Raw genomic sequence first — 72,089 nt, 5'->3', positions numbered from 1 at the left:
TTCTGTGTGGAGAATAAGCTTTAGGGGGTTAGGGGGCAAGGGTGAAACTGGGAGACAGGTTAGAAAGCTACAGGAATTCAAGTGAGAGATAATAGTAGCTTGGATCTGGGTACTGGTGATGAAAAAGTTGATTAGTTATCAGAGCCTGGATTGACTGTTAGGGTAAACCAGCTTTTAAAAATAAAACGAAGAAAATCCCTTCCATTATGTCTATGCTATGTTCATGCAATTCCCCACAGACATTTTCAGATTTGCCTAGATTTTAAGGCACAAGAGACTGCTTCTTCCTAGTGCTGGTACACACACTGAAATGCACTGAGCTGAGAAGCTATTGCTGTGATACCTTTCAAGACAACCAGAGCAGTGGTCTTTTGGGTGTAACAGAAAAGCACTACATTTGATAACATAATGTTGGAAAGCCAAAGTCTCAGAAGATTACTATCAGGCAATAACGTTGAAGAATCTATTGCTGGCTAAATCTGGAAACAAACTTTGTCGGGCACTTGTTAAAAAAAAAAAAAGAAAGAAAGAAAGAAAAGGAACAAAATGGCCTGCACTGCACCCCACCCTACAAAAGGATCTTGATATTTTGCATTTTTTTCTTTTCCATATTTTTAAACTAAGACATAATAAAGTAACAAACTCACATTTCTTACCAGATTATAGTTACCAAATACTGACCCTAAGAGGAACACTTTCACCAAACAACCATATTCCGCACATTTTCAGTGTACCTAGTGCATGTGAGGCATTGACTAATAATGCAAGAAGCAGTCAAAAGTCAGTAGTTTTCTCAGAACCTCTTTCAAGGTGGGCCTGTTCTGCGGTCAAGAAGGCAACTTCCATGTCCTTGATACCAACTTTCAAATCTCTCTCAGACCCAGGGATAGAAATTCAAACTACCTGGCTTTAAGGAAGAGGACAAGCCGAGAAAAAAAGTGATAGCCAGGCTATAGAAGATTTGAGCAGTACTATCAAACAATTAGACCTAATCGCCATGTATAGAACAGGCTAACTGAAACAGCAAAATATACTTTCTGTTCAAATGCACATGGAACGTGCACAAAGAAAAACCATATTCTGGGCTATAAAACCAGCCTCAACAAATTGAGAATAATAGAAATCATACATTGTATGTTCTCAGACCATAATGGAACTAAACTAGAAATCATTAACAAGAAGATATAAATTCCCAAATATTTGAATATTAAACCACACACTCATGGAAGATTAAAAAATATTTTCAACTAAATAAAAATGAAAATACAACATATACATCTGTGGGATGTAGCTAAAACAGTGCTCTTAAAGGGAATCAGAGCTGGCCAGTAAAGCAGTGTTAAAAGTAATGGCCAAAACCACAATTACTTTTGCACCAACGTAATAAAAGCAGATTTTATTCAGGAACGATTGCAATAGGGAAAAAGAGATCTCAGTTTAGAACTGATCTGGTTTCTGAATACAACAAGGAAACGTGGGAATTTGTAGCCCAGGATCAGCATGGAGGGTTGGTGGACAAAAAGTTACTAAGAGTAGGGCAATTCTTGCTAAACTGACCTAACAGGATTCTTGCTGAAGGCAGGCCAGGGGGATCATATATCACCTGGGACATGATGGAGGGTGAGGAATTTGACCAGATATTGAGAGTGATCAGATATCAAGGGATTCTCACTAAACTAACTTAGCAGAATGCTTGCTAAACTGTTTTCTGCAAAGACACAGTTTGGAGGCTTAAAGGTTATAGTGTAGCCGAGAAGAAGGCTCAGAGGACCCCAGTTAAAGTTTGGTCAAGGAGGGAGGCTTTGTCAGTGTTTAGAGGGAAATCTATAAAATTAAACAAAAAAATAGAAATAATAAAATATGTCCAATTGAAAACAGAAAAGCAATAAAGAAAAATCATGAAACTAAAATCTGGTTCTTTAAAGAATAATGAAACTGATAAACCTCAAGTGAGACTGACCAAGAAAATACAAGGCACAAATTATCTATATCAGGAATGACAGTGGGGAATTTCACTAGAGACTACACAGACATTAAAAAGATAATAAGAGAATACTATGAATGTCTCTATGCCCATAAATTAGACAACTTGGATGAAATTGATTAATTCCTTGAAAGCCATAAACTATAAGACATTATCGAAGAAAAATATATAACCTGAAGGGTCCTATATCTATTAAAGAAATTTTGTAGTTAAAAATCTTCCAAGAAAGGAATCACCAGGCTCAGATGATTTCACTGGCAAATGCTACCAACTATTTAAGGGAGAAATAATAACAATTCTACACAAACCCCTCCTGAAAATAGAAGAGAAAGGTACAATTTCCAATTCACTTGATAGGGCCAGCATTACCCTAATGCCAAAACAAGATAAACATATTACAAGAAAAGAAAACTATGAACCAACGTCCCTAATAAAAATAGATACAACAATCCCTAACAATTAGTAATCAACTTCTGCAATATATAAAAAGAAGAGGCTGGGAGCAATAGCTCATGCCTGTAATCCCAGCACTTTTGGAAGCCGAGGCGGGTGGATCACCTGAGGTCAGGAGTTCTAGACCAGCCAGGACAATATGGTGAAACCCCGTCTCTACTAAAAATACAAAAATTAGCTGGGCGTGGTGGTGGACACCTGTAATCCCAGCTTCTCGAGAGGCTGAGACAGGATAATTGCTTGAACCCAGGAGGTGGAGGTTGCAGTGAGCCAAGATCATGCCACTACATTCCAGCCTGGGCGACAGAGCAAGACTCCATCTCAAAAAAAAAAAAAAAAAAAAAAAAAAAAAAAAAAAAAAAAAAAAAAAAAAGATTACATCATGACTAAGTGGAGTTTATTCTTGAAATTCAAGGCTGATTTAACATTCAACAATCAACCAGTGTAATCCACCGTATTTAACCAAACTAAATTTAAAAACCATATAATCACCCTAATGAATGTGGAAAATGTATTTGACAAAATTCAACAACTATTCATGATTTTTTAAAAATTCTCGGCAAATTAGGAATGGAAGTTAACTTCCATAACCTAATAAAAAGGCATCTATTAAATACCTACAGATGACATTATACTTAATATTGAGGAACTATTTGCTTTCTCCCTAAGATAGAAACAAGGCAACAAGAAACTAGCATCTAGAGAACAAGGCAAGGGAATCTTCTCTCACTACTCCTATTAAACTACATACCAGAAGGCCTCACCAGTGCAATAAAATAAGAATATCTTGAAAAGGCATACAGAAAGAAAGAAATAAAACTGTCTCTGTTTGAAAATGACATGGTTATCTATGTAGAAAATATTTTAAAGTCTCTAAAAAAAGCTTTTAGAACTGATAAATATATTTACAAAGACAGAATTATAAGGGCAATATACAAAAGTCAATCATATTTCTAAATATCAGCAATGAACATTGGAATTTGAGTTAAAAAAAATAACATTTACAATTGCAACCAAAAAATGAAGTACTTAGAAATAAAATCTAATAAAATATATGTAGGATCTATATACCAAAAACCAAAAAACAGACAAACAAAAAACTCAAAAAAACTAATAAATCAAAGGAGATAGAAAATAGTGAAGAGATATATCATGTTCATGGGGTGGTAGAATCAATATTAAGAGGTCAATTATACTCTATTGATCCTTAAAGTCAATGTAAATCTAACCAACACACTGCAAACTATTTTGTAGACATCAACAAATTGATTCTAAAATGTATATGGAAAGACAAATGAACTAGAATATCTAAAGAATCCTGGAAAAGAAGAGCAAAATTGGGGGATTCACACTACCTTATTTCAAGACTTACTATAGATTTGCAGAAATTAAGACAGCTTGGTATTGGCAAAGGGATAGACAAATAGATCAATTGAATAGAATGGAAAGCCCAGAAATAGAGCCACACAAAGAAGGAACTGATACTTGACAAAAGGACCAAGGAAATTCAAGGATAGTCTTTTCACTAAATAGTGTGGGAACAACTGTACATCCGTATTTTAAAAATTAACCTTGGCACATACCTTACAATTTATTAAAAAATTAACTCAAAATGGATTATAGACCTAAATGTAAAATGGTGGGGTTTTTTGTTGTTGTTGTTGTTGTTGTTTTTTGAGATGGGATCTCACTCAGTTGCTCAGGCTGGAATGCAGTGGTGTGATCTTGGTTCCCTGCAGCCTCGACCTCCAGGGCTCAAGAAATTCTCCCCACTTTCACCTCCTGAGTAATTGGGATGACAGGCACAAGCCATCATGTCGGGCTAATTTTCCTTATTTTTTCTAGAGATGAGGTCCCACTATGTTGCCCAGACTGGTCTCAAACTCCTGGACTCAAGTGATCCTCCCACCTCAGCCTCCCAAAGTGCTGGGATTACAGGTGTGAGCCACCATGCCTGGCCCTAAAATGTAGAGCTATAAAATGTAAAATGTGAAATGTAAAGCTATAAAATTTTTAGAAAAAAAAGGTAAGAAAAAAAAAAGAAAGAAAGAAAAGTAAGAAATCTGTATTAACTTGGGATTAATGATGAATTTTCAAATGTAACACCAAAAGCAGGATCCACGGAGGAAAAATTATTAACCACAATCTATTAAGACCACTATTTCTTTTGACTCTGATATCTCTTCTATCACACTTTTCCTCTTGTCCTGTGGCATTATAATCACTGCGAGCATTTTCTCTAAATTAATATATATTCCCTTATCTAATTTTGTATTACTAATTTTACATTCTTTTGCTTAAAGAAGGCTTCCCAAATTATGTAAGCTTCAAGACCTACAAAATCGGATCTGTCCCTAAATGTATATAAACATAAAATTAAGCACATTTTAAATGACACGTATATATATAGTAAAACCAAAATGGGAAATAAAAAACATGGGACTGATAAATATAAAAATAAAAACTTTACATGGTGATGCACACCTGTAGTCCCAGCTACTTGGTAGGCTGAGGTATGAGAACCACTTGAACCCAGAAGATTAAGGCTATAGTGAGCTATGATTGTGTCCTGCACTCCATCCTGGGCAACAGAGTCAGACTCCATCCCTACAAACATATATAAATAAGGCGGGGTGCAGTGGCTCACGCCTGTAATCCTAACACTTTGGGAGGCTGAGGCAGGTGAATCCCTTGAGGTCAGGAGTTGGAGACCAGCCTGGCCAAAGTGGTGAAACCCCATCTCTACTAAAAATACAAAATTAGCCAGGCGTGGTGGTGCGCGTCTGTAATCCCAGCTACTCAGGAGGCTGAGGCAGGAGAATCGCTTGAACCTGGGAGGCAGAGGTTGCAGTGAGCTGAGATTGCACCATTGCACTCCAGCCTGGGTGACAGAGCAAGACTCAGTCTCAAACAAAAACAAACAAACAAAAAAAAAAAAACAAAAAAATACATATATATAAACAAAATACAAATTAAAAAACTAAAAAAGTCACTCCTCTCACAGGGAGAGAACATGCATAAGATTAGAAAAGAAACAGGGGAGGCTGCAAAGGTGTTGAATGTGAGTGATTAATTATCCTTTATACCTTATATATAAGTTATATATGTTCTTTAGTGTGGATTATTTCATAAGAAACAAAATTAATTTTGAAAGATAAACCACTGCTGACCTATCAGCAAGCAAATACACTCAAAAAATACTCAACCTGCTGGGCGCAGTGGCTCACGCCTGTAATCCCAGCACTTTGGGAGGCCGAGACGGGCGGATCACGAGGTCAGGAGATTGAGACCATCCTGGCTAACACGGTGAAACCCCGTCTCTACTAAAACTACAAAAAAAAAAAAAAAAAAAAAAAAAAAAATTAGCCAGGCGTGGTGGCGGGCGCCTGTAGTCCCAGCTACACGGGAGGTTGAGGCTGGAGAATGGCGCGAACCGGGGGGACGGAGCTTATCGCACCACTGCACTCCAGTCCAGGCGACAGAGCGAGACTCCGTCTCAAAAAAAAAAAAACAAACCAAAAAACTCAACCTAACGAAGTTTCAAGGAGCTTCTCTCCCTGGCAGATTTTTGAGGTATCTCTCCTGGAGAATTTCCCTTATGTGAAGAAGAAAAGAAAAGAGAACAATAGAAAAGGAAAGAGAAGAAAGGAGAGGAGAGCAGGGGAGGGGAGGGCAGGGGAACGGAGGGAAACAAAGTAGTTGCCATTTATATCCACATGCTTATGTGCATCTGGGCTTTCAACATATTGTGTCTGTCTAGAGATTGCAAGGGTTTGTCTCATACTGAATCTTTCAGGTAATTCTTGCTAACTTGAGCTCAGCACAATTCTGTTTGGAATTAATAAACTCAACTCAGCAGCAGCCTGCCCCTTAGCTAATGAGACAAGTAGAAAAGAATTCACATGTTTTGTTTCCTTACTGTCAATATAAAACATCTTTAATACTAAAATACAGCGATAGATTGTGGGGCAAAATTCAAAATTTGGCTGGACGCGGTGGCTGGCGCCTGTAATCCTAGCACTTTGGGAGGCCGAAATTCATAGAGATTTTTGAGATCAGCATGAGTTTATCTTGTAGTGAATACTCCCATTCTATGCATTCCATACTCCACATCCCACCATCCCTTTCAGTTAGGGCTTCAGTTACAGAAACCTTTGAGAAGTTCTGTTATAAGGCCCATCAGAATCTTCAGTCCAAATTTCATTTAGCAGCTTTTCTGTGCCAGAGACCCTGCTTACTACTGGACAAAGAGACTGCTCTTAGGAACACATAGGAAGTAGAATGTAGGAGATAGACAAAAGCTGGTAGTTATAATTTGGCTTACTATGCTTTAAAACATGGATGAGGGAATTGTGTGATTCCCAAAAAGTAAGATACCAAGAGGTTAGATACTTTTGGGGGAATATCTAACATAATAGTTAACATTTGAGCTGGGCTTTAAAATATAGTAAGAGTTTTGCAGAAGAGGAAGAGGAAAAACGAAGGAAAAGTAAATTTCAGGCTTGGAGGAAAGAACGTATAAGAGCAAGGAGAGATAAAAGATGTGCCGTGTAGCAAGACTGTGAGTTCCAAAGTGAGGGATATCTTGAGCAGATGGTAAAGGGCATTATATGCTATGCTAAGTTGTATGGACTTTAGCCTATGTACATTAGGGAGTCAAGAGAGGTTTTAGATGCGAGGAAGGAAGAAGGGATCCTAACTCTAGTAACACCAAGAATCTTCTGGGTTCGGGTTATAAAATAGTAGTCCTTGTCACAAGGACACTTGATGTCTTTATTTTGCCCCTCACTCCCACCCTCCCATGCAAAGCGGACCCTGAATCAAGGGTTTGGGTATAGGCAGTTTATTTGGTAAGTGATCCCAGGAAGCATGATGAGGGAGTGAGGAAGTGAGACAGAGAAGAGAGGAAACCAACAAAGGATTTGCTAATGAGCTGGTTACACCTCTTGGCAACTGTCTTTAATTTTTCTCAGAATTTTCTGAGACCGTTCAGAAAAGTGCTGTTCAATAGAAATAAAATGCAAGCTACGTTTTTAAATGTAATTAAAAATTTTCTAGTTAAAAATTTTCTGGCTACGTTTTTAAAACTAAAAAGGGGCCGGGCACGGTGGCTCATGCCTGTAATCCCAGCACTTTGGGAGGCCGAAGTGGGCGAATCACCTGAGGTCAGGAGTTCGAGGCCAGCCTGGCCAATATGGTGAAACCTCTTCTCTACTAAAAATGCAAAAATTAGCCAGGCATGGTGGCAGATGCCTGTAGTCCTAGCTACTCAGGAGGCTGAGGCAGGAGAATCACTTGAACCCAGGAGATGGAGGTTGCAGTGAGCCAAGATTGTGACATTGCACTCCAGCCTGGGCGACAGAATGAGACTCTGTCTCATAAATAAATAAATAAAATAAAAAGGAACAGATGAAAATAATGATAATAATATATTTTATTTATCACAATATATCTAAAATATTATTTCCATAATATTTTTAATCAGTATTTAAAATATCAATGACGGCCAGGCGCGGTGGCTCACTCCTGTAATCCCAGAACTTTGGGAGGCCTAGGTGGGTGGATCATGAGGTCAGGAGTTCAAGATCAGCCTGGTCAAGATGGTGAAACCCCGCATCTACTAAAAATACAAAACATTAACTGGGTGAGGTGGCAGGTGCCCGTAATCCCAGCTACTTGGGAGGCTGAGGCAGAGAATTACTTGAACCCAGGAGGCGGAGGTTGCAGTGAGCTGAGATCATGCCACTGTACTCCAGCGTGGGCAACAGAGTGAGACTCCATCTAAAAAAAATAAAAAAATAAAATAACATAAATAAATAAATAAATAAAATATCAATGACATTATTTACTTTCTATTTTTCATACTAAGTATTTGAACTACAGCATGTATTTTATACTCACAGCACATCTCTAATCAGACTAGCGGACAGTGTAGGCGGTATAGGACATCCCTTAGGATATACTTCATAAATACCCCTCTGTGGGGCAAGGACGCTAGGGTATGTATCCCCCAATTTTTGTCCCACATTAATTCCTGAGACATTAACACTGTAGTATTTCTGGACCACCTCAAGTGATGGTGAAAGTGGTCAGAAAACACTTGGGTAGACACAGAAAGCTATGTAAGGAACTTTCTGGGGGTAACCTCCAGCATGGGCAGAGGGGATATGGGTAGGGCAGTGACAGCATCTGCTGCACTTGAACTTTTCTAAAATTGTAAACTATTTTCATCACAAACATGCATGACAGTTTCAGTGATGTCTTGTATTCATTTGTGATTATGCTTCCACTAGAATTTGTGTTTATTGCTTTAACTTTGTTTTCTCTGTCCTTGCTCCCACAGATTTTCATCATCTCTTTCCTCTGCCAGGGAAGGGTGGAGAGGTGAATTGAAACAGTCTCTCCTCAAGTATTTCATTTTGTAGAGACACATAATTTTATGAGGTTTTCCAAATGAGACACATCTAGACCGTGTTTTATGACGTTCATCTCACAAAGTGAGAGACAGTCAAGTTGGCTCTGGCCCTGACAGTCGCTCCGTAGAACCCAGAGAAAATTAAAAAGGAAGGTGTAGTGAATAATCTGGTGCAAGATCAGATCCTCTCTTTATGCTGGAGGTACTAACTTTCCCAGCTGCTAGAAGTGTTGGCTGCTGAAGATCACAGTTGAGTCCTTCCCCAGGCCTGGGCTAATGGTTGCTGCCTCCCCAAAGATCACACATACTCCCTGGGTATAACCCATATCGAATCACTGGTTTGTGGTGGAGAGAATGGTGAGGGTTCATGTAAAGGCCTAGTCCATCCACCTCAGTTCATGACAACTCTAAAAGGTCATTCCAGCTCCAGGGCTTCCCATGGGATTGGCTGAGACCTCCTGTTATGACTGTATTAGTTCAACCCCTCCCTCTGTCCAATCCTGCTTCCCTTGCTTCCTCACAGAGGTTGTTCCTGGAGCATTCCCCAATAAATCACCTGCACCCAAATCTCAGGGTCCCAAAATCTGCTTTCTGGGGAACACAGTCTATGACAGGAGAGGACTTCACCAATTTCCCCATGTTTTAGTGTTCTCGTTTAGCTAAAGTTGGGCAAAATTAGGGAACAGTCCCCAAGACCACACTCACTTCTGATACCAATTGCAAGTCCATGGGTCCCCCAGGACTACACTCAGGTTGATAATTAGCTAACAGGACTCACAGAACTCACTGGAAGTAGTTATACTCATGGTTAATTACAGTGAAAGAATACAGATTAAAATCAGCCAAGGGAAGAGATGCATGGGGCAGACACCAGGAAATTTCCACATGTGGAGCTTCCAGTTGTCCTTTCCCAGTGGAGTTGTAGACAGTGCTAACTTTCCTAACAACAATGTGTGGCAATACACACAGAACATTGCCAACCAGGGAAGCTTGCCTGAGCCTTGATGTCCAGAGTTTTTACTGGAGCTGAGTCATACAGACCTGTCTGTCTACTCTTGTGGCCGATTTCAGTCTCCAGCTCCTCTAGAGGTCCAGCTCCTGTGATACTGCATGACCCAAAGCCCCCACCATAAATTACATTATTAAACTATCAAATGTGGCCCACAATCCCCAGAAAAACAAAGACACTTTTGTCAGGTAGGGTATTCCAGGGCCTGAAAGAGTCCCAGGAGTCAGGGGCAAAGACCAGACATTACTTTGGGTAGGGTTAAATTCTTTACAAGTTGCCAGGTAACATTTGAAGGAAAAAAAATAGAGATTTAAACTCTATAAATAGAGTATATTATCTGGAAGTCTTTGTCATAATTTAAATGAAGTTATTGCAGATATTGTATAACATGCAGTCTCTCATTCGCTTAATATTAACGTTTTATAAGTATGTATGTTATGATAGTAAAGGGAAATGTATCTAAATTTGACTTTGAAGGAAGCAATAGCTGCTTCTTCCTACTTTTACACAACATAGAAATAGCTTTGCTTAGAGAGAGAATGAGTTTGTCCAGAAAACAAGTGATATATTTTCTGTTTTATTAAGGTAACCATCAACTTTTATTCACTTGTGACGACAAACCTTCCCCCAACTCCATTTGTGTATGCTGCCTGCATATCTCCCTGGTAGGCTTCACTGGGGTATCTGGTTGCATTTCCATTCAAGATTAGATTCAGCATCAAATGATACAGTTAGACACGTAGACATGAGAGATACAAAGATTCCAAATGAACACCATCAGACAGTCAGTTCTCGGCTGCGTACACTGTTCTCACCTTCTACCCTATGACCTTTCATACCATGAGTAAGATCTGCACAGTAACAAGCAAAAACAGCCCCCATATTTATGATGTCTAAAAACAATACAAACCCTGAAGTCACCATGGAAACTGCCTCCCACTAGCATTTGCCTTTCAGAGGTTTTTAGAAGCATTTATCCACAACAAATCAGCAGAGAAAAAAATGCAAGACAGATGACCCTAATTATGAATGCCTATGCTTTCTAGAGGTAGATTTACTAGGAAACAAAGAAGAAGGGGTCTTGATTCCAAACTTCATTAAACATGTATTTTAAGAAGGCTTCCCTTACCTATCTTCCAGAAAAATCCTCCAAAGGAGCATTTAAAATGCAGCGTTTATAAGTGCTTGGTTTTACATATTTCATAAATATTCATATTTTAAAGCAACATGTATTTTTTCTTTTTGAAATTTGTTTTATTGATACATTTGATATTTTATGAAGCGAAATAAGTTGTCAGGAAGAGAGAGCCAAATCATTCCATGGTACCCTTAAAAATTACAAGATACACATACCACAATTGTACTTTAATCAGGAACCAAGTAGGCTGGTATATATAAGATTGTTCTCCTCAAGAGTGTCCACCTGTAGAAGGGAGGTAAAAAGGAAGCTTAAGAAAAAGTCATTATTTGCTGAAGCTATGTCAGAGGTGAAGATCAGCTTTGTTTGCAAAGTCACCAAAGTATCAATAATTCTACCTAAGGCAGACATAAGATTTAGATAAGATTTACTACCTTCAGTAGCCAATAGAGCTTAAGGAGGTCTCAGTCTGTATCAGGAATTAAAGCTAGGTTGCATTTCCTCCTGGAGTTTTCATATTCTCTCCAACAGAAATTAATCTCTCCAGCATTCAAGTTCCCAAAGCAGGTTGTACCTCTCTTAGTTCATTTTGTGTTGCTATAACAGAATACCCAAGACTGAGTAATTTATAAAGAAAAGAGATTTATTTGGCTCCCAGTTTTGCAGGCTGGGAAGTCTCAGAAGCATGGTACAGGTATCTGTTCAGCTTCTAGTAAGGGCCACATGCTGGGTCAAAACATGTAAGAGAGGGCCAAAGGGGAAGTGTCGCTATGTGAAGAGCGAGAACCCAAGTGGCATCCTGGCTTTATAACAACCTACTCTGGTGGGAACTAATTCATTCCCACAAGAACTAATCCAGTCTCACCAGAGCAAGAACTCACTCACTACCTTGAGAAAGGCACCAAGCCATTCATGAAAGATTTGCTCCATGATTCAAATACCACCCACGAGGCCCCATCTTCCAATACTACCATGCTGGGGATTACATTTCAACATGAGTTTTGATTAGCACAAAGCAGACCCAAACCATAGCAGCCTGCCTTTAGCCACCTATTATCATAGTTATTTTTTGTGTCCTTCTTTGGTACAAAACCCTTTGAAGGTAGAGAAGAGCTCTTATATATTATTTATTATTTATTTATTTATTTATTTGTACTTTTAGTAGAGATGGCGTTTCACCATGTTGGTCAGGCTGGTCTTGAACCCCTGACTTCGTGATCCGTCCACCTTGGCCTCCCAAAGTGTGGGATTAAAGTTGTGAGCCACCGCGCCCGGCCTTATATATCTTTTAAACTCCATAGCCCCAGTACAATTCCTTGCACACAGTGGGAGTTCACATGTGTTTGTGAAATGTATTAAGAAAGCCCTCCTAGCTCTTCTTAGTGCAAGGTTAAGCTTAGGATACTCTTAGTTCACAGGGAGGCTCTTTTTGATTCACCAAATGTTTCCCTGACAGAGTAACCATAAAGTGATATGCTTAATGGGAAGACTCACCAATTAACTTTGTAATTTGCTGTTTTTCTCAAGAACATTTAATATGGAAAGCAATACACTTGCCTGTGTGGAGTATTTGGCATAAGATAACACACATACAGCACAGTAAAGATCAAGGAGGAAATTTACACCATTTCCTGCTAGAATTGACTGCTAGAATATTCATCAGTGAGGTAGTGAAGACAATGACCTTTCGGTTAATTTGAATTCATGAATCTTTTCCAGATCATAGATAGGTTTTGAAAATATGACAGCTTACAAATTGTCCACCAATTGACTTCACCTGGATGATCACTGTTAGGCCATATATTATAGCAGTCAATAAAACAGCCTGAAGAAGAAAATATAAAACAAATGTTAATTTTTCATCTCACTAAACATTTACTGATTACATATTTTTGTACAGAGTGCTGAGTTGGGTGCTGTGCAATGGAAAAAACAAACCTGTATCAAATAATTGCTACTACGTATTAAGTACCAGCTAGAGGTCATGGACTTACTGTAGTAACCTTATAACATAGATACATTGTAACCCCCAATTTCCCAACAAGAGAATAGAAGGTCAGGGAAGTTCTATAGCTTCCCCAAAGTCACATAGCTAGTAAATGGTAGAATCAGGATTTGAACCCTGGTCTGACTTTAGAATCTATGTTATTCCTATGAGCCAAAGTCCTTTCTTTCAAGGATTGCTAAGTCACTTTTATCTTGATTTGCAAAATAAGATACAAGTTTATGTGATAACATTTATTTAAAAAAAAAAAAACAAAAAAACCCCACCATATTCTAGGCCGGGTGCAGTGGCTCAATCCTGTAATCCCAGCACTTTGGGAGGCCAATGCGGGTGGATCACCTGAGATCAGGAGTTTCAGACCAGCCTGGCCAAGAAGGCGAAACCCCATCTCTAATAAAAATACAAAAATTAGCGAGGCGTGGTGGCGGGCAAAGATCATATCATGATTCTGTAACTTTTATCAAAGCACCTATTATGGTGCTGAGTACATAAAAGACCTTTCAGATGTACTAACAGTTTGAAAAAATTTTCCTCAACCTGGTTTCTGGGGAATAGGCCTAATAATACTTGTTATCCAGGGCTAAAAGAGGAAGAAAAAATGAGTATATCATAATAGCTTATGTTAACTGAGTATTCACTTATATTTGATGTACATTATCTCATTTAATTCTCAAAACCCTAAAAAGTAGGTTTTATTATCCCATTTGTGCAAATGAGAAAGCTGAGGCTTAGCAAAGTAAAGTATCTGGGCCAAGGTCACAGAACCAGTAGTTTACGAAGCAAGAATTCAAACAGTTCTGATCAGAGTTCACAATCTTAATTGTTTCACTATCTTTTCTGTTCTAAGACCCCATAGATTGTAAGATACACCCTCAATTTAATAAGAGATTTTCAAAGAAATAGACAATACTACCTCATTAAATGAATAGGTTGATCGGAAAATGTATACCAGCCTGGGCACGGTGGCTCACGCCTGTAATCCCAAGACTTTGGGAGGCTGAGGTGGGTGGATTGTTTGAGCTCAGGAGTTTGAGACCAGCCTGGGCAACATGGCAAAGCCCCCATCTCTACTAAAAATACAAAAATTAGCCAGGTGTGGTGGCACATGCCTGTAGTCCCGGCTGCTCAGGAGGATGAAGTTGGAGGATCACTTGAGCGAAGGTTGTAATGAGCCAAGAACATGTCACTGCATCCCAGCCTGGGCAACAACAGCGAGACCTTTTTGTCTCAAAAAAAAGAAAAAATAAATAAATAATTAAAAAATAAAAAAAAAAAAGAAAAGGAAAAAAATGTATTATCAACTTCAGAATGAGAAAATAGGTATCTCAAAAAGCAAGAAAATGAGGTACATTGTATTTGTAATACATTTTAGAGTTTCCTTTGAATGCTGATGTCAAAAAGACAAAGAGAACTTCCACAGTGTGGCATTAATGACATTTAGCAAAGTGCTAAAAAGATTCAAAGACTCTAGGCATCAAATGTATACTTGTTTGAATTACAAACTTCCTGTGCTCCGTGAATGAGTAACACTGGTCACGTGACCCATCTCAAAGGGGTGAAACTGATCTGAAAATTTGACAAGATAATTTTTAATGATGGTTTATAGTTCCCCCATAGTTTTTTGGATTATTTCCTCTTTTTTAAAAGAATGCCTTCGAGAAACCTTTTAAAAATAACTGTCCTCCCAGCCTTGGATGCTTCCCCTCCACTACTTCCACATCATGCATTCTACAATGGACCCTAATTATCTCTAGCCTGACCTACAACCCCTAGCCAGCTCAGACAAACCCTGCTCCAGACTTTAGTATAGTGTCCTGGTAGGATCCACAGGACTGTGGGAATTGAGTGGGATTCTCCACTGTCTTATTACTTCAGGATACTGTCCCCACCCCCTCAAAAAAGGGAATCCTTATTCTTTCCTGGCCCTTGGAATTTGTAAATTGATCAGACCTAAAGTTTCTCTTAGTTGTGAATTGAAGGTAAAAATAGATCTCTGAATAGGGTTTTTAGATGCCCTACACAAAAGTATCAGGTCTCTGAGGATGGTGTGGGCAGGGAAAGCTAAGAAGGGAATCTTTCTAGTTTCTTGGTGTATTTAAATGCATTCGATACCCAATAATATGCTGTAAAATAAGAAGAATAGCTCTCCAGTAAAAGCCACTATAACAGAACAATTTACAATTAGCTTCAAAGCTCCGTTCGATTCCACAGTTATCACTTTTAGGATAACTTTTCTGATCCCAGTTCCTAACTTGCTTAACATCAATAGTAAATATTATCCCCTTGGAGTGCTTGCCAGACACTATGGACACCTATTGCCTTGTGAATTGAGATTTATAACCATGGGCATTACATCCCTACGTAATTTGTACTCTCTTTTAAAAGATTCTTGTAAATTACTCCACCTCAATTTTTTTTGTCCTCCATGAACTTTGAGTAAATTATTTGTCTATCTCTCATTTATATCTAGAGTTACCAGATTTCTAGTCTTGAATGAAATCCAAATTTTAGGTTGCTTCCAGTAAAATGAAATTTTTTATTCGTTGGCTATATAAATAATCTCATTATCATGCAGAAAATTTTTCATGTGAAAAAAATAACTCCATACAGGGAAATTTCACTCTGTTGTAACTAAGCTTCCAGGCTCCATGATGAGGATGAGGAGAGATGGATGAAAGTTCTGTTCACGGGCATAGTTGCCTGGGTAAGGGCCGGGCGCGGTGGCTCATGCCTGTAACCCCAGCACTTTGGGAGGCCGAGGCGGGTAGATCACCTGAGGTCAGGAGTTCCAGACCAGCCTGGCCAACATGGTGAAATCCTGTCTCTAGTAAAAATATAAAAATTAGCCGGGCTTGGTGGTGGGCGCCTATAATCCCAGCTACTCGGGAGGCTGAGGCAGGAGAATCGCTTGAACTTGGGAGGCAGAGGTTGCAGTGAGCCAAGATCACGCCATTGCATTCCAGCCTGGCCTGGACTCTGTCTCAATAATAATAATAATAATAATAATAATAATAATAAGTTGCCTGGCTAAGAGCATCATGGATTCCAGTTAAGCCAGGAGATGAGATCCAGATAGTCCTGATATTCCTGGCACCAGAAGGCATGAGAGACTATGAGGAACTTATGAGTGCCACTAAAAACAAAAGCCGGGAAAGATTTCAGGTTATGGTGTCATGCAGAAATCGGTGAATCCTCTCAGTAAAGAACAAGCATAAAACTGGACAGAAGTGTCAAAAACAATAGTTTTAGAGCTTTAGAATTAGCCGAAGATACAAAACAAATTGAGAAACATTTATTCTTGAGAAATTTTCTGAGCTACAGGTTAGAACAGTGGGAGTCTGTGGCTTTCACTCCTGGGGCTGTTCACATACTTTGCTCCCAGCTCCGTCGGTAAGAACTAATTTTTGCCAGTTTGAGGTTAGCCATGAAAGCTAACAGCTTTGCTACTAGATGGCAGGTACTGGGGGCCACAACACATGCTTTAATCAGCTAAAAGTAACAAATTTTATGGGAAGCAAATGAGAACCACAGCTTTCCTAACCTGAGGTTGCAGTCCTGTTTGGAGTGAGTAACAAACAAACCAAAAACTTTGACAGGGAGATCCTGGAAATGACAGAGCTATAGAAGGGCTGAGATAAGCTCTCTGCTCTCTGGATATCTTGGAAATTACACGCATGCACAGAGGAAACCTGACTGAGCTCAGCAAAAAGTAAAAGCCAAGGGAGACACGAGAATTAGCGGCAAATCTGAATGTATTCCCTCACCTACACACAAATCAGCAAAAAGTGGAAGTCTTACAGGCTTAGGATGTTTCAGTACAACCTCGGTCTAAATTGTTGGCTTGCTACTAAGCTATGCAGACAAAGGAATGACTTCTGGGAAGCCAGGCTAAAAATAAGAATAAAAATTTGAGAACAGTGGCCATACACTATGGACAAATTCCATAGTTTAAGTCCAGGCAAGTTACTAAGAAACAACAACTCTCAGAAAAATAAAACAGAATCTAGAGTCACCACAATCTATTATGTAAAAAAAATGTTTAGTTGTAAACCAAAACTTGTGAGACATGCATAGAAACATAAAAATGTGGTCCATATTCTGGAAAATTAAAAAGCAGTCAAAGAAATGATTCTGTGTACACACATTATGGATTTAGCAAGCAAAGATTTAATATCAGCTATTATATATTACAAATGTGTTCAAAATATTAAATTATCAAAGATTAAAGGAATATATGATGACATTGATTCAATAAATAAGAAATCTCAAAAAAGAAATAGAAACTGTGAAAAATAACCGAATACAAATCTAGAGGTGAATAGCACAATAACTGAAGTAGAAATTTTCCTTGATGGGCTTAACATCAGATTTAAGATGGCAGAAGAACCAGTAAGCTTGAAAAAATTAATAGAAAATAATACAAAGAACAGAAAGAAAAATACTTGCGAAAAATTAACGGAGTCTCAGAAACCTGGGGAACATGACAAATATACCAATGCAGTGGAGATTTCAGAAGGATAAGAGAGAATGAGGCAAAAAAAATTTGAAAAAAATAAACCAAAAATCCCAAATTGGCTGAAAAACAATAATCTAAAGGTAAAAGGGGTTTGACAGATCAAGTAGGAGAACACAGAGATTCACATTTAGACATATCATACTTAAACTGCTGAAAGACAAAGAGATCATCTTGAAACTAGCAAGAAAAAAATAATCATCACAGGAGGAAACAATAAAATTAGCAGATGGATTTATATCAGAAACAATAGAAGAAAGACGGCAGTGGAATTACACATTCAAAGTGCTGAAAGAAATGAACTCTTAACTGTGAATTCTCTATCCATCAAAACTATACTTTTAAAAAGGAAGTTAAACACATTCCCAGATAAACAAACATGAAAATAATTTGTTGCTAGCAAAGTTCTTGAAGAAATATTAAATGAAGTTGTGGTTGTTTCGGCTAAAAGGAAATGACATGAGATGTTAACTCAAATCCCCAGAAAGGAATGAACACTGGAAATAGTAAATATGAAGGTAAATAAAAAAGACCCTGTGTGTGTGTGTGTGTATACACACAACTGTACATACACGTATATACATATACATATTTTTTATTATTTAAAAAACATAATTATTTTAAAACACATGAGTAATTAAAGCAATAACTATAACACTGCATTATTGGCTATATAGCATATATACATATAATATATGTGATAATAACAGCACAAAGGCAGGGGAAAAAAGTACATACATTGGAACAAAGTACTCTATTTTACTAGATTGAAGTCAGTATTAACCTGAAGTAGATTGTTCAGTTAAGGATGCATATTTTAATCCCTAGAGTCATCAGCAGGAAAATAACTGAAAACAATGTAATCTAAAAATTAATAGAGATGTTAATACAGTATAATATTTGTTTAACACACACAAAAAAATCAGTAAAAGAGAGACTGAAGAACAAGAGACATGAGATATTTAGAAACAAAAAAGCAAAATGGAAGACAAATTTAACAATATTAATAATTATATTAAATGAGAATAGACTAAACACTTCAATTAACAGACAAAAATTGTCAGATTGGATAAAAAAGCAAGTTCCAAGTATATACTGTCTATAAGAGACCTACTTTAGATTCAAAGACAGAAAAAAGGTTGAAAGCAAAAGGATGGGAAAAGATACACCATGCAAACAGTAAACCATAAGAGATCTGGAGTGGCTAAATAAATATCAAAGAAAATAGACTTTGGGAAAAGAATTGTTACTTGAAATGAAAACAGACATTTAATAATGATAAAAGACTCAATACATCAGGAACATATAAGAATTGAAAATGTAAATGCAGCTTTAAAAAGAGTTCTAAAATACATTTTACAAAACTGACAAAACTGAAAGCAGAAATAGAAAATTCAAAAATTCTTGTTGGGTATTTCAATATGTCTCTCTCAGTAATTGATAAAACAACTAGAAAGAAAATCAGCAAGTATATAGATTTTAACAATATCAACTAATTTAACTTAATATATATATGTTATGTGTGTGTGTGTGTATATATATGCTTTATTTATTCACCTAAAAACAGAAGGATTCACATTCTTTGTAAGCACACATGAAACATTCTTCAGGATAGACCCTAGACTAGATCAAAATATCTCTCAATAAATTAAAGACATACAAAGTATATTTTATGACCACAACAGAATTAAATTATAAATCAACCACAGAAAACAAATCTGGAAAATACCAAATACTTGGGATTTAAAAATACACTTCTAAATAACACGTGAATCAAAGAAGTAATCACAAGGGAAATTAGAAAATATGTTGAAATGAATAAAACTAAAAACACAGCTCAAGAAATATTTGCCCAGACCAATGTCCTGAAGACTTTCTCCAGTGTTTTCTTGCAGCAGTTTCATAGTTTGAGGTCTTAGATTTAAGTTTTTAATCCATTTTGATTTAATTTTTTATATGGTGAGAGCTAAGGTCTAATTTCTTTCTTTTGCATATGGATATCCAGTTTTCCCAGCACCAGTTATTGAAGAGACTCACTTTTCCCCAGTGTATGTTCTTGGTACCTTTGTCAAAACAGCATATCAAAGTGTATGGGATGTAGTTAAGACAGTTCTTATTGGGAAATGATAGGTTTAAATTTTTTTTTTTTTTTTTTTCAGTTTTTGTGGGTACATAGTGTATATCTCTGTGGGGCACATGAGCTAGCTGCACTCCTATGTTGGCTGCAGCACTGTTTACAATAGCTAAAATCTGGAAACAATCTAAATGTCCATCAACAGATGAATGGATAAAGAAAATGTACAGGCCGGGTGCAGTGGCTCATGCCTGTAATCCCAGCACTTTGGGAGGCCAAGGCGGGCAGATCACGAGGTCAGGAGATCGAGACCAGCCTGGCTAGCACGGTGAAACCCCGTCTCCACTAAAAATACAAAAAATAAACCAGGCGTGGTGGCGGGCGCCTGTAGTCCCAGCTACTCGGGAGGCTGAGGCAGGAGAATGGCATGAACCCGGGAGGTGGAGCTTGCAGTGAGCTGAGATCAGGCCACTGCACTCCAGCCTGGGCGACAGAGCGAGACTCCATTTCAAAATAAATAAATAAACAAAATAAAATAAAATGTACACAATGGAGTACTATACAGCCATAAAAAATGAGATCCAGTCATTTGCAACAACAACATGGATTGTACTAGAGGGCATTACGTTAAATGAAATAAGCCAGGCAGAGAAAGATTTTTAAACTGTATATCAGATGACATGATGATAAACATATAGATAAGTTTTTAAAAAAGGAGAAAGTCCAGAAATAGACCCAAAATTTGTGATCAATTGATTTTCAACTAAGGTGTCAAAGCAATACAATGGGGAAAGAATAACCTTTCAACGAGTATTACTAGAACAATTGGGTATCCATATACCAATAAAAAGATGAAGAACTTAAATCCTTGCCTCACATAAGATACAAGAATTAAATCAAAATAGATCATAGACTTAAACATAGGAGTTAAAACTATAAAACTTATAAGACAAAACTCTTTGTGATCTTTGACAAAGATTTCTTAGTTATGACACCAAAGCTGTGTTTCATAAAATTGTCAAAAAATTATAAATTGAACTTCATCAAAATTTAAAACTTTTGCCTTTCAAATAAAAATAAAGCCACAGTACTTGCAGACTTTTTTTTTTTTTTTTCCTGAGACAGAGTTTTGCTCTTATTGCCCAGGCTGGAATGCAATGGCGCTATCTCAGCTCACCACAACCTCTTCCTCCTGGGTTCAAGAGATTCTCCTGCCTCAGCCTCTCGAGTAGCTGGGATTACAGGCATGCGCCACCATGCCCGGTTAATTTTGTATTTTTAGTAGAGATGGGGGTTTCTCCATGTTGGTCAGGCTGGTCTCGAACTCCCGACCTCAGGTGATCTGCCTGCCTTGGCCTCCCAAAGTGCTGGGATTACAGGCATGAGCCACTGAGCCCGGCCAATACTTGCAGACTTTTTAAAAAAAAATGTTATTTTCAAAACAACGACACAAGCTTGAAGAAAAAGTTGTCAAATCACGTATCTCATAAGTAGCTTATATCCAGAATATAGGCATACCTCAGAAATATTGCAAGTTCAGTTCAGTTCCAGACTACCACAAAACAGCGAATATCACAAAAGGTTAATCCCACAAATTTTTTGGTTTCCCAGTGCGTATGAAAGTTATATGTACAGTACATTGTAGTCTAGTAAGTGTGCAATAGCATTGTGTCTAAAAAAAAAACAATATGCATACCTTAATTTAAAGATACTTTGTTGCTAAAAGTACTAAGAATCATCTCAGCCTTTAGCAAGGTGTAATCTTTTTGCAGGAAGAGGGTCTTACCTTGATGCTGATGGTCTGCTAATCAGGGTGGTGACTGCTGAAGGTTGGATTGGCGATGGAAATTTATTAAAATAAAACAACAATGAAGTTTACCACATTGATCGATCCTTCCTTTCATGAAAGATTTCTCTGTAGCCTGCAATGTTGTTTAATAGTATTTTGCCCACAGTAGAACTTTTTTCAAAATTGGAGTCAGTCTTCTCAAACTCTGCCACTGCTTTATCAACTAAGTTTATGTTATATTTTAAATCCTTTGTCGTTGTTTCAACAATGTTCACAGCATCTTTACCAGGAGTGGAGTCCATCTCAAGAAACAACTTTCTTTGCTCCTCTGTAAGAAGCAACTCCTTATCCATTCAAATTTTATCATGAGATGGCAGGAATTCAGTCACATCTTCTGGCTTCATTTCTAATTCTCGTTTTCTTGTTATTTCTACTACATCTGAAATTGCTTCCTCCACTAAAGTCTTGAATCCCTCAAAGTCATCCATAAGGGTTGGAATCAACTTCTTTTAAACTCCCGTTAATGTAGATATTTTGACCTTCTCCCATGAATCGCAAATGTTCTTAATGCCATGGAGAATGGTAAATTTTTTCCAGAAGGTTTTTGATTTATTTTGCCCCAGATCCATCGGAAGAATCACTATCTATGGCAGCCATAGCCTTACAAAATGTAGTTCTTAAATAATAAGACTTGAAAGTCAAAATTTCTCCTTGATATATGAGCTGCAGAATCATGTTGTGTTAGCAGGCATGAAGACAACATGAATCTCTTTGTACATCTCCATCAGAGCTCTTGCATGACCAAGTGCATTGTCCATGAGGTGCAACATATTGAAAAAAATCTTTTTTTCTGAGCAGTAGGTGTCAACAATGGGCTTAAAATATTTTATAAACCATACTATGAACAGATGTGTTGTCATCCAGGCTTTGTCGTTCCATTTATAGAACACAGGCAGAGTAGATTTAGCATAATTCTTAAGGGCCCTAGGATTTTCTGAATGGTACATGAGCATTGGCTTTACCTTGAAGTCACCAGCTGCATTGGCCCCTACCTAACAAGAGATGCCTGTCTTTCGAAGTTTTGAAGGCAAGCATTGGCTTCTCCTCTTCAGCTATAAAGGTCCTAGATGGCATCTTCTTCGAATAGAAGGCTGTTTTGCCTACATTGAAAATTTGATGTTTAGTGCAGCCACCTTCATTAATGATCTTAGCTAGATCTTCTGGGTAACTTGCTGCAACTTCTGCATTAGCACCTTGTACTTTTATATTAGTGAGGCAACTTCTTTCTTTAAACCAAATGAACCAACCTCTGCTAGTTTCTGAAGCTTTCTCACCTCTGTCAGCCCTGATAGAATGAAAGAGAGTTAGGGCTTTGCTCTGGATTTGACTTTGGCTTAAAGGAATGGTGTGGCTGGTTTGATCTCCTATCCTGACCACTCAAACTTTCTCCATATCAGCAATAAGGTTGTTTCACTTTCTTATTATTCCTGTGTTCAATGGAGTAGCACTTTTAATTTCCTTCAAGAACTTTTCCTTTGCATTCACAACATGGCTGTTTGGTGCAAGAGGTCTAGCTTTCAGTCTATCTTGGCTTTTGACACTCCTTTCCCACTAAGCTTAATCATTTCTAGCTTTTAATTTAAAGTGAGACACATGTGACTCTTCTTTTCACTTGAACATGTACAGGTCATTGTAGGGTTGTTAATTGGCCTAATTTTAATATTGCTGTGTCTTAGGGAATAGGGAGGCCTGAGCAGAGGAAGAGTCAGGGGAATGGCTGGTCAGTGGAGCAGTTAGAACACAAACAACATTTATCATTCAATTTCACTGTCTTATATGGGCATGGTTGTAACATCGAAGACCACTGATCACAGATCACCATAACACATAGGATACTAATGAAAAAGTCTGGCCGGGCACAGTGGTTCATGCCTGTAATCCCAGCACTTTGGGAGGCCAAGGCAGGTGGATCACTTGAGGTCAGGAGTTCGAGATCAGCCTGGGCAACATGGTGAAACCCCGTCTCTACTAAAAATACAAAAAATTAGTCAGGCATGGTGGTGCACGCCTATAATCCCACCTACTTGGGAGGCTGAGGCAAGGAGAATCGCTTGGACCTGGGAGGTGGAGGTTGCAGTGAGCCCTGAGATCGTGCCATTGCACTCCAGCCAGGGTGACAGAGTGGTACTCTGTCTCAAAGAAAAAAAGAAGTCTGAAATATTGTGAGAATTATCAAAATGTAAGACAGAAACACAAAATGAGTACATGCTATTGGAAAAATGGCACCAATGGACTCGCCTTACTCAGTGTTGCCACAAATTTTCATTTGTAAAAAAAAAAAAAAAAATGCAACATCTATAAAGCCTTCTAAAGGGAGGCACAATAAAATGAGATAAAAGGAGATTTGTCTGTATTTAAATGAACTCTTACATCTCAGTAATAAGCAATAACACAATAAAAATGGAAAAACTATTTTAATAGACATTTCACCAAAGATAATATACAGATATCTAATGAGCGTGTGAAAAGATGACTAACATTATTAGTCATTGGGGAAATAGAAATTGAGATGCAAATTAAAACCACAATGATGTATCACTTCATGCCCACTAGAATGGTTATGATCAAAAAGATTGGTAATACAAAGAATTGGCAAGGATGTGGAGACACTCATATTCTCAAAATAGTTGCTGGGAATATAATGTGGTACAACTACTTTGGAAAGGAGTTTGATAGCTTATTAAAAAGTTGTACGTGTGATCACCATGTAACCCAGCAATTCCATTCCTGGGTATATAACCAAGAGAAATGAAAACACATGCCCACACAAAGACTTGTATGTGAAGGTTCATAGCAACACTATCCATAATAGCTTAAAACTGGAAACAACCTAAATGTCCATTAACTGGTGATTGAATAAACAAAATATGGTATATCTATGCAGTGGGATTCTACTAAGCAACAAAAGGAAATAAACTAAATGAACTATTTATGTATATAACAACATGGATGAACTTCAAAAACATTATATTCAGTAATAATAGAAGCCAGACACAAAAGAGTACATATTTTATGATTCTATTTACATGAAATTTCTAGGAAACGTACAACTATGAATACAGAAAGAAGAGTGGTTGCTTGAGACGGGAGGTTTGTGTGATAGTGGACTGAAAATGAGTACTGTGGAACTTTTTGGGATGAAGAGATTGTTATAAGATCAGATTGTAGTGATGTTTGCACCAGTGAATAAATTTACTATAAATCAACAAATTGTACATTTATATAGGGCACATTTTACATATGTAAAGGGTACCTCAATAAACTTCTTAAACAAAGAAACTTCAGAACAATGTAAAAAACAAAAAGACAACAGCCTGTTTCAAATCCGCACCACAGTTAAGAGAGCACAGAATAGGGGCAATCAAAAGTTTACTGTGAGGGCCGGGCACGGTGGCTTCATGCCTGTAATCCCAACACTTTGGGAAGCCGAGGTGGCAGAATTGCTTGAGCCCAGGAGTTCAAGACCAGCCTAGGAAACATAGTGGGACCTTGTCTTTACAAAAAAAAAAAAAGTTTGGTGTGTGAGGACAGTGTGAAATTGGCAAGGACTTAGGCGTTAATTGGGATGAAAGGGCCTGCAGACCCAAGTACATGCAGCCTACTGTGTACTCAGAGATGGTCACTGTGTGCCTAAAGGAACTGAACTAGTGGAAACCTTCAACTTCTTTAGGTTGATTTCATGCCATACAGGTGTTGTTATTTCTTTTCTTCACTGTTAACATGGATTTTCAGAGACCATAAGAAGCATATCTAAAATTATACAGTTAGGGGGAAAGGACAAGACTTCCAGTTAAGGATATCAACCAAGGAGCTATGGAAAGCATGCTTTTAACCACAATAAACCCATAGAAACCCTAGATAAAATATCAGGAAAAAAAAAAAAAAAAAAAAAACGGAAATTTGGGCTGGGTGCATCTCAGCACTTTGTGAGGCCAAGGCAGGAGGATTGTTTGGGCCCAGGACTTTGAGACCAGCCTGGGGAACATGGCAAGACCTTGTGTCTACAAAAAATTTAAAAATTAGGTGGTGTGTTGGTGTACACCTGTGGTCACACAGCTACTCAGGAGGCTGAGGCAGGAGAATCACTTGAGCCCAAGAGTTCAAGTCTGCTGTGAACTGTGTTCGTGCCACTGAACTCCATCCTGGATGACAGAGTGAGATCGTATTTAAAAAAAAAAAAAAAGTAAATATGTAGTCAGACTGAAAAATAAGAAAAAGATAACTCAAGGTATCAGAAATAAAAAGGGAATTTAAAGCCATCATGGTATCTTACAGGAACGAGAATCCCAAACTGTTACCTGGAAACAATGTAGCAATGGAGACTCCAATAAACTCGGCTGGGCGTGGTGGCTCACGCTTAGAAACCCAGCACTTTGGGAGGCTGAGGCAGGATGATTGCCTGAGTCCAGGAGCGGGAAGATTGCCTGAGTCCAGAAGTTTGAGACCAGCCTAGGAAACATAGTGAGACCCCCGTCTCTACAAGAAATGTTAAAAATTAGCCGGATGTGGTGTTATGCATCTGTAATCCCAGCTATCAAGAGGCTGATGTGGGAGGATTACTTGAGCCCTGGAGGTCTAGGTTGCAGTGAGCTATGATCACGCCAGCTGCACTCCAGCCTGAGCGGCACAGTGAGAACCGGTCTCGAAAAATAAAAATTAAAAAATAATAAACTACTGATAGAGGATAAATTGTTATAAGCACTTAAAAAATAAGCACTTAAAAAATGAGATTACCCAGAAAAACTGAGCATGCATATGATTTATGACAAGGGATTCTCCATAGATTTTACCATGAGACATGCATGAGGATGTTCAGAGCATGACTGTCAGAGGAAAAAAAGCAACCCACAGACGTCTATCAACAGTATAGTATATTCATAAAACGGAATATTCTATAGCAATGAAAATAAACTGGCTATACACATTAATATGAATGATACCAGTGTAATACTGAATGGAAAAAAAAGACTCTTAGAAGAATGTATTCAGTAGAGTTGCATTTATTTAAAGTTCAAAAATAACACATTGTTTAGGGATATACATATGTGTTAAAACTTTGAAAAAAGGCAAGGGAAAGATTCATGCAAAGTTCAGGCTAGTATTAGTTTTGACAGAAGGGAGAAAGAAGGGATTAAAGAAGCACAGAAAGTTGAAAAAGGACTGACAATATTATATCTCTTGAGCAAAGTAGTGGGTGAATGAACGTTCATGTTATTAGTCTTGTTTAGGTTGTACATGTATCTTATGTATGCTCTTTTTATGTATGATACATTTCACAAGAAAAATAAATAAATAAAATTTTTATATTACAAAAAAAGACTGCTGGCCTCAAGGCTCATCATAGAAATAGTGAAATTCCTATACATCAGTGATCACAAATTACATAATATTGAAGTTGCATTAATTCAGAGACCAACTTAGTAAGAATTGACAACTTTTGCCATTAAAAGTAATGGCAAAAACCGCAATAACTTTTGCACCAACCTATACAATAGGAAAAAACTCATTTACAATAACAAAACACTATAAAATAACCAGGAATAAGCATAACAAATTATGTGCAGACTTTTATGTGGAAACATATCAAATGTTATTGCGGGATGTTGAAAAACACTTTCTTTTTTTTTTTGAGACGGAGTCTCGCTCTGTCGCCCAGGCTGGAGTGCAGTGGCCGGATCTCAGCTCTCTGCAAGTTCCGCCTCCCGGGTTCACGCCATTCTCCAGCCTCAGCCTCCCGAGTAGCTGGGACTACAGGCGCCCGCCACCTCGCCCGGCTAGTTTTTTGTATTTCTTAGTAGAGACGGGGTTTCACCGTGTTAGCCAGGATGGTCTCGATCTCCTGATCTCGTGATCCGCCCGTCTCGGCCTCCCAAAGTGCTGGGATTACAGGCTTGAGCCTCCGCGCCCGGCCCCGAAAAACACTTTCATAGAGAGGTATGCTTGTTTGTGGATGAGAAGATTCAATATTTTAAGGTTGTCAATTCTTACTAAGTTAGTCTCTAAATTAATGCAACTTCAATTAAAATTATACCAGAATACTTAATGTATTTTAACAAACTAATTCTCAAATTCATATAACAGTGTAAAACTAATGAAAATCCAAGACATTCCTAAAAAAATACAGGGCAAGGACATTTGCTCTTCCAGAAATAAAGAATTATATAAAGCTACAGTGATTAAAACAGAGTGATATTAGCATGAGAATAAATAAGTAGATTGATGGAATAGAAGAGAAATCCCAGAAACAGACTGGATATATGGGGATTACTACAGAAATAGACTTATAAATCATTAGGGGAAATTTTGAACTATTTAATGACTACTATCAGGAGATTTGATTATCCCTATGTGGAAAAAAAAAAATTCTTACCTCTTAGTATTAACAAAAACCAGATTTTAAATGGATGTATCTAACTGTAGAAATCAGAATTTAGAAACTATTAGAAAAAATTTAGAGTATCTTTGTGTATGCAGTATACGTCATAAAAAGCACAAGTCACAAAGGGAAATATTGATAAACTGGACTACATTAAAATTTTAAACTTCTGTATAAAAATACATCACGAATGACATTAAAAGTTGAACAAGACTGGGTGCGGTGGCTCACGCCTGTGATCCCAGCACTTTGGGAGGCAGAGGCAGGCGGATCCAAAGGTCAGGAGTTCGAGACCAGCCTGGCCAACATAGTGAAACTCTGTCTCTACTAAAAATACAAAAATTAACCAAGCATGGTGGCACATGCCTATAGTCCCAGCTACTCAGGAGGCTGAGGCAGGGGAATCGCTTGAACCCAGGAGGCAGAGGTTGTGATGACCCAATATTGCACTACTGCACTCCAGCCTGGGCAACAGAGTGAGACTCCGTCTCAAAAAAAAAAAAAAAAAAAGTTGAACAATCCCTTGGGAGGCTATATTTGTAATGCATATAACTATCACATGATTGGTATCCAGAATAGATGAAGATATTCTATATATTGATTAGAAGTAAACCAATCAGAAAAAAATGGGTAAATGATATGAGCAAACAATTAATGGAAGAGGGCATACAAATAGCCAATAAACATATAAAAAGAGGCTCAACCTCACAAATAATCAGCAAAATGCAAACAAAGACAAAAATTAGATCTATTTCACATGTATCAGATCAATAAAAACAAAATGTCAGAAAATATCAAGTATGGATGGTTGTCTGGAAAACTAGAAGCACGCAAACACTGCTAATGGAAGTATCAAGTGCAATTTGGCACCAGTAGTAAAGTTGAAACTATACCTAGCAATTCCATTTTAAGGTAGCCCAGATAAACTTTCATCCATGTGTTCAAGGAGGCATATATTATGCATTGCGGGATTATTGTTAATAGCAAAATCTATTACCAACTTAATGTTCATCAAGTTGGAATATATTCATATAATGAAGTACTATACAACTGTAACAAATGAACCAACTCTCTTCCAAAAATATGCTAAAATATGTTGAAATAAAAAAACAAATTGTACAATTATGTGTATGGTATGATGCCATTTACATAAGCACAAATACAAATGTATGAAACATGCAATTAATGCATTTATGATTAAATTATAGGAACGCAAACTGGAAAGATACACACAAAATTCAGGATGGAAAAGAAGAAAGGTAAGTGGCTCTGAAGGAGTACAAGGATACTTTGAACTCCATCTGTAATCTTTTTCTTGTATTTAAAAGATCAGAAGCAAATGACAAAATTCAGTTATGTGCTTTGCATACTTGAATGTTTGTTACATTATTCTCCGTACTTTGTCTGTACTTTAAAAACGTGTCCCAATAATCAAGGGAAGAAAAACATATTATATGAAGTAGACTAAGGTTTGGAAAACGACATTTCTTCATACTCGCTCACTGGAGGCCCTTTCTCCCTCACAGAACTTTGAAATGATCCTCCGTGAGGTATAGAATTGCTGTGCGGACACTGTCTGAGGAAGGATTGCTGTTTTTAAAGTGGTGAGCTGATGAATATGTTAATTAGCTTGATTGACTCTTCCTATAATGTATACATAGATTAAAACAGCACATTGTACCCCATAAATAGACACAATTATTATTTGTCAAATAAAAAAGAGTATCCCTCCAAAAAAGATTATACGATAGAATGTTATTTGAAGAAATACACACACATACATATATATGATATAGGATGTATATAACATATATCTGATAAATATGCCTCTTTTATTGCTAAAAATACTGGCAGAAGAGGCTCTTGCCTAAAGTGCTAAGCACAGGCTAAGGGCTGAGGGAGTACCCGAAGGGAAACTTTGTGCTACTATGCAGGGTTCGTATGTCAAGGCAGAGAGCCAAGACAACACAGAGGCTGGGCACAGTGGCTCACACCTGTAAGCCCAGCACTTTGGGAGGCCGAGATGGGAGGGAAGATTGCTTGAGCTCAGGAGTTTGAGACCAGCCTGGACAACATAGCAAGACCTTGTCTCTACAGGAAATAAAAAAAATTAGCTGGGCGTGGTGGCTCTTGTAGTCCTAGCTACTCGGGAGGTTGAGGTGGGAGCCTGGCGGTTTAGGCTGCAGTGAGCTGAGATGGCATCCGTGCACTTCAGCCTGGGTGACAGAGCAAGACCCTGTTTCAAAAAAAAGAAAAAAAAGAAAAAGAAAAAAGAGCAGAGGATGATTAGGAAGCCTCATGAACAGATGGAGCAGATAGGACGCCTCACCCCGGGCAGAGGGCTCAACGGCTGAGACCCCTAATCCAGGTTTCTGGCCACAACTGATAGAGCAGAGGAAAACTTGAAGCAAGCCACCAAGAAGTGGCAGCTTTACAAATCTCGTTCCACCTCAGAGATCCATGAAGGATGTCCCATGAGCCTAGCTGTCTTGGAGAGGTCCTGTCATGCACTGATGACCTTGTTTTCCACCACAAAGCAACTGATAGACAGGTCCTGGGCCTGTCTCTCTCCCTTTTCCTCTGGGTCAGACTTACAATGAAATTGAACATTCTGTTAGAATATTTCTCCTTTCCTGTGCAAAGCAATACTGCTGACCCATGAGCATTAAGAGTGGAAGCTGAGTTGTTCTTCAATAATGGTAACCCAAAATCAATGCTGGGCCATCTGCACCATCTTAGTGCTTTTATTACTTCTACTTCCAAATGCTCTCCATCAAGCATGAGGTTTTTTTTTTTTTTTTTTTTTTTTTTTTTGGAGATGGAGTCTTACTGTGTCACCTAGGCTGGAGTGCAATGGCACCATCTCAGCTCACTGTAACCTCTGCCTCCCAGGTTCAAGTGATTCTCCTGCCTCAGCCTCTAGAGTAGCTGGGATTACAGGCACCCACCACCATGCCCGGCTAATTTTTGTATTTTTAGTAGAGATGGGATTTTACCATGTTGGTCAGGCTGGTCTTGAACCCCTGACCTCAAACTACCCATTTGCCTCAGCCTCCCAAAGTGCTGGTGTGGCCCACCACGCCCGACCTCAAGCATTATCTTAACATCATCATGCATGGTTCTGAACACCTTACATAAACAAAGCACGGCACTATATGACAGCATAACAGAGAGATAGGATAAGATAGCATAACCCCACTGGTGAGGGGTCTGCAATCCTATATACCTAAGAAAATAAATAAAAGCTCAATAAGCCTATGGTAAATGCCAGTTGGATGTTTAGATAGTATACACTGCAGGGGGTTGGGAGTGGTTGAGGTTCTGAAGGAAGGTTTTATCAATTACTTGAGGCTAGGCACAGTTCTAAAAGATAACTGTAACATACATTTAAATCATATCCACATGAATTTTTTTTTTTTCCAGAAAGAATGTTTTTAGATCAGGAATGGCAAATGCATTTCATCTTAAGTGACTATTCCAATCAATAGGTGCCGAGCATGAAGAAGGGCTAAGACTGCTTCTGGGCTGGGAAAAAAAGAGTTGGTATCCTTCCCAGATAGCTGTCACTGGTACAGCTTAAGTGGGTGGCAGCATGTGTGAGCCATTTCTATACATCTGATTCACCTACTGAATGAAAATGTGCATATTACCCATGTGTGGTCCTGCAGCAGGAAATTCAAGATCCTCCTCTTGTGCACTAGGACACTTTTACAGCTTTATACCTCAGTATAGTTGTCCCTTGATATATGCAGGGGATTGGTTCAAGGTCCCCGGGGTATACCCCAATTCACACATACTCAAGTCCCACAGTCAGCCCTGCAGAACCCACGTATATGAGAAGTTGGCCCTCCCTATACTTGGGTTTCACATCTTGTGAATACTATATTTTCTTTTTTTTGGTAGCAAACTTTTATTTAAATCTTACATAACTCAAGCTTTATAAAAAGCAAACATAATTGAAAATTGGGTTGTCCCTTTAAAGCCTTAAGTATTCAAGATTTGAAATGGTTAATTTAAAAATAAGCCAACAAATAACACAACAACAACAAAAAACCCTGCAGCAGATCCTGCTGAAATACTTTTTAAAAAATCTAAATGAGCTTAATCTTTACAAAAGTCATTTTAGCTCAAAAGCTGTAAAGTTGAAGTTATCTTAATTCTACAAAGAAGGGAGAAGGTCTTTGACTTTATGCCACCATTTCCTTAGAGCCTCATCTTTTTCATCAAATTTGGCCATAAATCAAATTTCTATGTGCCCTTGTTTTCAGGAGATTCCTCTTGCAAAAGAAGCCAAGTACAAACATGGAAGAACAACTGCCTAAGCAAGTAGAAATGTGTTCCAAAATAGTGTGCAATGAATGAAGAGTTCTGGATTAATCTCTGGAACTCAACCTGGACCCTGATCTTTATTTTGAATGAGATCTAGAACAGGATCTTGAAGTAGCTCTTTTTGGTGGAGAGGACACAGAATGACCCTTTGAGGGTGGAACAGGTAGGGGTGAATTGGAACGAGACTGGCTCCTTGATCTGTATTTTGACTTCGTATCACCTTTTCCACTTTCTTTGGAAGATCGAGACCAAGACCTGCTTGGAGATTTCTCATACTCATCCTCAGATCTGCTTTGAGAACAAGAACGGGAGTCTATATCCGATTTGGGCATAGATTTGCTCCTTGAGCTAGATTTCCTGCCTTTTGAATGAGAACGTGATCGACCTTTGCTCCGCAACCTGGATCAGGAGTGACTTTTTGAGATACTTTGAGATCTACTGTGGCTGCTCCGGTGACTCCTACTTCGTGACTGTCTTCTAGATCAAGACCTGGATCTGCTTCCAGAATCAGATCGCCTATCGCTTGTGCCTGGCTTACCTTCAATAAGCTTAATAGTTTTGCACTATCCAGTTTGTCCAACGCATGCTTCATGTCAAAACAGGAGTGAAACTCAATGCCCTCACTTGTGCATTCCTTGTGAGCATCAACATAGGTTACTTCTTCTGCTTGTTGCATAAAATCCTTTAAATCTTGCCAACCGTAACCACTAGAAAGACTTTCTACAATAAGCTCGTATTCTGTATGAACAGGTGGTCCATATTTGTCTCTGCCAGATGTTCTCTGACTGCTATATCCACCTCCATCACCATCTCCCTGCATCTAATGGCAAAAGGCTGCTGTCATCATGGCTTCCGGTAAGGTCAGCCAAAGGGCCATGGGGCAAGAGTCACACAATGTATGGAAAAGTCAAGGCCAATCATGAAAGGCAGTCATCTTAGCCGCAGTAGACACAGCCTCGGACCCATTGGCCACCAATCACCACACTCTGGCATCCCATGGCTGCCCCAGGATGTGAAGGCAGCAGGGCTCGGGGACACCCAAGTCATATGATCCCCAGCCCCCACACCTAAATACTGTATTTTCAATCCACATATAAGTGGACGTGCTCAGTTCAAACCCATGTTGTTCAAGGGTCAACTGTTCAGAGCTGGTCAAGAAAGCCCTGCATCCCAAAGATAGTTTCAATAGCTGCCAAGGAATGTTATTGTGGTAGATGTCTTTGTTCAAAGTATGGCACTAGGATTTGCCAAGTGGGTGGAATCTTGTGGCATGCTGACAGTTTGCAGGAATTCTATGCGGAAAGGACTGGGTTAATCAGGGGACCTTTCTGTCTTTTTTTTTTTTTTTTTTTTTTAGCTTAAGCATTATTCTACAGCGCATGTGTAGAAAGTCTTTCTTATTTCCAGAGCCTGCATTCAATATTTTCATAAAAGAAATCATGGTGACAGTGTATATCAGGAAATGAGTCATGTGTTATTTGAAATTCTAAAGACATTTCCCTCCAGAATCAGAGCGACAATAATAATAACAATAAAACATTCACGCACACACAAAACTTCTCTGACAGATGATACGCAAGTTGATGTAAGAGCACAGTCTCTGGCTTGCCAGGTAGACATAAATATCTACAGCATGTTCCCCTCAGTCTCAAACTGGGCCATCTGCAAGATAGGATGGGAAGTGCGTGGGCTCTGCAGTCAGAAAGACCTTGATGCATATCCTGACACTACCATTTTCTAACTGTATGACTTGGGATGAGTTCCTTAAATATGAAATGGCAAGAGTCATAGCTAGCCCACAGGATTGTTAAAAGGGTTAAATGAGATCATGTACATAAAGCACGTAGTTAAGTGCCTAGTACACTGTATGGTTTCAATAAATCAAAATTCCTTTCCTCCATTTTATTGTCTAAACCATAATAGCTGAATATCTAACTCTATCTTTGTAAATTCTCTCTAGCTTTCTATTCAATTTTCAGCTGTGAACAGAGGAACATGCTTCCTTCATTTCGGAATGACCTTCGGTGCTTCTACTCCTGATTCCAGCACTTCCTTCTGGGAACACAAATCCTATGCCCTCTGTGGCCCTCCATGTCCTTCTCCACTGTCTGTCACCAGATCCAGCCCTTGCAGCATTTTTACCTTGCAGGGTTGCTCCAGGCAGACTACTGGCTAATGCTTTTACTAATAATTATAGTCTTCAGAAGGTCAGGCTTCATGGGGATTGAAAAGGGAGTCTGCACCTAGTAGCAAAAGACTGAAATTTATGCTCGGGCACTATATGTCATGCTTTCTTGTTCCCTATCCGTGTAAGTTAGGAAATATTAGTAAATACTTAGCCAATAGAATTTAATATTCATCTGATTATTTATTGACTGATAATAGGAAAAGAAAGAAATGGCAGAAATACAGGCATAGGGGTCAAAGAAATAAAGAGTTTGAGAGGGAAGAAACATGAAAAAAGCTGGAAAAATAGCAGTGCTAAAGGTGGGGTAGATATGCCTCAGCACGCCACAGGTTTTCAGCAAAACAAAAATAAGTAAAATAAGCAAAAATAAACTCTGTGCCCCAGTTACACAAATTAGTAAGGGACAGTTTGTGGGCCATGAAATGTTTTATTGTGTATCGCTCTATTTTGCTGGAGTGCGCATGGCTTCCCTTATAGTCAGCTAGGTACACACTTAAGGCTTTTTAAGTCCCTCATGGAAACCCTACCCCAGCCACAAGTAATTTCCAGACTTTATTATGGTTCTGTTGGGGGATTCTATATACTTTTCAGCTCAGAAATGATTTCAAGTATCACCGAAACCTCAGCTTCAATGACCTGAATAAAATTTGGAAGGAACCGTGATTTTTCAGGAAACTCCTCAAACGCTGAGCAGCGAATGCAGAGTGTTACTTTATAAATAGGCACCTGCTCATTGAGCAGTAGCAATGTGTATTGGACCGACACAATTGACGCTACTTTTATCCTCATGGTATGCTGGATTCTCTTGGGAAGAAAGTGGACTTTTCCCCCCATTTGTCTTGCCACACGGACACTGTGGAAGCCACCACCCTCCCCCCGCCAACACACACACAGATAAAATTAGTTATAACGTTTGAAGTAGTAGAGTAACCTATATAACCATTCCTGAAAATAAAATTCAGAGTATTTTAGCGAAACCCATTGTGTACGCATGCGCATACATACACATACACACAGAGTCTTGTGGGCTTATAAAAAGTTTCGTGAGCAGATAAAAGACAAAGGAAAGGAAATGACTCGATAGGGACAATGATCTGATGACTCTTTAACATTTCTGATGCCCTATATACTGTTTTTTAAAAGTTTGATTTTAAGAAAACAATAAAAGGCCAGCACAGTGGCTCATGACTATAAACCTGGCAGGAGAATCCCTTGAACCCAGGATTTCGAGGTCAGCCTGGGCAACATAGGGAGACCCCATCTCTACAAAAATAAAAATAATAGCTGGGCACTGTGCTGCATGCCTTCAGTCCCAGCTACTTCAGAGGCTGAGGCAGGAGGATCACTTGAGCCCAGGAGGTCGAGGCTACAGTGAGCTGTGGTCATGCCACTGCACTCCAGCCTGGGAGACAGAGCAAAATCTTGTCTCAATAAAAATAAAAAAATGATAATAATAACAATAAAAAGGTAATGCTTGCTGTTCATTGACTGAAGGGGGGCTGTTAGTACAGATTAATGTGAATGCCAACACAATATGTTTCTCAAAATTAAGTATGAAGTCCTTTTAATGGCTTAAAAAATTCCCTTGGACATGTAAAGATACATGTTTGGATTTCTGAGGGTCCTTGGTCCACAGTTTTAGAGACAATGAGTTCATAAACTAAATTTCATTTTGTGAAACTATCTTTAAATTGGGAATTATCACCAGGAAAAAAATGTGGTCTTTACAACTGGTACCCAAAAAAAGAAGATTATTATTACAATAAAGACAGAATAGAAAATTATTCTTTGTATTAATCATGTTTTTAATTTTTCTGTATTTTATGATACTGATATCTTGGGGCCTTGCTAATTCCAGGGAGACTGCCTCTCCGGGGGCCAGCTAATTCCTAGAGATAGCAAAAAAGTTGCCTCCCAGGGCGCCTTTCACATGCAAACTAACCAATTCATAGCCCATACCGCCTCCACCTCCCCACCACCTCCCTTATCTAACTTTTACACACCAAGCCTTCCCCAAAGCACCCTAGGGCCACACACTGAACTGGAGACTATGCCTATAGCCCAGAGCCCACTGAAATTATTTATTCGAAGCAGCCAACCCTAAACTGCCCACCTTGCCCTGCCCATTTCTTCCTGCAAAAAACAAAAGGCTTTTGCCCATTGTGACCCCTCACTCTTTCTGCCTAACTGTGAGTAAGGCAACCTGTCACCTTGCCATACCTGATTTAAACAAATCCCAGGTACATTTTTGAGCATTCTTAGATTCTCAATCAGAGACCCCAGTTTGAGAGACACTGCTCCAGAACAGCAGTTCTCAAGTGTCTGTGCCCCACCCTCATCCCCCCAAGGACAGTAGCGGCACCTGGCAGCATTGTTAGAAATGCAGCTTGTGGACCGGGCATAGTGGCTGTCACCCAGTGAGCACTTTGGGAGGCCGAGGTGGGCAGATCACCTGAGGTCAGGAGTTCGAGACCAGCCTGACCAACACGGCAAAATCCTGTCTCTACTAAAAATACAAAAATTAGCCGGGCTTGATGGTGGATGCCTGTAGTCCCAGCTACTTGGGGAGGCTGAGGCAGGAGAATCACCTGAACCCGGAAGCAGAGGTTGCAGTGAGCCGAGATCGTGCCACTGCACTCCAACCTGGGGGACAGAGCAAGACTCTATCAAAAAAAAAAAAAAGGAAAGAAAGAAAGAGAGAGTGAGAGAGAGAGAAGAAAGAAAGAAAGAAAGAAAGAAAGAAAGAAAGAAAGGAAAGAAAAATAAAGAAAGAAAGGAAGAAAGGAAGAAAGGAAGAAAGGAAGAAAGAAAGAAAGAAAGAAAGAAAGAAAGAAAGAAAGAAAGAAAGAAAGAAAGAAAGAAAGAAAGAAAGAAAGAAAGAAATGCAGCTTGTGGCAAGGTGCGGTGGCTCACGCCTGTAATCCCAGCACTTTGGGAGGCTGAAGTTGGCGGATCACCTGAGGTCAGGAGTTTGAGACCAGCCTGACCAACATGGAGAAACCCTGTCTCTACTAAAAATACAAAATTAGCCAGGTGTGGTGGTGCATGCCTGTAATCCCAGCTTCTTGGGGAGGCTGAGGCAGGAGAATCGCTTGAGCCCAGGAGACAGAGGTTGCAGTGCGCCGAGATCACACCACTGCACTCCGGCCTGGACCTGGGCGACAGAGTAAGACTCCAACTCAAGAAAAGAAAAAAAGAAATGCAGCTTGTTAGAACTGGTCCAGACTTACCACTGAATCTGAAACTCTGGGAGGTGGTGTCTAGCGATAAACCCTCCAGGGGCTTCTAAAACATGCTCCAGTTAGAGAAACTACTTCCTAGATTCTCATGGTGATCCTTCATGAAGGTTTGGTTTTTAATATATCTTGCCCTTTTTCACTTGAGTTCCTAGGCTCTCTTTTTACTCTCTCCTGCATCTTTTTTTTTTTCTGCACCTTTTTGGTAAATTGATAGCTTATCTTTAGAGGTGCAGTCACACACACCCCCTCCCCCACCGTCCACAGACACGAATGCATACCTGATTGCTCTCCTGCCCCATTTTGTCTCTGTTATCTTACGTAAAATGCAGATTTCCAGCATTTTTCCTCTGCCTCATTTGCCTGAGTCATCTTAGGCAAAAAAAAAAGATGCAGATTCACTGAGCCAGACAAAGGCATGAATGACTGTTTTTCCCTACACCCCTCTTACATGAAAATTATGTACTTCTCCATATCCCACCCTTTCCCCTTTAAATTTGGAGCCCTCAAAATTATCTTTGGAGAAAGGCATACACCTGTCTCCTGGGCATGTGTCCTTAACTTTGGCAAATAAGCCTCCTAAAATGATTGAGACTTGTCTCAATCAATCATTGGCTCTAAGTCTTCTTGGACTCAGGCAGCACAGTAACGACAAGAAATCAGGTCTCAAAACTCTAAGTCAGTGCCTAAGTTTCCAATATCTTTTATGCCTTTATACGCTCATTTCTGTCTCACAAATAAAGGCAATTAGCACACTGCTCAAACTGAACCCTTCCTAAAACTTGGAAACTGTAAGACGTTTTCATGATATCATTTCATGTTAGCTGTCAAAAACACCAAAGCAAAATGTATATTTTAAAAAATGTAATCTTAAAGACCAGGCCCAGTGGCTCATGCCTGTAATCCCAGCACTTTGGGAGGCCAAGGTGGGCAGACCACTTGAGGTCAGGAGTTCGAGACCAACATGGTGAAACCCTGTCTATACTAAAAATACAAAAATTAGCCAGGCGTGGTGGCATATGCCTGTAATCCCAGCTACTCGGGAGGCTGAGGCAGAAGAATCTCTTGAACCCAGGAGGCAGAGGTTGTGGTGAGCTGAGATAGCACCACTGCACTCCAGTCTGGGTGACAGAGTGAGACTCTGTCTCAGAAAAATAAATAAATAAAATGTAATCTTAAAAATAGTTCCATAATCATTTTCAACCAAGTGAGTGGTAATTCTCTCTCTTCCCAAATGCTGAAAAATTATCCACAGTGAGCCGCTACAGTTTAATAAGGTAGCGTTATTCAAATTAATGTGATGTTACCTATTTCTCACAAATAGAATAAGTTTTCTTTTCCTTGCTTGCAGAGATGAATGTTTAAACTTTTCTTCCATGTGTAGTAGCACCACAGGCTCCAGTTTATATGCTAGGTAAACAAATCAGCATGTGAAGGCCTCACGCAGAAAAACCATAAATATTTCCTAATCATTATCGCTGTCCCGCCTTATTTATTTGGATCCTAGTACAAGAATCATCATTTTAAAAGCCTTCAAAATTTTGCTAAGGGGGCTCAAATGCTAGCAGAAGCATGACGATTCAGGAAGAGGGGAATAGAACTGAGGCACGATTTTGAGGAAGGAGACCTGAGTCCATCCCAACTCTGCCAAAAGCCCATTGTGGGACTGCAGAAAAGTTACTTAACCTCTCAGGCCGACATTTTCAACTCTTCTCGTTTTAGATAATGTCTAAAATCAACTGAGTCCCCTTGGTCCAAAGCTTCCATGATACAAACAGAGTTTGATATCTTCTCCTTGCCCCATTCCAAGACTTTAGTCAACTTTGAGAAGACTGTAGTTTTCTATAGTCTTCTATAGTCTGGCGCCAGACTGGGTGGTAATAGTGGGGTTGTGAATTGCTCCAGAAGTGCAGTAGTCTGGGGTTGCCTCCTGCCCTGGAAGGAACTGACCATTCATCACTCTGCAAGCTCCTTCTCAGGCAGCCCACTTGTGATTCTAGATTACTTGCCCTACGACAAGCCTCTGGCTGACATTCCTTCAGAGGGAGGAGCATGGTTTTGCTTCACAGTGTGATGAAGTTAAATTCTACTCCTAAAACAGTGGCTCTTAACCTTGGCTGCACATTCACGTCACCTAGGGGAACTTTACAAAAATACCAGTGTCACAAACGACCCCATTAAAAAGCGGGCAAAAGACCTGAATAGACACTTCTCAAAAGAAGACATATACACAGCTAACAAGCATATGAAAAAAATGTTCAACATCACTGATCATTAGAGAAATGCAAATCCAAACCACAGTGAGATAGCATCTCACACCAGTCAGAATGGCTATCATTAAAAAGTCAAAAAATAATAGATGCGGGTGAGGTTGTGGAGAAAAGGGAATGTTTATACACTGCTGGCAGGACTGTAAATTAGTTTAGCCATTGTGGAAAGCAATATGGCAATTTCTCAAAGAACTTAAAACAGAATTGCCATTTGACCCAACAATCTTATTATTGGGTATATCCCCAAAAGAATATAAATCATTCTACCATAAAGACACATGCACACGTATGTTCATCGCAGCACTATCCACAATAGTAAGGACATGGAATCAACCTAAATGTCCATCAGTGGTAGACTAAAGAAAATGTGGTACTATACACCATGCAATACTATGCAACCATAAAAAAGAAAGAGATCACGTCCTCTGCAGCAACAAGGATGGAGCTGGAGGCCATTATCCTAAGCAAATTAATGCAAAATCAAATGCTATATACTCTCGCTTATAAGTGGGAGCTAAAAAATGAGAACACATGGATACTAGGAGGGGGACAACAGACACTGGGGTGTACTTGAGGGTAAAGAGTGGGAATATGGAGAGGATCAGAAAAAATACCTATCGAGTACTATGCTCATTACCCGGGTGATGAAATTATCTGTATGCCAAACCTCTATGTCACGCAATTTACCTGCATAACAAACCTGCACATGTACCCCTGATCCTAAAATAAAAGCTAAAAAAAAAAAAAAAAAATCAGTTGTGTAGCTCCAGCTTCCAGAGATTCTGATATTGGTCTAGGGTATGGCCTAGACATTGGGATTTTTAAAATCTCCCAAGATGCTTCCAAATGCAGCCAGATTCCAAAACCACTGCCAAGGGAATGTAGTACACTAATTCGAAAGCCTGGCTACAGATCCCTCTTGAAGATGAATATTAAAACAAAGGTGGAAAGAAGAAAGGATTCACCTGGGAAGAGGATCAGAGGAGAAATGAATGGCTGAAGATGGAAGGACTAGGCAGATACTGAAGGCAGTCTCCACCGTCCTCATAAACAAGTGCCGAGCAAATGCATCCCTACTGGTGAGGTGGCGATTCTGTACAGGCGGCTGACTCCCCAGCTTGGCTTCTGGCTTCCCCAGAGCCCAGGGGACATAGAAGCTAACCCTGTGTAGAGATGTGTCTGTTTTCCATCTGGCTCTCTGCTATCCTTCCCTAGAGACTGCCTGTTATGGGGACAGCCAAGGGGGCACACTTTTCTCAGTGTGCCACAATGGGTTTGGCACACGTCCTCAAGGATGCGTCTGGGCTGAGCAAGGCAGTAGCTGAGCCCCCCTGCGGACCTCCTGATTTGGTAGCCAGTAGACCCTGATCACAAACAAATGATTCCATTTCCTGAGCCTGCGCTTTAATTGCCTTTCCTTGCAAAACAGGCTCATAGGCAGTTTAAGCGAATGGATCTGGCAAAGGTATTTCTTTGGTTGAGGGATTACACTAAAAGCAATTGCCCAAGAATGAAAGTGATAGTATTAGAAACTGACAGGCTCATAAACTTCAGGACCCTCTGACACCTTATTTTGTATAGCACCTCAGAATTTACCAAACACTCCTACATCCTCTAGCTCATTTCATTTTGGTTCAGAGAATCCCATGAAATAAGTAAAGTATTAACCATCTTCTTTGGTATGTAAGGACAGGAAAGCTCAGAGTGGTTTAGTAACTAGCCCAAGGTGTTACAGCCATTATGCTGGTTCTGGACCTACTTGCTCTCAATTTACTTTTGTATCGTTTTCCAGTTCCACTTTGTAGGACAGGAGGGTTGACCCCTGCAGGCCAATTTTCTGAGTAAGCTCCTGTGTCCGCTGCCTGGGTGCAGCCAATGGAAGGAATGGTTCGGAGGGGAAAGCTAGACCACCCCTCCCTGCCTTTAATGGCTTCTCCCACAGGGGCTATGGCTTTTCCCTTGAAGGACAGACCCGTCCTGGTGACAGCTTTCGTTGGTTGACTCCTGTTCCTCAGTGCCTGTGTCATGGGCTCCTCCCCTTCTCCCTCTGTTTTTGTGGCTTCCTGCTGTTGCTAATCTCTGAGTTGCCAAGTGGCCTGTTTGGCTTCTCAGCAATTCCTTTACCTGAATAACCAGCTTCCTGCATTAAAGTGCTCTGGGTTAAACACTCAAGAGGGTTCTGTTTACTGGCTAGACTCTGTATCAGGCAGGATCCTGGCAGGAAACAGATGGCACGCTCAACAGGGTAACCAAAGGGAGTTGAATGAAGAGACTGTTTACATTGATGTGGGCAGGCTGATAGAGTATGGTGGGGAATTGCTGTGGCCTTTCCTTCCCTGGGCCAGCAAGGGCAAGGGGAGGCAGTAAGGATTATCAGAGAAGATGAGACCTGCAGTCTTGGAAGAGGGGCTTCCTGGCAGAGCTGTGGCTATAGACACTGGAACAAAGGAACTGTCAAAATCACATCTTACCAGGGAGGGAGAGATAGAAGGTGGAGAATAAATACACCTTTCTCTCCTCCCACCCTCCTGTCTCCAGTTGGTGCCTCCCATTGACCAAACTTAATAAAAAGCCCTAGGCCAAGGGTGATGCAGTCCATAAAGGTTAGTCTCCAGGGACCCAGTCAGGGCAAAAAACGAGAGGGAAGATCTGTGTGTGTACATGTACATGTGTGCATGCATGTGCGCATGTCTTTGTTGAGGGAAGCAAGGAACAAATGGAGGAAAAAACAGCTTGACTCCGACAAATATAGCCAATAAAAGGCTGGGTTAGGACAAGCATGCTGTTATTCTAATGTCAGATCCCAAATTTATTCTACTTCACCAGGTCGATTTGACACAAGATAAATATGACGCATAAATCCTTACTTTTGTTTCTGTTGATTTTTATTGCACAGAATGTATTCAGTATTTAGGCAATTTAAGCTTTTCGTTATGTATTTTAATTGGCAAAGTAAAATTGTATGTTTTTGTATGGGACAATGTGATGTTTCGATATATGCGTACAATGGGGAATGATTAAATCAAGCTAATTGACATATCCGCCACCTCACATATTATTTTTTGTGATGAGAACATTTGAAATTTACTCTTTCAGCAAGTTTGAAATATATAATACACTATTATTATTATCATTATTGTTTTTTTGAGATGGAGTATTGCTCTGTTGCCAGGCTGGAGAGGTGCAACGACGAGATCTCAGCTCACTGCAACCCCTGCCTCCCGGGTTCAAGTGGTTCTCCTGCCTCAGCCTCTTGAGTAGCTGGGATTACAGGTGCATGCCACTATGCCCGGCTAATTTTTGTATTTTTAGTAGAGACAGGGTTTTGCCATGTTGGTGAGGCTAGTCTCGAACTCCTGACCTCATGATCTGCCCTCCTTGCCTCCCCAAGTGCTGGGATTACAGGGGTGAGCCACCACACCTGGCCATAATACACATTATTAGCCATAGTTACCATACTGTACAAGAAATCTAAAAACCTAATTTCTTCTGTCTGAAACTTTGTACCCTTTAATCAACATCTCCCCAATACCCCTCACCCCCAGATCCTGGGAACCACCATTCCACTCTCTCTTCTAAGTTCAACTTTTTTTAGATCCTACGTGTGAGTGAGATCATGAGGTATTGGTCTTTCTGTGCCTGGCTCATTTCACTTAACATAGTAACCTCCAAGTTCACCCATGTTGCCACATATGACAGAATTTTCTTCTTTTTTAAGGTTGAATAGTATTCCATTTTGTGTATATACCACATTTTCTTTATCCGTTTATCTACTAATGGGCACTTAGGTTAATTTCACATCTTGGCTTTTGTAAATGATGCTGTAATGAACATAGCCAGTTCAAACGTTTATCTGTTACTTTGGGGTGCTAAAGACTTCTCTGGGCACCGTGCCTTTAGAAGGAAGATTTATCTGGCCGGGTGCGGTGACTCATGCCTGTAATCCCATCACTTCGGGAGGCCGAGGCGGGCAGATCACAAGGTCAGGAGACTGAGACCATCCTGGCCAACATGGTGAAACCCTGTCTCTACTAAAAATACAAAAATTAGCTGTGCATGGTGGCACATGCCTGTAATCCCAGCTACTCTGGAGGCTGAGGCAGGAGAATCGCTTGAACCAGGAGTCGGAGGTTGCAGTAAGCTGAGATAATGCCGCGGCACTCCAGCCTGGCAACAGAGTGAGACTCTGTCTCAAAACGAAAAAAAAAAAAAAAAAAAGAAGAAGGAAGATTTATTAAGGCGACACTGATAGATCTCCTAAGAATAATCTTGTTCTGAATGAAGAGATTTTAGATAATTCTGACTTTTCTCATTGTGTGTGTGTGTGTATGTGTGTGTGAGAGAGGCTTTCGTTGTTTCTAATGAGCAAGTAATTTCACAATGTAAAAAATTGTACTGTTTTAATTTCAGGCTTTAGAAAAGGATGATTTTTTCAGGACAACTAAGCCTTCAACCCTCCAAACTCATTTTCTTGATTACTGACAATATTCCTGAGTTTCTACAAATAGGGAACTTCCTTGTTTTACAGACAAGGAAGCCTGAGCCCAAAGGAAAGTGGCTTGTCACTAGTGTCCCTGCTGGTTGGGGACAGAGCTGGGACTAGACCCAGGTCTCCTGCCTCCCTCCTGCACCAGTGCCCTTTCTGACCAGCCGCAACTTTGCAACACTGTCCAGCTCACAGAGAAGACCCATTTTGCCTCTGCAAAAACAATATTCATTGCCTTTCCCCCTGAAAGCTTCTGTTAGACTAATAGCCCCTTAGATAGAAGAAGCAAAGGGAGGGCAAGGGAGGAGTTGGAGAGTGAGCTGAAACTGGCTGGAAGAAGAGGCAGAGGCAGGGCTGACAACATGGGAATGAGGGGGTAGCTTGAAGAGAGCCGGCCGGAGGAGGATGAGGGCTCAGTGACCCACACACATAAAAATAAGTACAGAAGAGAGTGACCTGCCATTGCTGTTCCCATGGCAAATGCATCTGACTGTTTTTTTTGTTTTTTTTTTTTTTAACTAAAAGTAACATCTGAGGAGTCATGATGGGCTGGGGTTTTGCCAGGCTCAAAGTGCTTTATTGGTTTCTGTACGCTGCAAGGTCGCTCTCCCCTCACTGAGCAGCAGGAGCCCTTTATAGACACATGCTTTGTCTCAAGAGGAATGCACGGTTAAAATGGACCGCTTAATGTTCTAGACTAGAGTGAATCTGGTAATGTCTGAAAAAATGCCAGAGAATGTGCCTTAGAATTTCACTCGGGCCCATTTGAATCCTTAGCATTTATGTGGTCTGAGAAGTCAGTCCACCTTTGAGTGTCTTACCTGTGTGGCTGGGCTGGGTTGTCTTCTTAAGTGGCAGAAAGCCGAGAGTAACCTTGGAGCAACTGAAGAAAATGAAACATGGAGGAAGTGCACGACATCATGAAAAGAAAATCAGGCTGGGCATGGTGGCTCATGCCTGTAAGCCCTGCACTTTGACAGGCCGAGGTGGGAAGATGGCTTGAGGCCAGGAGGTCTTGAACTCCTGGCAACATAGTGAGATCCTGTCTCTACTATTTCTACTACTACTAATAAGGAATCAGTGAGCCCCACTGCTTGTTAAAGCTCTGCTCACAGCCCACAGCAGTGATCACTCCGTATCTAGAACCATGACACACCACAAAATAGTCTAGTGGCTATGAACTGAAGCAGGGGAAATTTCCCAAGTAGACAAATACGTTTCATACACTTTTCTTTCCCTTTCCACTTGTCTTTCCCCGTCACACTCTGTGAATGTCTCCACCATCTCCTGCTGCCTGGACCTGTTGAAGCCTCCCCATGGGCAACCTGCCCCTGGAACCCTCTCCCCAAGTTTCAAATGACCCTCTTCTCAACCTTAAAGTAGACTTGACTTGCTCTCCCTTGGAAGTGCACTTTAGAATTCTGTCTTGGGGCCGGGCACGGTGGCTCACGCCTGTAATCTCAGCATTTTGGGAGGCTGAGGCAGGTGGATCACCTGAGGTCAGGAGTTCGAGACCAGCCTGGCCTACAGGGTAAAACCCCGTTTCTACTAAAAATACAAAAATTAGCCAGGTGTGGTGGTTGTGCGCCTATAATTGCAGCTGCTCAGGAGACTAAGGCATGAGAATAGCTCAAACCCAGGAGGCAAAGGCTGCAGTGAGCCAAGATGGTGCCACTGCACTCCAGCCTGGGTGACAGAACAAGACTGTCTCAAAAAAAAAAAAAAAAGATTCTGCTTTGGGCCTCAAGAACACATGATGATATTATCTCTACATTCTGCTCTGCTGTTCCTCATTTTCTTCTGTTTTTATACTATGTTCTCGGAACCTGTTCTAATAATTATACCCGATAAACTCAAGCCATGAAGATTCTGGACCACCCCGACATAAGATGCTCTCAAATGAGATCAGAACAGTAATCACAGCTAAGCCTCTGGAATCTAGAGGCCTATCAGGAGCTAATGTTTCCAAGCATAAAAGAGATAATGATTTTGATGTGGACGCTTTACCCTGACCCTGGAAAGTTCTGTATGGAATGATCCCCAGAATTATTGCTGGCATTGATTGAAACAACAGATCAGATATCTTACAATGTTCATCTTCATGAAATTGTTCAACTTCAGTGAGGAGACTAGAAAAGTTGAAGAACGCAATGGTTGGTTGGTTCCGAAGTGAAAACCAGTCTCAATCATTCCTCAACAAACTAAAAATAGAGCTACCATATGATCCAGCAATTCCACTGCTGGGTATATACCCAAAAGAAAGGAAATCATTATATCAAAGAGATAATCAATGATACTTGATTACCCAGTACATGCAGAAGAGCATTGACCATCTCCCTCCCTTTTTCTTCAATCATTACTGCATTTCAGGGATCATGAGATGATTTACTAAGAGCTGTTCACCTTTGGTTTTATGTTCTCAGGGAAAATGGATTGGAAAGCATTTGAAGAAATATGGCTTATAGGTAAACAATTGTTTGTAATATATTCTTCAGGAGGAGAAAACTTACCATCTTTAATGTCAACTTGGAGGCAAATATTTAGCATTCCAAAATGTTCCTATAGTGGTGGCTTTTAAAAAGTGGAAGTAATGTGAATATGTCCTACTAGAGCTGAAATTTAGAAAAAAGAAAAATCATGCAAATAAAAAATCTAAGACAGTGATTGTCTGAACTACAACTTGCATTTGATCTGATTGAAATGATCTGTCTTGTTGTACCAGTGAGATAATACAATGTTCCTTTCCTCACTATTCATTTGGTGCTGTAATTAAGGTAGGACTGAATAGTGTTGGGTGGAAGCTTACTATTGTCAATGCTTTCATGATGAGTCTGTGGGAAATATGAACCACAGTATAGCCTGGAAAAAGGCAAACGTGACTTTAACAGATTGGAAACATTAGTGATGGATGAAAGGACAATTGGTTTCCAATTATGCCTGGTTGTACTCATTTCTGTTTTCACTGATTGTGACAAATATATACTATAGGATCTGGTGGGAAGCACTTCGTTTTTTTTTTTTAGCTCAATAAATAAATATACAGTATTTAATGGGGAATGTTTCTTTCTTACAAAGTCCCCAAATTAAAATTCACTCAGTTCATTAACAACTTGGAATTTTATCTTGTTCTGGTTATGACAACGTCACAGGCAAGATTAGCTATTTTATCATGGCATTTGGATGGTAAATGTAAGCTTTTTAAAAGTTAGAACTGCACAAAGAAAGCCCTAGTGATTATGAACTGTAATATAGTGAACTTCTGGGGTTTTTTTTTTAAATCACAAATTGTCTTGGTGCATTAGCAATATGTCAGCTGCAATTACAGTGGAAATGGCACCCTGACTTAAAATGAAGTGCTATTTCCTTTCCTTAAAAGATTTACTTGAGTATGAAGAGAGCACACTGTTAAGTACTCTGAGTTTGCATTCAGGTCTGTGAGTTGCCTACTTAATGGATGCCCACACAGCATGTTTTAGCTGTACTTTTCTCTGTCAGTTATGTACAAGTCATTATGTGCTTCCTATATATAGTACTTGATAGTTATTGATTTGCATATAATCTAATATGTTGAATTAATTTTTAAAGTATAAAGTGCATTAATGTAATACTGACAATTAAAAAATAATATCTTGAATTTATATGGCATAAGATTCTTATATGTCTATTTACCTACTGGTTATATTCAGCCAAAACCTGGTCCTCCTCTTCCTGTCTTCTCTAACTCAGTTAATGCCATCACCAACCACCCAGTTTCCCAAGACAAAAGCTGGGCACAAAGATTCTTTTTCTCCCCTTATTGCCTCATCCAGTTCATTATCAAGTCTGATCAATTCTATACCTCTTCAAGATCACTCAGCTGTGTCCTCTTCCCTCCATTTCTGTTGCCACTTTCTTATTTCAACCCAGCACCATCTCATGTCTAGACTCTTGCAAAAGCCTCTTGACTGGTCTCTCTGCCTCCGGGGTTATTCCCACATTGTTCTCCTGTAAATCCAAATTTCTCATCATAGTCCGCCAATTCATAACCTACCTCTTTCTCCTCTCTTGCCTGACATCCTGGGCTAATTCTCCCCACTTCTCATTCCCCCTTACTCCTACTCCTCTTTTTCATGGTTTTGGTGAAATGAGCCCTCCTCCTGGAAACCATCCTTCTCTCTTTCCCTTCACCCCAGGACTTCCTTCGCCCACAGGTAGCATTTGTTACACTGTGCTGTAATTGCCAATTTACTTGCCTGACTTACAAACTAGATTATGAGCACCTTGAAGGGAAAGAGTGGGTTGTTTTGTAGTTTGTATTTCTGGGGCCTAGCACATCTCTTATCATTTTGAGTGTGTAATAAATATTTGCTTAATAAGCAAATGAATACCCAGTATACTTCATCCATAATGTTCCCTGTTTGCTACCTTTAGGTTAGTGTGACACAAAAATAAATAAATAGGCTGGGCATGGTGGCTCACGCCTGTAATCTCAGCACTTTGGGAGGCTGAGGGGGGCGGATCACTTGAGCTCAGAAGTTCCAGACCCATCTGGGCAACATGATGAAATCCCGTCTCTACTAAAAGCACAAAAATTAGATGGGTGCGGTGGCACATCCCTGTGGTCTTAGCTACTGGGGAGGCTGTGGTGGGAGGATTGCCTGAGCCTGGGGGGAGGAGGTTGCAGTGAGCCAAGATCATGCCACTGTACTCCAGAGGAAGACCTCGTCTCAAATAAATAAATAAATAAATAATAAATAAATAAATAAATAAAGTCTCTGCCCCTGGTTCTGGCACAGAGCTTCTAAAACCCTTGTAATTTCCTGAGCCATGGGGTGCTAGGTGCATCCTTTGTTCCAATATTTGGTCTTTGATCCTGGTTCCTGACACAAAGGTCCTAAATCCCTTGGAATTTCCTGGGTGATAGGAGTATCTTTTGATCTCATGAGGTGACTCTTGGTGAGTTCCTGGTTGGGAGTTGGTTACCAGAAAAAACCAAGCCATGATTAGATGCTTGGAACCTTCAGCCTTACCCCCATCCTCTGGGGAGTGCAGAGGGCCTGGAGATTGAGTTAATAATCAATCATGTCTACATGATGAAGCCACCATTAAAATGCCTAAGGTATATGGCTCAGAGAGCTCCTGGATTGGTGAACATATCCACATGCTGGGAAAGTGGCATACCCCAACTCCCACTGGGACAGAAGCTCCTGTACTCAGTTTCTTCCAGATCTCACCCTATGTACCCCTTCGACTGGCTGTTCCTCTGTATCCTTTATTATATCCTTTATAATAAACTGGTAAATGTAAGTGGTTCCTTGAGTTCGGTGAGCTGTCATAGCAAATTATTATTGTTATTATTTGAGATGGAGTCTTACTCTGTCATAGCAAATTATTATTATTATTATTTGATTTGGAGCCTCACTCTGTTACCCAATCTGGAGTGCAGTGGCATGATCTCTGCTCACTGCAACCTCCCAGGTTCAAGCGATTCTCCTGCCTCATCCTCTTGAGTAACAGGGACTACAGGTGCATTCCACCACTCCTGGCTAATTTTTTCTTATTTTTTAGTAGAGACGGGGTCTCACCATGTTGGCCAGGCTGGTCTTGAACTCCTGACTTCAAGTGATCCGCCCACCTCGGCCTCCCAAAGTGCTGGGATTACAGGCATGAGCCACCGCGCCCAGCCTATAGCAAATTATTGAACCTGTGGGAACCTTCAATATGTAGTCAAGTTGGGTAGAAGTATGGGCCATCTGGGGACCCATTTCTCATGATTGGCATCTGAAGTGGGGGCAGTTTTGTGGGACTGAGCCTTCAACTATGGTGTCTGCACTAACTCCAGGTGGTTAATGTCAGAATTTAATTGTAGGATACCCAGTTGGTATGCAGAGAGTTGAAGAACTGGTTGGTGTTGAAAAACCTTTCACACATCAGTATCAGAGTGAAGTGTGAGAGTAAAGAATCAGGGTTTCCCTTTTTAGTAAGTGCAAACTTGTTCTAAAGTGAAGGCAAAGTTGACAGGACAAATGGTGTTGGGTGCATGTTGGGAGACAATTCTCCACAGGTCTTTGGTGTTTCCGCACATCTTACAAGCAGAGGCACTGACTGCTTTTGTTCCAGACTAACTTTTCCAGAATATTTATATAGCAAACAGCCTTAGAAGATAGAAACAATGTCTCCCTTCAGAGCAAAGGGCAGGTTTTTTGATTGTCCCATTATAGCAAAGATAATATCTCCCTCTAGAGCAGGGGTGTCCAATCTTTCGACTTTCCTGGGCCACATTGGAAAAAGCAGAAATGTCTTGGGCCACACGGAAAACACACTAACACTAACCACAGCTGATGAGCAAAAGAAAAAAAAAATCACAAAAAGCCCTCAAGTTTTAAGAAAGTTTATGAACTTGTGTTGGGCCACATTCAAAGCTGTCTCAGGCTGCATGCAGCCCATGGGCCGTGTGCTGGAAAAGCTTGCTCTAGAGCAAAGGTCAAGTATGCTTACTGACCATCATAAAAGATATGAGCTCCCTAAGCTTGGGGTCCCACTCCTATAATGCAACCCACACATGTGCAGGTGTCATCTGATCCTCTTTGTGTTGCCCTGTAAGAATTAGGCTTAGGGAAGCAGCACAAATACTGATGCTCTGGCTACTGCTATTGCTGTGAGGAATGAACTGTCCTTATCCTATGTCTCTAACCCCAGAGTCTCATGTCTTCACTAGCATCTATAAAACTGTGCTAAGCTAACTTGTTTGTTTCCGAGTAAAATCTTATGGACTGGATAAAGAAAATGTGGTACATATACACCATGGAATACTATGCAGTCATAAAAAAGAACGAAATCATGTCCTTTGCAGGGACATGGATGGAGCCAGAGGCCAGTATCCTTAGCAAATTAATGCAGGAACAGAAAACTAAATTCCAAATACTTCCACTTATAAGTGGGAGCTAAATGATGAGAACACATGGATACATAGAGGGGAATGACACACACGGGGGCTTATAGGAGGGTGGAGGTTGGGAGGAGGAAGGAGATTAGGAAAAATTACCAGTAGAGACTAGGCTTAATAGCTGGGTGATGAAGTAACTGTACAACAACTCCCATGACACAAGTTTACCTGTGTAACAAACCTGGATATCCTGCACATAAACCCATGAACTTAAAATAAAAGTTAAAAAAAAATCTTAGACCTTTCACAGTTCTTGAAGGTACTAACTTGGGAGAACATAATCTATAGACACATTTGTAGCCAGGATATCAAGTTTCCTAGAAAAGGTAGAATTGTCAGTATGTGTCATGACAGTGGTCATGATCATATATTGGGAATATGAGTTTGATCATACGAAAAAAATAAGTTGCCTGATTAACCTTACAGACCACCTTCCTCAGAGGCTAAGCAGGCAACATAATTGAGTGATATGGGCTGAGATGAAATCATCTACACAGTCCAGCCAATTGTTGCCTCAATTAAATGAGGACCACTTTTTAGCAGATATTCCAAGTGAATGAAGCCTGAAATACAGATTTTTATGTGAAAGTCCCAATTAATAACGGTTGAAGACTAATTTACTTTTTAAATAACATGCTTTACATTAAGCTAAACAAAAACCCACTGCTATGTACTACTTCTGCATCAGACAAATGGAAAATTGCCCAGGTCTCTTAAGCCCCTGCCCACAGGAAATAAGCAAGTGGAAATTAAGGCCCATATACAGCCACCAATCAAGCCAAGGTAGGCCAGGACCTGCATCTTAACTCCTTGTCTCCATGATAAGACCATAAGAATACTCATCCTCCTCTTTCCTCTTCCACATACGGTCTCTTGTTGCTCGCTTCCTTCGTACTCATCTTTCTCTAATTATAGCCTTTATTTGTGTTTATATACCCAATTTCACCCATGTTAATTCATGATGTTTTCAAAAAAATCATTAAGACAGAATCATAAATAATAATATCTAACATTTGCTGAGCACTTAATTGTGTATGAAGCACTATAGCAAGCAATTTGCATACATTATTGTCTTAGTTTGGGGTGTATAACAAAGTGCCATAGACTGGGTAGCTTATAAACAACAGAAATTTACTCTCACAGTGCTGGAGGTTAGAAATAGATCAGGCATGGGTTCTGGGGAGGGTCCTCTTCCTGGTTGCAGACTACCGATTTCCCCTTGTAGCTTCACATGGCAGAAAGAGAATTAGAGAGCTCTTTAGGGACTCTTTTATAAGGGCACTAATCCGTTTCATGAGGGCTTCATCCTCAGGACCTAATCCCCTCCCAAAGGCTCATCTCCTCATACCATCACAATGGAGGTTACGATTTCAACATCTGAATTTTGGGGGGACATAAACATTTAGTCCATGACACTTAACTCATTTAAGTCTCATAACAATCCTTTTGGCATAGTGTCCCTATTTTACAGTTGAGAAAAAAATAGTTTGGGAAGGTGGTTGCTGAGGGCTGGAGATGGGAGGGAATGAGAAATTCTTGTTTAATGCATATCAAGTTTCAGTTTGGGTAAATGAAAAGAGTTCTGGGAATTCATTGCACAACCATGTGAACACACTAAACACGATTGAACTGTACACTTAAACACGGTTAAAAGGGTACTATGGTAGTTGCATAGTTCAACAGATTGAATCATCAAGAGATTTAATATTTGTCTGATATATCTGGGACAATATTTTTAATGATTAAGAAGGTAAATGTTATGTTATCTGTATTTTACCAGAATTTGTTTGTTTGTTTGTTTTTTGAGACAGAGTTTCACTCTTGTTGCCCAGGCTGGCGTGCAATGGTGCAATCTCAGCTCACTGCAACCTCTGCTTCCCGGGTTCAAGCGATTCTCCTGCTTCAGCCTCCTGAGTAGCCGGGATCACAGGCATGTGCCACCATGCTTGGCTAATTTTGTATTTTTATTAGAGATGGGGTTTCTCCATGTTGGTCAGGCTGGTCCCGAACTCCCGACCTCAGGTGATCTGCCTGCCTCAGCCTCCCAAAGTGCTGGGATTACAGGCGTGAGCCACCGCGCCCAGCCTTACCACAATTTTTAAAATAAATAAATACTCCTTACAAGTTAAAAAGGCTGGAAGCATCTACAGCAAAATGGGAGCAATGATTATATTTAGAGAACACAAATGGAACAGTTGTTGTATTTAGAGGTACTATTGGGGTGCATCTTATCTGGTGCACCTTTCTCTATTTACAAATTTACAATATAAACATAAAAATAGTTGAGGGGGATGAAAGGGTTGATACTGTGTGAAATGCCCCACAGGGTACACCAACATGTCCATTTCTGGAACCGTCTTCTCATTTGTTTCCCAACTCCTGCTGTGCCCTCCACATCGCTGTTCACAACCAGCCATCTGGGTAGGTTGATTGGCTTTCTAATGACTGTTGGTCTACAATAGCCCAGAAGAAATAAAGTTGTTGTTGTTACTTTTAGCAATCTAGAAGCCCATTTAACAATCCAACTTATGTAATCTCTTCATGTCCAGTAGCTAAGGGTCACGGCTCTGGGCTTTTTTGTCCCCACTTTGCTCAGGGCCCTACAACTCTGTCCCCACAAACAATCAAATAATATACTTTGGCCAGGTCCACAAATATATATTGAGCAATGCCTATCCACAAAACAGGAACCAAGAGTGTTTCCTGAGGCAAACTCACATGTCTTTTGGGAGGTCGCAGGGGGAGTCCTTTGGCCCCCCTTCCTTGGGTTCCAGATCAAGATGAAAGAGACAAGCCCAAGCTATGGCTGTGAGATCGCAGATTGCCCTGTGGGTGATGCTGAAAATGTTGGATACGAGAGGAAGAGAAATCCTAATAACTTTGTAGACCAGACTCATCTCATATTAATGAGAGGTTCCTACGTTTGGCAGGCATTGGCCAATTTAGGTTAGAGCTTGGGATTTCAGCTTCCAATGTGTATGTATACATAAGGGTCATTAGGTAATAAGTGCACGTAAGAAAGTATTATTGCAAGGTGGAGGAAACTATTGCAATAGGGAGGATGCTCCTGATAATAAGATCTGCAAGAATCCCCCATAAAATGTATTTTAATACATGCAGTTTATCAGCATCACATACTGTCCAGAATTATCTAAAATTATGTTATTGTCAATCTTTGTAACATACCTATGAATATGTTTAATCACACAGTTGAAAGGTTTGAGGTATATGAAGATAATGAGATGTGTCCAAAACTCTCTCTTATTCAGCAATAGATCAGAGGATGGAATTTAAGCTTTCTTACTAATATTTAGAACACACCGGTCGGGCATGGTGGCTCATGACTCTAAGGATTGCTCGAGCCCAGGAGTTTGAGATCAGCCTGGGACACATGGCGAGACTCCATTTATACAAAAAATACAAAAATTAGCCAGGTGTGGTGGCGTGCCTGTGGTCCCAGCTACTTGGGAGGCTGAGGCAAGAGAATCACTTGAGCCCAGGAGGTTGAGGCTGCAGTGAGCTGTGTTTGCACCACAGCACTCCAGCCTGGGTGACCCAGGAAGACCCTGTTTCAAAACAAACAAACAAACAACAACAACAACAACAACAAAAACCACACACACACACTGAATAGAACAGAGGGGAGATAGCCAGATTTGGTAGCATTAAAAATTGAGACAATGTAACAGTGCTAAAATCTCTTGCTCTAGATACCTGATATTATGCTATTATATTTGAGTAACTTTATTTTTCCAGGAGAGTCTCAAATTTAAATATTCTGTCCTGCTCTCAGAATATGAATATTTGACTTTATACAATTTTTAGTTTGTTAATACTGTCATAATACCACTGGACTTGTCAAAACGTCTGTATGTATTTCATCGTAACAAACGACAGGCAGCTCTTGTATTGCAAACTGTGCACAGCAATCTTAATAACCAGTAGGAATAATTATAATTGTTCTGTGACCTTGACAAATTATTGTTAAAAACATCAAAATTTATCTTCCTGTCACTTAGAAGTGTATAGGAAAACAGAAATAGTATAATTAATGTTTATTTAGTGCATTGCAATTTAAAACATTAGACACACTGAGAATTAGAGTGTTTCATTTCTTTGTAAAAAGTTATCAAAAGTAGGCCAAGGCGGTGGCTCGCGCCTGTAATCCCAACACTTTGAGTGGCTGAGGTGGGCAGGTCACTTGAGGCCAGGAGTTCTAGACCAGCCTGGCCAACACGGTGAAACCCCATTTCTACTAAAAATGCAAAAATCAGCCAGGCATGGTGGCACGCGCCTGTAATCCCAACTACTCAGGAGGCTGAGGCAGGAGAATCCCTTGAACCTGGGAGGCAGAGGTTGCAGTGAGCCGAGATTGCGCCACTGCACTCCCGCCTGGGTGGCAGAGTGAGACTCTGTCTAAAAAAAAAAAAAAAAAAAAAAAGTAGTTTGAGCAGTGCTTGCCTCCTTCTTTTCATAGTATAACTTACAACATAGTATAACTTACAAGTGGAGCAAGCACCTTTTCTATTCCTTCGCAAATTGTCATACTCCTTTCTAAGTCTGAATCAGCTTCCAACATTTTGTTCTTTGCAGTATCTCCGGGAGTTCCTTTAATGTGAAGTTTTTGCTGGCATCACTCTCTTGTAGACATCTTTTCAGCACCACCATTTTCCTCATTTGTGAGTTTCATAAGTTCCCCTTCACTAAGTTCCTCTGGCTGCATAAGAATCTCTTGAGAATGGAGGCAGGGTCAACATTCCCACAGTCAGCTTTTTCTTCTATAACTCCATTTATGTTTGATGCAAATTTAACTTCCAGTACAGTAGTTTCCCCTTATCCATGGTTTCACTTTCCATGGTTTCAATTAACTGCAATCAACTGCAGTCAACTGCAGTCTGAAAATATTAAATGGAAACTTACAGAAATAAACAAGTTTTAAATTGCGAATCAAGTTTTAAATGTGTAGCCATCCTACTCCATCCCACCCGGAGGTGAATCATCCCTTTGTTCAGCAGGTCCACGCTGACTTTGACCCATCATCTGTTAGTCACTAGTAATCGTCTTAGTTACGAGATGGGAAAAAATTAGTAGATGGAGAGTTCGGTACTACCTGCAGTTTCAGGCATCCACTGGGAGTCCTGGAAGGTATCACCCTCAGATAAGTGGGGGCTACTGTACATCTAAACTGTGCAAAGCAAGGACTAACTGTAGCAAAAGCATGCAATTCCATTGCCTCTCACAATTTTGAGGAAACAAGTGTTTTCCCAGGGTTAGTGTCAGAGTTTAATTTGTACAAATAACGATCATGGGATGACCCAAGGTGTCCCTAGAATGCTTACACAAGTGCCCTTCCACCCCGCAGGAGAGGGAAGATGGTTTGGGGTTATGACCAAGGCCCTTAGATACCTGGGACTAAACACTCTTAAGGGAGAGAAAAGCGCCACACTTAAAGCCTGCTCCTGAAAAGACTGGTGGAAATAGGCCAGGCATGGTGGCTCATGCCTATAATCCTGGCACTTTGGGAGGCCGAGGTGGGTGGATTCCTTAAGCTCAGGAGTTCAAGACGAGCCTGGGCAGCATGGTGAAAACCTGTCTCTACAAAAATATGCAAAAATTAGCCAGGCCTGGTGGGGGCACGCTTGTAGTCCCAGCTACTCAGGAGGCTGAGATGGGAGGATCACTGAGCCCAGGGAGGTCAAGGTTGCAGTGAGCCATGATCCCCGCACTGTACTCCAGCCTGGGCAACAGAGTGAGATCCTGTCTGGGGAAAAAAGAAATTGTAGTGGAAGTAGGAGGGCTCACTTGGGGCAAGTATCTGATGCAGTGACCTGCAGAAGACCCCTGAGAGAACAGTTAGGCCTCAGCCATTGCCTCAAATTTGAATCGTTGATTGCAAAAGCTTCACAGCATTATATTCACCAATCAAGGGCACTTCCTGAGCAGCTGGTCACTCAGGATGTTGCTGAGAAAGGCACTTTGCTCTGCCCAGCAACAGAGGGGGCTGGGACTATTCCAAGCACAGAGAGAGTAGCAGAGAAACACTGCTGAAAGAATCAGTGGAAAAATCATCCAGGAGGGGCTGTTTTTGCATTTCTTTGGCTACTATTCACTGGCCTATGCAATAATTTATAAACTTCACACAGCAATACTTGCTCTTTTATTCAACAAATTATTAGTGAGCACCAACTCTGGCCTGCTCTATGCAAAGTCCTTGGATAAGGTGGTGAAGGTCACAGATTTCTTAGGAGAGTAGCCATCAAATGGCTAATGACACAACTGATCATGTCATTTTATCAAGATATTAAAGTAAGTGCCACAAAGGAGATTCACAGGGTGGCATAACAACGTGCAAAGGAGAAGGGGTATTTGGGGAAGATAGCTTTCTAGAGGGGGTAATATTTGAGCTGAACTTTGAATAAAATGCAGGGTTTTAACATACCTTTGAATAAAATGAAGTGGATTTAACATACGCTGTTGATAACCTGGATCCAAACTTGGCTCTTCTGAGAGCATAGCTACCCCCTGATTGACCGCAACCTCACTGGTAGGACCCAGATAGTTTTGTTAAATGCAGTCAGACTCCAAGATGTTCTATTCTGCTCCCATTAAAATGTAAGGTCCACAAAGGCAGAGTCAATATCTCCTTTGTCCCAAGCAGTACTCCTGGTATAATCATTAGGAATTGCTCTATCAACATCCAGCTTCCTTAGCGCTTGGCAGGGGGTCTGGGCATAGCTCTCATATGGATACTTTATAGTTTCCCAAAGATCCCTAGTGGGACTGAGAACCAGTTGCCCACAGTGATGACCTACTTGATATTGCACCCTTTATTGGCTGCCTTCCCTCCCCTGTCTCACTTCCACACTCCTTTTTTAGTGTTTCCTGAGATCATCTCCCAGATAAACAAATGACTTGCACTCAAACTCTTGTCCCAGGACCTGCTTCTGGGAGAATACAAACTCGGTCAGCTGCCTATGAGAGTACCGTCTTCCTGGCAATGTGCTAAGTATTTGACATAAAGTTGTATTTGACAACTTTAAGAGGTATTCACTGTATTTTCCCATGCCTTACAGATAAGAAATGGAGGCCCTAAGAAGTAAGTAACTGGCTCAAGATCACACAGTAAGTTAATGGTGGAGCTAGGATTCCAAACAAGACAGCCTGACTCTAAAACTGCATCCTTAACCGCAATATAAAGTTTTAGGCTCTAGAAACCTAATTTTTCCACCAGGTGCAGTGGCTCACACTTGTAATCCCAGCACTTTAGGAGGCCAAGGCTGGCGGATCACTTGAGGCCAGGAGTTCGAGACCAGCCTGGCCAACAAAGCAAAACCCCCTCTCTACTAAAAACACAAAAAATTAGCTGGATGTGGTGTCGGGCACCTGTAGTCCCCGCTACTCAGGAGGCTGCAGCAGTAGAGTCGCTTGAACCCGGCGGAAGTGGCAGTGAGCCAAGATCATACCACTGCACTCCAGCCTGGGTGATAGAGCAAGGCTCTGTCTCAAAAAGAACAAAAAAGAAAAGAAAAGAAAAAAAAAAGAAACATAATTTTTCAGCTATCAAGGAGCTTACATTAACTTCAAATGCATTCATCAAGTAGCACCAGCAAAGGTCATCTTCATTTGCAAATGCTCTCTGATTTGTACCCACTCTGCTTACTTTTTTTTTTTTTTCTTTTTGAGACAGAGTCTCACTCTGTTGCCCAGGCTGTGGTGCAGTGGTGCGATCTCGGCTCACTGCAACCTCCACCTCCCAGGTTCAAGTGATCCTTCTATTTCAGCACCCCTAGTAGCTGGGATTACAGGCACATGCCACCATGCTCGGCTAATTTTTGTATTTTTTAGTGGAGAAGGAGTTTTGCCACGTTGGCCAGGCTGGTCTCAAACTCCTGACTCAGGTGATCCACCTGCTTTGGCCCCCGCAAAGTGCTGGGATTACAGGCATGAGCCACTGCACCCAGCCCACTCTGCTTACTTTTAAGGACAATTCGATTTTATTTTTAGTTTTATTTATTTATTTTTGAGATAGGGTCTCTCTCTGTCATCCAGGCTGGAGTGCAGTGGTGTGATCATGGCCCACTGCAAACTCAAACTCCTGGGCTCAAGGGATCCTCCTGCCTCAGCCTCATGAGTAGCTAGGACTTCAGGCTCGCACCACCATGTCCAGATAATTAAATTTTTTTTTTGTAGAGATGAGGTCTTGCTGTGTTGCCCAGGCTAGTCTCAAACTCCTTGGCTCAAGTGATCCTCCCACCCTGGCTTCCTAAAGTGTGGGGATTACAGGCATGAGCCACCATATCTGGCTGACGATTCTACTTTAGGGCAACCTGGGTTCAATAGTACAGATTACATTCTCGATTGCGCATAAAATATTTTAGGGCAATTATTACCCTCATGGGGAGGGGCACTACTAAGCAAACTGTAACCCAGGTTTCATCCTAATTTTCACAAAATCCAAAGAGTCCAAATGAGTGAATATTTTGAAATTTATAAAAGTTGATCCACATAAAAGCTACAATATGAGCATAAATCTTACTCCATATTTAAAGATGAGGTCAGCAAAAGGTGGTTAAAAGGAAAAGAATTTTTTTTTTTATCTGAAAGGTAGAAAATAAAGAACAATCAGTGGGAGCTAAAAATCCAAGTCAGCCGAAGAAGTTCTAAATTGTAACTCCCAGGGTTTTAAGTGTTGAGATGAGTTTTCTTCATGTGAAACAAAAGGAAAATCAGTTAATGAGACTGAAGGTGAAGTGTTATGAATCTGCAGAGAAAGCAAGCTGACAGCCTGATTGGCATATTGAAGGAAAGGAGGAGAATGAATGGAAAATGTATCAGACAAAGTTTACGGTTGCCTTTTTAACCTCAGCCATGAACAGGAGTGAGGATGGAAAAAATGCTTATATCTTTAAAATAAATGGCTGAAAATTATGGACCATAATTGTCTGGAAATGGGGAAGATTTGTCCAACTGCTATAAAATCTTGTGATGCATCTGAAGGCAGAAATGAGACAAAATCGTGAAGATAGAATGCCCATAAAGTAGATTCGAGAACTAATGTCTAATGCCTTGAGGTATTCAGCAAGGCACAAGTACTTTGAGGACCTGCCTGGGCCCAATAGAAACATGAATAATTGGGCCCAAAGATTACAGAGGCAGGCGTGCATTATTTGAGGATGTTGTCTTATCTCCATTTCTCACTTTCCATTTGGATCCCTGATCTATTGACCAAGTTAGCTTTCAACCATACTCCTTCTTCATCTCATGGTTTGCTGCTTTTTCTGTGAAGTGCTTGGTTGAAGTGCTTGATCCCTTGATTACTCCTGTGGCCTCTCCCAAGCAGGTAGCCCCAGAATTCAAACTTTGTCCTCAGTCCTGGATTTGTTCCTAAGGTTTAGACTCCAAATATGAAGAGTGTTAGACAGGTGATAGAACTTTGGGGGATACACGAGTACCAGGAGCCTTCTACAACACAGAGCAGTGATTTGAAAGTCAGGGGACCCATTGATTTTGGTCCAGCCTGCTTTATGTTTACAGCTGTGGTTAGTGCCAGGACAGGCCAATGCCCCTTCTGATCATTCTCCATGGGATATATAGTGTGAGACTTTATTTTTTTTAACTTTAAGTGGATCACAGACCTATTATTTGCTGTAGCTTAAGGAAATGTTGGACTCAGATAGCCCTAAGGTAGGTCTATTTGTCAGGGTTCTACAGAGAAACAGAACCAATAAGAGATAGATAAAGATATAAGTATAGAGAGATAGACAGATGGATGGATAGATATAGATTAGATAGATGATAGATAGACAGACAGATAGATAGATAGATAGATAGATAGATAGATAGATAGATAGATAGAGATTCACTATAAGGAATTGACTTATGCAATTATGGAGGCTAAGAAGTCCCATGATATGCAGTGGGCAAGCCGGAGACCCAGAAGTGCTGATGGTGTAGTTCTAGTCAGCAAGCAGAAAAAGACCAACGTACCAGCTCAAGCAGTCAGGTGAAGTTCCCTCTTAGTCTTTTTGTTCTATTTAAGTCTTCAATTGATTGGATGAGGGCCACCCACATTAGGGAGGGTAATGTGCTTTACTCAGTCTACCAATTTTAATCTCATCCAAAGCCACCCTCTTCCAAAAGCACAGACACACCCAGAATAATGTTTGACCAAATGTCAGGGCACCCCATGGCCCAGTCAAGTTGATACATTAGGTTAACCACTACAGTAGGATTATCTTTAGAAGTAAGCAGAGTGGGTATTGCCCCAATTTCTGTGAGACATTCTGGGAGGGCTCCTCACCCCCACCCACCAAAATGTCTATCCCACTGTCCTGTTGGTTCAGGAATGAATCAGAACAAATGAGAGGCTGTTTTGTTTGTATGTATGTATTTTTTAACATCGTGTTGCAATGGCCCAGAAGACTGATGAAGAGCTTTCATTTCTGCCCCTGTCTCTTCTGGCCTCTAGAAAGCCTTGTGAATTCAGGATAGAAGCCATGGCTTTTTTGACTCATCAGAAGAGTGAAAAAAAAAAAAAAAAAAAAAAACCAGACTTAAAAAAAGACAAGAGACAGTCAACCAATAAAATACAGCCAACTCCTGTATATTACAAAATATTATATGTTTTTAATAGAAAGTTTTCCCTTACATTGGTACTGAATTCCTGATACTAGTTGTTCCTCTTTCCTCCCAGCAGCTGCCAACTCTTCTCCCTTCACCTGCAACTGCTGCTGGAAAGTGGCCACTGTCAGTCATCAGGAGGCTCCTTCCCATCCATGCTTAAATTAAATGGTAACCAGGATCTTTCATTTAAACAAAGAAAGTATCCAAATGTCTTACGCCTTATCTTACACCTCTTTTACACAACACTTTTGTGGCTAAGTGGTAGCCACGAGAGTGATGAGTTTTGGTAGTTAAAATCCCTGAACTTCTTTGGGTTCCATTTGGAACCAGATTTCATTACAAGTTTGTTTGTTTTGAGACAGAGTCTTGCTCTGTCACCTGGACACCAGGATTGCAGTGGTGCCATTGCAGCTCACTTGCAGCCTTGACCTCCCAGGCTCAAGCAATCCTCCCACCTCAGCCTCCTGACTAGCTAGGACTACAGGCATGCACCATCATGCCCAGCTAATTTTAAATTTTTTTTTTACAGACAGGGTCTCCCTATGTTGCTCAGCCTGATCTCAAACTCCTGGACTCAAGTGATCTTCCCAGCTTGGTCTCCCAAAGTGCTGGCATTACAGGTGTGAGCCATGGCACCTGGCCCATTACCATTTTAATAATCATTCCTATTATTTTGCGTTTGTTTATTTGTTTGTTTGCCTGTTTTGTTTTGGTTTTTTTTTTTTTTTTTTTTTTTTTTTTTTTTGAGACGGAGTCTCGCTCTGTTGCCCAGGCTGGAGTGCAGTGGCCAGATCTCAGCTCACTGCAAGCTCCGACTCCCGGGTTCACGCCATTCTCCTCCCTCAGCCTCCCGAGTAGCTGGGACTACAGGCACCTGCCACCACGCCCGGCTAATATTTTGTATTTTTTAGTAGAGACGGGGTTTCACCGTGTTAGCCAGGATGGTCTTGATCTCCTGACCTCGTGATCCGCCCATCTCAGCCTCCCAAAGTGCTGGGATTACAGGCTTAAGCCACCGCGCCCAGCCTGCCTGTTTTGTTTTATTTCACTTCCAAGCAGTGAGAAGTTCTGTAGAGACAGAGTTGATCATACATCCCAATTTCCCAGGGACAGTGTCAATTTATGACTATTGCCCTGGCTTATTTGTTAAGGACACCTCTTTTTACTCTCTAAAGTCTCCCGGTTTGGATGATAAGTCATATGTCCACCCTACAAATAGGGGCCATTTGGAACAGTTTAATGGTAATTTAGTCCCATTGGCAAACGTTAAGCAGCTCTACCATGTTCCTTCGTGCTTTTCTGAGACAAGATCGGAGCTTCAGCATAGGTATTTGTGAGTGCCAACGTTAACAGGGCATTGCCATAAGAATATGCATGTCATAGTAAGCTATATGGGTATTCAGGGAGATAAAAGAAGACCAGGTTTTCAAAAGGACGAATGAGGAGGATTACATAATTATTTTGAGATAATTATTCCTGGCTACGAGCACCAAGGGTAGTGCCAGTCCAGGGTTGGAGAGACAGTTGCTGAGAAGATATACTAACAGATATATTTTTCTGTGTAAGGTTGCACTAGCCTTTGTGCAAGGTTGTGGTTTTTGCAGAGCCTTTCTTGGTAGTTTCTGTTATCAAGTGTTTATACATGAGAATCCTCTCTTTATGGCTTTCCTTGGCTCTATTTGTCAGGGTTTCTTTTTTTAATTTAATTAAATTAATTAATTAATTAATTTATTTATTTATTTATTTTTTTGAGATGGAGTCTCGCTCTGTCACCCAGGCTAGACTGCAGGGGCACAATCTTGGCTCACTGCAACCTCCACCTCTCAAGCGATTCTCCTGCCTCAGTCTCCCAAGTAGCTGGGATTACAGGCGTGCACCACCAGGCCTGGCTAATTTTTGTATTTTTAGTAGAGACGGGGTTTCACTATGTTGGCCGGGCTGGTCTCACACTCCTGATCTCAAGTGATCTGCCCGCCTTGGCCTCCCAAAGTGCTGGGATTACAGGTGTGAGCCACCGGGCCCAGCTGCTTTTGTTTTGTTTTGTTTTGTTTGTTTCGTTTTTTAATTAAAAAAAAAAAAAACCACAGGTAACTCCACTTTTATTCTGACAACTTTCACACCCTCCCTCTCCTTTTGCCTCTTCAGTTTGCCCTCTTTTCTTGCTCTGCCTCTGGCCCTGTCATTGGCTCCATCTTGCAGTGGATCTGAAAAGCTCTCACTTTTCTAATTTTTTACACTCTAACAAAAACTAGGAACCCTCTCCCTAGAATAGGATGTACAGATATGCAAATCAAATATAAAACTTCTGAGAGTTGGTGATGCTTGAAGCTTTCCAAGCTAAGCCCTTCTGGGATAAGTGTACTTGTGGTCCACTTCTTTTTATAAATCAAGTAACAAAGTGGTTTTAAGGAACCGCCATAAGGAGACAAAAATAACGTCAGTGATATTTGGCAAATCGGTAATCAGCATGAAAGTTAAAGTCAACGTAAAAGATCATACTGGATCATACAGCAGGTAGGGAGCTTGGGAAAGCACATGAGGCCCAGGACAATTTTAGATTTTCACACGCTAAGGTTGGTTGTAAGCCAATGTTGAAAACAGAGACACAGCATCATCTGCATGATGACATTTACAGCTAGGTCTTCAACTATCATGGGTGGTAGCTGTAGGTGACATTTTCTGTATACTATTATCTCAGTCCATTTTGTATTGCTATAAAGGAATACCTGAGACTGGGTAATTTGTAAAGAAAACAAATGTATCTGGCTCACGGTTCTGCAGCCCATACAAGAAGCGTGGTGCCAGCATCTGCTTCTGGAGAGAACCTCAGAATGCTTCCACTCATGACAGAAGACAAAAGGGAGGCAAAGGTGAGCTGGCATGTAGAGATCACATGGTGAGAGAGCAGAGGCAAGAGAGGGGGAAGGTCTTGGGCTCTTTTTAGCAATCAGCTGTTGGGGAACTCTTGCAAAACTAACAGAGGGAAAATCTCATTCATTACTGCAAGAATGGCATCAAGCCATTCATGAGGGATCCATCTCCCTAACCCAAACATCTTCCACTAGGCCCCGCCTCCAACATTGGGGATCAAATTTCAACATGAGGTTTGGATCGTCAAGTACTCAAACTATAGCAACAATAAAACTCTAAAGCATTATATACCTGTAAGGAGTGGCATTGAAGTGAATTTAGCTGGTTGGTAAATGTAATGGCCCTGAGTAATTTTTTTTTTTTTTTAGTAAATGAACATTCTGGACATTGAAGAATAATTTCAGTCTATTTTTAGGAGTTATTTGAAGCCTTTCCCAAGGTACCGTGCTATTGATAGGAAGAAATTCTGCTTTGCATATTTGTCTTCTTTCCTTAAAACTCCTATTTGGATTTTTTTTCTTATTTCTTACCAACCACCCAGATGACAATTTTACATCTAAAGGAATTTGCATGATATAAATGTGCTATTAAATAAGCATAATGGAAATGTATTACTCTATTGTAAATTACTAATATAATCTCATTTCCATCTGAAAATTTTTTAAAGCATGGTTGAATTTTTAGTAATGGTAAGTTAATGACATATTAAAAATGAAACAGGAACCATTTATCTGAAGTATCAACAATATTATTATTATGTATTTTAAAAGGTCATCATTTATTTAAAACATAATTATAGAATGACTCTAAACCACACAGAGACTTACTTTTTAAAGTATACGTTACATTTTCCCACTAATACTTAACTATATTTAAACAGTGGTAGTTGGATTTTTAAAGACAGGAAGCACTATATCATTATTGCGTGTTTGTCCTTTGAACAAATTTGGCCCATAGGGCATTGACCTTCTAAAATCAAAACCGACGGAGCCCACATCAATGAATCGATAGTGTTAGGTCTGATCTCTCCTCTTTTGCCCTAGATTCAGGTTCTAGGGGTTATGTGAACTTAAGATAAAAAGGAATATGATGAAAATAACTTGGCTAGCTGGAAAAAAAAAAAAAAAAAAACCACCTGGGATCTGGGGGAAAGTCAAGTGTACCAGTTAAATGGCACTTCCTTCTAGTAAAGATCTCTCCAAGTTATCATGATAAGAAGAACACGGTGTGTGTTGGTAATTAACTCCTAATTATCTAAGAAAATGAAAGGCATAAATTATCCAAAACAGAGGCCGGGCGCAGTGGCTCACGCCTGTAATCCCAGCACTTTGGGAGTCTGAGGCGGGCGGATCATGAGGTCAGGATATCGAGACCATCCTGGCTAACACAGTGAAACTCCGTCTCTACTAAAAATACAAAAAATGAGCCAGGCGTGGTGGCGGGCACCTGTAGTCCCAGCTACTCGGGAGGCTGAGGCAGGAGAATGGCTTGAACCCGGGAGGCGGAGCTTGCAGTGAGCCGAGATCTCGCCACTGCACTCCAGACTGGGCAACAGTGCGAGACTCCGTCTCAAAAAAAAAAAAAAATTATCCAAAATAGAATTTGTTTTAAGTTTTTTAAAAATTCTGTTTCGCTTAGCATTTATCTTCCTGCTATGTTTTTCTTAAACTACTGCTAAAATAATTATATTTAACCTGAGGGGCACATCTTAGTCTGGCGGTGAGGGATACAGGCTTCTTGGAATGTGCTGTGAATGGGAAGATGCACTTTAAGTGAAATATTCACCACAGAAATATTTACCAATAGAAAGTAGAGATGCTAATAAAATTGGTATTTATGTAATACTATGCAATTTATAAATTTCACATACATTATACATTCTCCAACTCTGGGAGGTAGAAAAGGTATATGTAATTATTATCCATAGTTCACAGATGGACAAATGGAGAGAAAGACAGTCAATGATAGGATTTTATTTTTTAATTGTCTATGTAGACATTTAAATTTCAGTTTAGTGCGAATCCCAGCTGTATCTTTCCTAATTGCCACAGAATTTTTCTGTTTTACTAATACAGGTGATAGCACATCTTATGTATGTAGTAACCAGGTTTTACCTCTACCAGGTGTGGCATCCAAACCAGGGACTTGGCAAATGCACACATCCCCAAATAGTTGTCAGTCTTTGAGAATTCAGACCATTTCCAGATTAATATCTATTTTGGATGAGTGTTTTGATCATGGGAACAGTTGGAAAGGAGGCTGCTAGCCATTCAAATATGAACTTACCTTCACCAATTCATCCATTCCTCCACTTATCAAATACGTTTTGAGCATAGGGTATGCCAAGCATTATCTGGGTCATAGGAAGATAAGAGTGAATTAGAAGTGGTCCTAGCCTGAAGGAAGCTAAACAAAATTTCCAAATCATAAAACCAGTTAAAAAGTACTTGTGGGAAGCCAGGCATGGTGGCTCACACCTGTAATCCCAGCACTTTGGGAGGCTGAGGCAGGCGGATCACCTGAGATCAGGAGTTCGAGACCAGCCTGGCCAACATGGTGAAACTCCATCTCTGCCAATAAAAAAGTAGCTGGGTGTGGTGGCACGTGCTTGTAACCCCAGCTGCTGGGGAGGCTGAGGCAGGAGAATCGCTTGAACCTGGGAGGCAGAGGTGTCAGTGAGCTGAGATTGCACCACTGCACTCCAGTGTGGGCAACAGAGCAAGACTCCATATCAAAACAAACAAACAAACAAAACAACAACAGCAAAAAATTAGCCTGGAATGATGGCGGGTGCCTGTAATCCCAGCTACTCGGGAGGCTCAGGCAGGAGAATTGCTTGAACCCAGGAGGCAGAGGTTGCAGTGAGCCAAGATCATGCCATTGCACTCCAGCCTTTGTTTGGAAACTGATTCGTAGAAGAAATTAAGAGGCTGGGCACGATGGCTAATGCCTGTAGTCCCACCACTTTGGGAGGCCAAGGCAGGTGGATCACTTCAGCCCAGGAGTTTGAGACCAGCCTGGGCAACATGACAAAACCACATCTCTACAAAAAATACAAAAATTAGCCAGTCGTGGTGATATCCGCCTGTAGGCCCAGCTACTGGGGAGGCTGAGGTGGGAGTATTGCTTGAGCTCAGGAGGTAGAGGTTGCAGTGAGCCGTGATTGTGCCACTGCACTCCAGCCTGGGTGACAGAGTGAGACCCTGTCTCAAAAAAAAAAAAAAAGAAGTTAACAATCAGTCCAAATGTTTGAGTTCTCATAACTTGGGTGATCCCTGAATCTTTTCTATTCACAATGAGCTTCCCATCTGTTTTCTTGAAGCATGTGATATTTGTGTTGATTATAGAGATGAAAACATTTTGCCTAGTAACCTGGTCTGGGTCCGTCTGCCCATCTCTCACATTTGACTGTGAGCTATGAAGGGTTAGCGCTTCACAGCCAACTAGGCTCCCCTCCCTACCCTTGCACAGAAGATGCTTACAATAAATGCCCACTTTATTGAATTAAACAAATAGGATGTTCAAAAATCAGACATGTGTGTGCTCTCCTATTTCAAGAACTGCTTGGAATTGCCTTAAGATGATTCTCCTCTACTGGGCAGCAGTAAGCAGAAAGCCCTAGGAAGGATTCTTTTCCGTCCTCCAAAGGGGAAATGTCATTTTAAAGGGTGCCTCTCCATGTTTCAGGCCTCTCTTGGGCCTACCCCAAAATGTCTTTGTGCTAAGTTAATAAAGAACAGATGACTTATTTAACCCACATTTTCCTAAACTATTTCCTCATATTTTCTCTTGTATGTAAATATTTTCTCTTGAATCCAAATAGAGAATTTTCACTGAAATGATGAACCTATTGTAAAGTTTTTTTTTTAGCAAGGTCTCTGTGCAGGTCTTGTTTGATTAGTTATGAGCATTAAATACACACACACACACACACACACACACACACACACACACACCAGCTGCAAAAATGTCCATATGCATCATTCCATTGCACTACTCAAACATATCGAAGAAAATTAGTTAAATAAAAACACACGACAGTGAATGTGTCTGCTGGGAGTACTTCCTTGTGTTTTACATTATCACACCTAAACATTAAGTCAGCCCCTTAACTTGATTTTAATGTATTTAAGCAATAACCATCAAGGCACAGTGCACTTTCTGGGAATTAATGAGCAGCAAGAAGAGTTGATGGCCTAAAGTCGAACCAAGGACTGTTAACCCCAGCTGGCTATTAATTCCCCAGGAAATGCCCGGCACTGAGGTTGGTATTACTATTTATAAGCCCTTTATACATGAAGAAAGGAATTACATATATCCCCCCTGCCGTGCCTTCATTTCAGAGAGTGCTGTGGGAAAGCAGGGAGCTGAATCACGCTGTTGTTGCTGCATCAAGCCTTTTCTGCTAAATTAAAAGCAATTACCAAAATGAAGGCTTTGGTCTACAACCAGACATATGTAAGAGCCTCTACACTACTCTTCTCTTCCTCATTCCCACCATTGGCAAATTAAAGGAAAGTAGTAATGGCAGCACCTTCCTGGGACATTTTTAATGAGGTCTAGCACACATGCAGTAAAGCACATGAATCTTAAGCATACAGCTTGATATAATTTTTAGATACATACCAGATCAAGGTTTAGAACATTCCCAGTACCCCCAAAGCCTTCCTCATTTCCTCTCCCAGGTGGTACCCTAACAAAGGTGATCACAATTCTGCCCTCAGTCTCACAGAGTAGTTCTGCCTTTTCTGAATGTTGTATAAATGGATTCATACAGCCTGTATTCTTTTGTGTGTGTGTACTTTTTTTTTTTCCCCCCGAGATGGAATTTCGCTCTTGTTGCCCAGGCTGGAGTGCAATGGTGCGATCTCGGCTCACTGCAACCTCAGCTGCCCAGGTTCAAGCGATTCTCCTGCCTCAGCCTCCGGAGTAGCTGGGATTACAGGCATGTACCACCGCATCCGGCTAATTTCTTGTATTTTTAGTAGAGACGGGGTTTCTCCATGTTGGTCAGGCTGGTCTCAAACTCCCGATTTCAGGTGATCCGCCCGCCTTGGCCTCCCAAAGTGCTGGGATTACAGGCGTGAGCTACCGCACCCAGCGTCCTATGAGAAGCTTTTATACCTTAAAGCCTGAATGTCTAGAATCTGTTTGCACCGAGAAGGTAAACACATATTTATGAGCCCTGGCACACTAAAACCCAACAACACTGTATGTTTAGGACATGATTAATTCCACCTGTGGTAAGACAACTGCTTTCCAAGTCCGTTCTGAGGACAGGCTCATCAGAATTGTGTATAAAGAAACGTTTATATGAGTGTAGTTGAGGCATCTTCCCTAACTCTTTTTCCCACTGCCCTATCATGAAAGGAATTCTTCTCAAGTACCTACTATGTTAGATTATTAGTCCTCACAACACTCCATAAATGTAGGCATTGTTTTCTCCAGTTTACCAAGGAGGGAAACTAGAACGCTAGTGAATTTGCCCAAGGTCACGGTAGTACGTGCCAAGGTTGGGACTTATTACCTGTCTGACTCCACAATTCAAGCGCTTTCATCACGTCCACAGCTGGGCAAGATGGGGGAGCCAGACGTAATCAGTGACTGGGGAGAAGAGAAGGAGCAAAGCAGGATGTTCACTCAGTTTCCAGCGTGAAGCCTTTTGCTCAGGGGTACACTTGAGCCTTTAGCCCATGGGTTATTGAAATGACTTTTTGTAGAGCAACTTTGCTTTAGTCTGCATTTGCTGTGTGGGGTATGTCTAAACACCTGAGCACCCTCTCAAATACTCTTGTGATATTGGCACCTAACATTGATTGAGCGCTTACTATCTGCCAGCCACCGTTCTAATGTTTTGTATACGTTATCTCATTTAATACTCATAAATGCCCTGTGAGAAGGTACTACTGATACCCTCATTTTGCAGATGAGGAAATTGAGGTACAAAGGGGTCTAGTGGCTTGCTTGAGGTCATACAACTGGAAGGGAGGGGGTCTGAATCTGAATTTGAACCTGAGGATTCAAATCCCAGGTGGTTGTAGTCTACAACTTGTTCTTGTAAATACAGTTCCATACTGCCTAGAGCTAGGCTGGTGAGCCCTTCTGTAAGCAAATTTGCATTTGTTCTGTATTTTGGTCTATTCATCCAATTCAGATGCAAATTACTGAAAGATGGAATGTGTCTTATATTCCATATTATTGCTTTTAAACGTACTCTGGATTATATATTTAGTGTGTGCTCAGTAAATATCAGCTGACTCATATATCAACATATTCATAAAATCCTCCAGTTTTCATTTGGGAGGATGGGGCACATTACGGTTAATAGATAACAGTGATCCTACTTCCTCAAATAAAAGACTGAAAGATGCTCTCCAAGCAAAGATTCAGTTTTAAAATTTAATGATTAAATCACATTTGTTGGTTGCTATTTTGACTGTCTATTACTGTTTAATGAATCACTCAAACTTAATAGCAGAAAGCAACAACGATTTCATTATGCTTAAGGATTCTGTAGGTCAGTAATTAAGGCAGGGGACAGCAGGTGTGGCTTATCTCTCTTCCACACTGTCTGAGGACTTAGCTGTGAAGATTCAGAAGGCTGGGAGAGGCTTAATTGGCTAAGGCCTGGAATAATTTACAGGCTCCCTCACTCACATGTCTGGTATCTAGTCTGGGATGTCTTAGAGACTGAGATCAACTGGGACCGATGATTGGAACACCTATATATGACCCCTTTATTTGATTTGGGCTTCCTCACAGCATAGTATCTCAAAATAGTCTGACATCTCACGTGGTGGCTCGGAGCTCCAAGAGATAATGTTCTAAGCAAACAAAGTAGAAGCTGCATCACCTTTTCTGATCTAGCCTTGGAAGTCACATAGCGCTACTTCTGCTGGACTCTATCGGTTAAACCAGCTAAGAGTCTGCTAAGATTCAAAGGGAGGGGACATAGAACCCTCCTTGTCCATGGGTGTGTCAAAGAATTTGCCACCACAATTGTATTTTCACTACTGACTCTTATTGAATTACATGAAATGTGTCATTAATAACCTCTATTAAATTACATGAAATCTGCACTGTCCCAGAAAGGCAAGACCATGTTGGCTTCAATACAGCAATGATGGAAATTGGACCTGTTGACTTGGGCCTGTTAACTGTAATACTCTGGTGCCCAACTAATTTGATTCTGCACTTATCAGACATCTTGGATCTCCAGGGAATTCCCCCAAATTAAGCTTTCCCATTAACGCTGGTGAGATGCCTTTCTTTTTTTCCCCCATTTAAATGAGGAAATCTTCCACTGCCAGCTTCCCCTACTCTTCACCCCTTCTACTTCACCCCT

The 72,089-nt window shown here is 40.5% G+C and overlaps 1 non-coding gene and 1 pseudogene across 1 annotated transcript; one reads left to right on the top strand and one right to left on the bottom strand.

Moving 5' to 3' along the window:
• Positions 1-32,181: 32,181 nt before the first annotated feature.
• LOC102115235 (uncharacterized) lies at positions 32,182-36,047 on the bottom strand (annotated as a pseudogene).
• A 16,858-nt stretch (positions 36,048-52,905) lies between these two features.
• LOC123571504 (small nucleolar RNA SNORD77) lies at positions 52,906-52,973 on the top strand. Its single transcript, XR_006695658.1, has one exon. It is a non-coding gene; the product is annotated as a small nucleolar RNA SNORD77 (small nucleolar RNA).
• Positions 52,974-72,089: the final 19,116 nt, after the last annotated feature.

The sequence above is a fragment of the Macaca fascicularis genome, chromosome X (genome assembly GCF_037993035.2).
Source record: "Macaca fascicularis isolate 582-1 chromosome X, T2T-MFA8v1.1".
Lineage (NCBI taxonomy): Eukaryota > Metazoa > Chordata > Mammalia > Primates > Cercopithecidae > Macaca > Macaca fascicularis.
This window is presented reverse-complemented; position numbering and strand designations above follow the sequence as displayed.